The 72,089-nt window shown below is 41.7% G+C and overlaps 2 pseudogenes; both read right to left on the bottom strand.

Annotated features, from left to right (window-relative positions):
* Nucleotides 1-20,425: 20,425 nt before the first annotated feature.
* On the bottom strand, nt 20,426-21,230 carry LOC101607895 (annotated as a pseudogene).
* Nucleotides 21,231-41,076: 19,846 nt separating this feature from the next.
* Nucleotides 41,077-41,938, bottom strand: LOC101597958 (annotated as a pseudogene).
* Nucleotides 41,939-72,089: the final 30,151 nt, after the last annotated feature.

Genomic DNA, 72,089 nt, shown 5'->3' with positions numbered 1-72,089 from the left:
TTCGAGGTAGGGTCTCACTCTAGCTCAGGTTGACCTGAAATTCACTATGTAGTCTCAAGGTGGCCTCAAACTTATGACAATTCTCCTACCTCTGCCTCCCAAGATTGAAGACACCCCACCATGCCTGGCTGGGACATTTTTTTCCCTTTTTATTAACAGCTTCCATACTTACAGACAATAAACCATGATAATTCCTTCCCCTCCCCTACTTTCCCCATAACAAATCTACACTCCATCATATCCCCTCTCTCTCCATTAGGCTCTCTCTTTTTTTTAATGTCATCATCTTTTCCTCCTAATATGAGGGTCTTGTGAAGATAATGCTAGGCACTGCAAGGTCATGGATATCAAGGCCAATTTCTGTTTGGTCAATTGCATTTAAGCAGTCCTACTCTTCCTTCAGCTCTTACATTCTTTCTGCCACCTCTTCCACAATGGACCCTGAGCCTTGGAAGGTATGATAGAGATGTTTCAGTGCTGAACATTTCTCCATCACATCTTCTCAGTACTCTGGTGCCTTTTGGGTCATCCCAGGGGTCACTGCCATCTGAAAAGAGAAGCTTCTCTAGCCAAAAGTGAGAGTAGCATTAATATATGGGTATGAATGTTAAGTAAAGTGCTTACAGGGCTGTTTGGTGAGCATAATATATGCATTTAGCCAGATAAGAGCAAGTGTTATACTCCTAAGGCTCATGACCTCCCCCACCATAGGCTTTTATTTTATTTTTTTTTGTTTATTCTTATTTGAGAGTGACAGAGAGACAGAGAGAGAGAGAGAGAGAGAGAGAGGTGGGGGAGAGAATGGGCACGCCAGGGCCTCCAGCCACTGCAAACAAACTCCCGATGCATGCGCCCCACCCCCTTGTGCCTCTGGCTAACGTGGGTCCTGGGGAATCAAGCCTTGAACTGGGGTCCTTAGGCTTCACAGGCAAGTGCTTAACAGCTAAGCCATCTCTCCAGTCCCACCCCCCACCATAGGCTTTTGGTTAGGTTTTCAGTACCAGGCATGTATTCCCTCCCACAGAGCAGTCCTCTAGGCCAAATGGCAAGCAGTTGGTTTCCCCCAGAACAGACATGCCACCATTGCACCCATTGTTTCATTTGGCCTGGCTGGCCAAACTTGAGGCTTGCAGTGTCCACTGTTTTCTGATGACTTCTGTCTCCCATAGGGCTCGATGCAGTGCAGCTTTTTCCAGCTTTCTGTCAGCTGGTCTACAGGGAGGAGGTTTTCAGCTCAGCCCAAGCTTGCTTTCTCAGTAACCTTGCAGCCTAGACATGTGGAGTCTTCAGCAATAGGGCCTTATTATCTATTCTTGGTGGGAAACCAAGAGCTATGACAATAGCCTGTAATGTTTTGGGGGCATCAGGGACCTCCCTGACTAACAACTCACTAGAAGGTATACCATCCCTGGCACTGAAAACTTTCTAGTAATAATCTATGGCTTCTGGGTATGCAGGCTATCATGTGGCTTATTCACAATATCCTGAATTTTGGTTACCCTCTCCCCAACTCCTTTTACTCAATCTCTTCTCCTGACCTTGCTTAGGCCATTCCACCCACAGTAATCTGTCCATATACTTATATATACACAGTACCATCCCCTTAAGTCCACTCCTCTCCTCACTCCCTTATAGCCCTTTTCTAGATTGTGAGCCTCTGCTACCAATTTTGTGGTACATTTACACAATGGAGTTCTATTTAGCAGTAAAGGGACATCTTATATAAAGGAACTAACATCATTCACAGTGGCTCTGCCTGTGAGTAGTTACCTCTCAAAAGCTTCACCTCCTAATACTAGCAATGGTAATTAGTTTCTCCCACATGAATGGAGGGTTTTTTTTTTTTTTTTTTTTTTTTGGTTTGGTTGTTGTTGCTTGTTTGTTTTTTCAAGGTAAGGTCTCATTCTAGCTCAAGCTGATCTGGAATTCACTATGTAGACTCAGGGTGACCTTGAATTCATGGTGATCCTCCTACCTCTGCCTACTGAGCTCTGGGATTAAAGGCGTGAAGCACCATGCCTGGCTGTGATCGGAGGTTTTACAAGCATTCAGATCACAGCAAATGCACAGACAAAATAAATGCAGGTCCTGGTGGCTTTACATATAGGTCATACCAATATTTCAAAAAAAGTTCATATCTGGGCTGGAGAGATGGCTTAGCGGTTAAGCGCTTGCCTGTGAAGCCTAAGGACCCCGGTTCGAGGCTTGGTTCCCCAGGTCCCACATTAGCCAGATGCACAAGGGGGTGCACGCGTCTGGAGTTCGTTTGCAGAGGCTGGAAGCCCTGGCGCGCCCATTCTCTCTCTCTCCCTCTATCTGTCTTTCTCTCTGTGTCTGTCACTCTCAAAAAAAAAAAAAAAAGTTCATATCTCTTGAAAAATGTGCTAGGAAATAGACACAAAGGTACAGGGGTTCAGAAGATGGCTCAGTAGTTAAAGTTGCTTGCTTGTGGAACCTTTTGGCCTGGGGTTCAATTCCCATCCAGCCAAGTAAGCTGGATGCAAAAAGTGGTGCAAGTGTCTAGTGTTCATTTGCAACAACAAGAGGCTGTGGTGCATGAGCATGCATGCATGTATACACACACACACACACACACACACACACACACACACACATGTACATGCACACAAACACATAAATACTATTTTTAAAAACATGCTACATCCACCCAGGTGATTTAACTTCAGTGATTATAGGAAAAGAGAAAATTACTGACCATTTATTGATGATTCTAAATGCAAAATACAACGTAAGACAGCTGTGAAACTCAAAATTAAATTGTACAAGTATGTATCCAGATGAATTTCAGATTTTACCTGAAATTATCAACATGGTTCAACATTAGATAATTTATAGCCCATCAATATTCTAAAAATAACAAACCTAGCATGACCTCAATTATTGAAAATTTGATATCATGAGGCTCAAAATCTGCCTAAGAATAACAACAAAAAGCAACAAAAGCCTCTTAGAAAAGGAAAAATAAAATTAAATTCTTTTTGTTAGTGAAGATTCCAAAACTTTCTAGCCAAATACAAATTTCTCTGGCAAAAACTGGACTACCACATTTTAGTCCATTTTACTTAAGTTGGGCAAAATTTAAAAGTTTTAACAAAAAGCTGCCATACTGTATTTCAGGTTTGGGTGAGCAATCCAATTGACAAACACAACCAACTTATCTAACAACAATTTATTACTTACTTTAGTAACTGAGCAACTCGCAGCATGCACGTGGACACCCAACTTCCCTGTGGCTTTGGCCTTAGCACACCTCAGCAGGGAAGCTACTAAGGACCCACAGAGCAGTTCTAGTCCCAGTCCTGAGGCAGCGGGACAGTGTTCTCACCCTGACTCCTGCCTTGGAGATGGGGGGCTGTTTTGGTAAGTCATTTTATCAAGTGCCCTCCTAGGAACCTTCCCAAAGTGTGTCCTCCTTGTCTGTCTGAGGAGTGGATCTGGAACAATAGCAAAGGGGGGCATGCTGCTTTGCCCTGATACTTGTGGAGAAATCCTATGCTAACATCATCTGAGAAGCTGACACAAAGTCTGGGTTGATTTTCTACTCTAATATGTCTCCCCACCATATGTAGTCTCCAAATTCATATGAAAATTGAAACATCCTGACCTCTGAGCAGTGAACGGATGCAGGGGAAAAGGCATGAAGTCCATGTGTGTGTTGGGTATGGCCAGTGGAGATCCTGAAGATGCTGGTGGGATGGGCATGGTGCAGTGTGATGACAGTCAGGAGAGGGCGGGGCCCTGCTTGTTTCTCTCTATGAATTTTAACTCAGTGCTCTAGTGTTCAAATTTTCTATCAGAATATACTGTATGCATAATTATTGAAAATTAAACACTCCATGTATGAATACCTTGTAAGAGGATATCTGTTCACTGTAATGATACTGGCAGTTGATGAATAGCCAGCAGTGAGATGAATCTGTTCATCTACCCATGAGATAACACTCCTGTTCTCCAGCTGCTACAATATGTTGTTGACCTGGAAAATATATGGTCCCGAATATAGAAGTGGCCAAATAATGTTAAGGTAACTCACACTGGAGTTGTAACCAAGTGGCAATTTGTCTACCATGCATTCATCTCCAGCACTGAGAAAACACACACACACACACACACACACATATACACACCCCTCGTTCCAGTATTTATCTTACTCAGTGACACAAGCTTAACTCCTTTTATGGATGGATTCCCAATAACTTAATATTGTCTCAGGATTTGAAAACTCTGGAATGAGGCTTCAAACCTGGGTATGTCAGATGAGTGTGTGTTCCTGCCTGGGTACTTACCTTGTACAAGGTGTCAAGTCAAGATTCATCCGAGGAAGATCTGGTAGGGTTGGTGTGGGGCTGGAGGCTTGCGGTTGTTCTGATCACCCACTGTCTGGAATGATCAAAGAAGGTGTTTCCTGTGTTTGGGGACAGTGTGCTTGATAATCTTAGAGTGAGAATTCAGTGTGCAGTCTCAGATACTTTGTCAGAGAAAAGGAGCCATTATTAGTAATTCAGTTGGAGCTGAAGGCAGGAATGGACAGGCAAACATCAGTCTTAGTCTGGGAGGCAGCCTCTATGGGACTCAGGAGTCACTTAAAGTGCAAGTTGAGCTATTTTGGTCTTTCAAATGTCCAATTTATGTTCCTATCATGGGATTGTTGTCACAGATGTTTTCTAGTAAAACAATGTCCCATAAATGTAAATGTGTGTTTCCTTATGATCAGAAACCTGGACACAATAGGCAGAGCATGAATAAATATCCACGTGAGGGAACCTATAGTGCTTCTTCTATAGTGTTCCTTAGAAAATAAATCAAATATTTGACAATCATAGACTTTCTCAAGATGTTTGTCCAAAGGATTATTTTCTTTCTTTTTTTTTTAAAAAAATATTCATTTAGGGCTGGAGAGATGGCTTAGCAGTTAAGACATATGCCTGCAAAGCCAAAGGATCTCGGTTTGATTTTCCAGGACTCATATAAGCCAGATTCACAGGTGGCACATACATCTGGAGTTCATTTGCAGTGGCTGGAGGTCCTGGTGTGTCCATTGTTTCTCTCTCACACTCTCTACCTGTTTCTCTCTCAAATAAATAAATAAAATATATTTAAAAATCTTCATTTAAAAATATTTATTTATTTGTAAAAGAAGGAGAGAGAAATAGGGAGAGAGAGAGAGAGAGAGAGAGAGAGAGAGAATGTGAATGGGTGCATCAGGGCCTCTAGCCACTGCAAAGGAACTCCAGATGCATGTGCCCACTGCCTTGTGCATCTGGCTTTACATGGGTACTGGGCAACTGAACCTGGATCCTAACCTGGGTCCTTTTGGCTTTGCTGGCAAATGCCTTAATCACTAAGCCATATCTCCAGCTACATTTTCTTTCTTTTCTTTTTTCTTGCAACTTTTCTTCCCACATTTTGAACTGATATAAAGATATCTGTCCAATTCACATTTTGTGGCATCAGTTAGTAATGAATTATTGAAGTCTACCACCCCCCCAAAAGGCATTAGCAAATCAACGCTTCATAAGGATGACTTTGTTCATTGCAAGCTCCAATAATCTGATTAGGTCACCTTTTCCCCATGTTCTCTTCCTTCACTCTCTCATGGCGCTGTTATGACAGGGCAATGAGCAGCTGAAACGATAAGAGCTCCTACAAGCGCACTGTCACTGTTAGAGAGGCACGGTGGACATTCTGATCAACTGGAGGTGGGGCTCAGCATGGCGAATCGGTTCAGATCCAGAAATTATGGAGTCATTGTACTCTACCACTCGTACACCTCATAATCCTTCGGTGTCTTCTGTGCACCATTTTGGTCTTGGAAGGGAGGAGGGAGCTCTCATGGAGAGAAACTGTGCTTCTAAGGTATGGAGTGCACCAGACTCTCAGACTGTGGTATATGGTGGGGAGGGAGTCCCTGTTCTCAGCATCAAGGAGGTACCTTATACCCATAGGCCATCATGCATTCCTTGTAGCCTTTGTTTAGTCATCAATAAGTCTGCTCTGTCCACTAAGCGTGCACTGTGCAGAGTGAGCTTCACTGAAAAGTCTGCCATAGCTGACTCCACTCTCTGTTGGAGAATCTGTTTCTCTTTTTCAGATGGGAACTGGACTTGAGATAAACAACCCAGTGCACTCCATCCTGGCCCCAGCTGAAACCACAGAGGAATTGAGGAAATGAACAAGAATATTGCTCTCTTGGTGGATATCAGCACAAGAATGATGGAGAAAGATACTGAGGACACTTAACACCTACCAAACCAGAGATCCAGATGTTCCTAAGTGCTCATCACTGAAGTAGACTTAAAATGCTACTAGCCTGGCTCAGGGAATTTTGTGAAAGAGGGGGTGGAAAGATTGTTAGAGCCACAAGTTGGGACAGTTTGCACAGAGACATTGCCTCTCTCCCAAAACTGACTGCTGTACCCATAATGCATGACCTACAATCCCCATGGGGTTGACCTGCATCCCCAGTGAGGAAGGCCTCTTCAGAAAAGGGGCCGGGAGGAGGGAAAGAATGGTACCAACATGTGATGTTTACATACAAAATATGTACATATCTGATAAAAATAAATTAATTAATTAAAAAAAGAACAAAGTATAATGGCAAACAACAACAACAACAAAAACTCTGCCTTGAAGGACTCATCTAGAGGAAGAAGGAGAGAGGGAGCATAGGATGACTTGTCACCTGGGATGTGTTCTCAGGCCCAGCCTGCCCATTGGAGAGCTTGCTCATGTTCTTTCTCCCCTCTTGGCTGCATATTCAGGCTGAGTGACTGGGGATGGACTATTTTCATAAAGCATGGGGAGAGTGCTCAAGACACTTCAGAGAATACCAGTAGAAAGGTACATTTTTTTTAAAATAGGAAAATATTTTGTATACTAAGTACCCTGTATACCAAAAACTTAGTACACTTAGGTCAAGGGGTGTGTGTGTATGTGTGTGTGTGTTATGGTGAGCATTTCAGACAACAGTGAACCAGAAGCAGAGAGCTTGTCTGGGAAAATTCTCTTTGGTTACTACGGGTGTTTGGCAAATATTAGACAGGTTCCAGGAGCAAAAATTGTTTCATGTCTTAGAAATTAACCCAAGAACCACAATGTCCCGGTTTCCAATCTTCTTTGTTGTGTTTCCAGCAGGCTGCTGATCTATCATAAATAAGATGGGGCCAGTGCATGTATACCCTGGTTTACAGGACATACTGATCAAATGTCTGTTGCTATGACCAGCCCAGCCCCTCCACTGCCAAGACCAGCCAGGAACGGAAGTCCAACGGTCTTGCATCTAAGCTAAACCCGCAGGAGGCGAAAGAAGTGAGCAACCTGTGCTTCATGTATGAGGGAATAGGAGTGGGATCCAGGGACAGCCTGTGTCCTTGGAAGCTTCAAAGGGGCTGGCTGTGTGGGAAGCTTTCCTAAGCCTGGATAGTGACAAAACACCCACTGTCAAGTAGGTAAGAGGAAGTTCCTGCCCACATCCTGTGAGCAGCTCGGAGCAGATTCTTGTTCTCATCTGTGCTTACTCCCACGTCAAGCACCTTGCTTTCAGCTGCCCTACTGAATCTTTTGCCATCATGGACTGAAATGGGCAAGATCCTGCTCATGCTCCTGCTGCTGGGGGCTTTCCTCTGGTGTTCTTCCTAGGTGTGGGTGAGGACTGAAACAAGAGTAAGGACCAGCGGCTGGAGGCGGCTAGAGAGCAGAGTTAAAGTGATGTGATGATGGAGTAAGCAGTGTGTGGAAAAGGGAAGGAGTCTAGGTCAAGACTCTAGGAGGATCTGACCACCAAGAATCTAGGTCTCTGTGATAAGCACACCTTGACTTCTTTCAGGGTAAGAGTTCAGTCTTTTCCCAGAGAGATCTCTCAGAGAGATTAGCCACTTCCCAGGAAAGGCTGAGTTCGAGTTTTCTTGTCCATTTGGAGCTTAGAGTCTGCCTGGCTGGCCTCTAGTGATATCCAATGGTCGGTCAAGACTATCTATGTAGAACCTGCCTAGGAAGTATGGAAGAATGTCACTGAAGGATTTGTCTTAATGCAATTTTCATGTAAAGTACAACATTTTTACTTAAGTAGGTTTAGATATAAGATGCTTTTTGGGAGACTTATATGATAGGAATTTTTGTGGGACTGCCTCTCCACCTTGGTGCCAGGTCAAGATTTGGTCCTTACGTATTTTTCTTTCTTTTTATAATTTATTTATTATTTTTATTTATTAGTTTTGTACTCAGTGAATACAGTCAAGTTGGCACCATTGTTAGGCTCATCCATTTCCTACCCCCTCCCCCTGACTCCTCCTTGTTGAGGTATATGGGTCATGCATTGTGTAGTTAGCCCACAGTTATGGGTAGGAGAAATGTCGCTGCATATCATGACCCAATGTGTGGCTCTGACATTCTTTCCACCCCCTCTTCTGCAAAATTTCCCTGAGCCATGTTGGGTTCATTTTTGGTCTGCTTCAGTGATGAGGTATTGGGGGCCTCTGGGTCTCTGGATATCTGATTTGGTAGGAGTTGATTGTTCTCTGTGTTGGTCTCCTTCATCCTTGTGCTTGTACCCAGTTCACCAAGAAAATAGCACCCTTGCTTGTTTTGTCAATTTTTCTTGGTTTCAGCTGGGGACCTTTTGAGGTATGATGGGGTGGTTCTCTCCTTAGGATCTGCGCCTATCTGAAAAAGAGAAGCAGATTCTCCAACGGAGAGTAAAGTTAACACCAGACAAATGGGATAACCCTTATTTTTATAGAGAATTTAAGAGGTGTAGGCCCTCTTGTAGCCCACAGTTGGTGGTAGCTTGATAATGGAGAGTGGGCTCATGTTTGGATATAGTTCTAACTTGCTTCCCAGCTCCAGCTATGGGTCCTATTCCACTGAAGGGATCAGTTAGCCAAATCAAGAGCACCTGGTTTCCCACCATGGCTGTGCACCACTATTGCACTTGTGTGAACATCACAACAGGTTATTTGCTGCTAAGTAGGTTAGACCATGAGTTGCTTGGGCAGATATTGGTCATTTTCCCCCAGTTGCCCATGTAGCACTTTCTAGCACTATACATGCTGACTGTCTGGGGACTGACACTCTTCCAGCTTCCAGCCATATCATTTTACATGTCAACCACATATGGTGTCTTCAGCAGTAGTGTCTTACCACTAACCTTTGGTGTATCATCAAGTACTCTGAAAGAAATCTGTCTTTCTTTTAGGGAACCTTGTAAGTCTCTCTGACCAAAAGCACATTGTAGATGATAGTCACATTCTGGTACTGGGAGTTACAGGTCAGGGCCCACAAGAAAAGGAAGAAAAAGATAACTAATATAAAAGAGTTAGAGAGAAGAGAGAGAGAGAGAGAGAGAGAGAGAGAGGTTATAGAAGATTAAGGTCAGTCTTCATCATACCCTCTCCAGTGTCATGTGGCTCAGGTATTCCCTCTAAGGGCCTGGTGAAGGTTCAGCCATTTGGTCTGCCTTTTAGGATGTAGAATTTTATGGTACCATGCCATTTGGGTCTAGATTTGTGTCTCCCACCCCCTCCTTGGCCCTCCCGTCCCTCCCCATCTACCCTATTGTCTAGCCCTCGAGATGCTTGCTGGGTATGTCAGCATCTTGGGTAGATTCAGGTTAAGTGCTATAGATGAGTGAGACTATGTGGTGATTTTCTTTCTGTGATTGGGTAAGTTCACTGAGAATGATCTGTTCCAGGTTCAACCATTTCTCCTCAAATTTCATTGTGTCATTTTTTCTTACTGCTGTGTAAAATTCCATTGTGTAGATATACCACATCTTTGTTATCCATTCTTCTAGAGATGGCCATCTGTGTTGATTCCAGCTCTTAGCTATTACGAATTGAGCTGCTATAAACATGGTTGAGCAAATCTCTCTGGACTGTGGTTTAAAGGCTTTAGAGTAGATGCCCAGTAAGGGAATAGCTGGGTCTGTTGGTAACTCAGTAGTTAGCTTTTTCAGGAGTCTCCATATTGCTTTCCAAAGTGGTTATACCATTTTACAATCCCACGAACAGTGGATGAGTGTTCCTAATTCTATACATCCTTGCCAGTATTTATTTTCATTTAATTAAAAAAATTTTTGTTCATTTTTATTTATTTGAGAGTAACAGACAGAGTGAGAATGATGTAGGGGGAGAGAGAGAGAGAGAGAGAGAGAGAGAGAGAGAGAGAGAGAGAGAGAGAGAGAGAGAGAGAATGGGCATACCAGGGCCTCCAGCCACTGCAAATGAACTCCAGATGCATGAGACCCCTTGTGCATCTGGCTAACATGGATCCTGGGGAATCGAGACTGGAACCAGGGTCCTTAGGCTTCACTGGCAAGCGCTTAACCACTAAGCCATCTCTCCAGCCATTTCATTTGATATTAAACCACAGTCCAGAGAGATTTGCTCAACCAAGATCCCTTTTCCATGTCTACCTAGCCAAGGAAGCTACTTAGCTCCTATAGTCTCTCACCTTAGTCTTTGTTTAAACTGGCCAAACATAGGCTCTGGACTTCACTCACAAAAAAACCCAGCTGTCACTGGGGTGGCAGTTTCTAGTTTCTATAACCCCTCCTCTCACTAGCAGGCTGTTTCTCTCTTCCTCTTCACTTCATATTTTCTTTAAACATTTCCTGCCTGTTAGTTATTTAATTGGCAGAGAAAACAAACCCTTAGATGGCAATATAATATGGTTTATAATGAAGATGGACTATTAAAGAAATATCCCAGGCAGATTCACATCCAACGGCTTGAAGATGCCTCTATCTATCCCCTCTTTGTCTTTGCCATGAGCAGGTGGGATTGTGTTGATCTCCATTGTTGGCCAGGAATGAAGTAGGGGTGTCTCACATCAATGCTACCATAGTATCTCAATGATTATTAAGAAAACCCTCTAATTTCTTCATTCATTTGCATTTTCTAATTCTGTCAAACCCATAAGTTTATTGTTTCGACTTCTAGCTGTGCATTCCCATCTGGGTGATCACTCATGTGAGAAGAACTAGATAGCCTAATACATCAACTGTTCACCTGATGCCCTTACAATGTTCCATTCTTCAAATCTGATAAAATATTAAAGAAGATTTACCCTTTCTTAGCTCTCAGTGCTTCCTGTATATATATATATATATTGGTTTTTCTAGGTAGGGTCTCACTCTAGCCCAGGCTGACCTGGAATTCACTGTGTAGTCTCAGGGTGGCCTTGAACTCAGGGTAATCCTCCTACCTCTGTTTCCCAAGTGCTGAGATTAAAGGCATGTACCACCACACCAGGCTACTATTAATAATTTTATATCAAGATCTGTTGTAGATATAGCAGCCATTTGGTAACATCAGACATTCAATCAGATTTGGTGAGAAACAGTCATGTTTTGGAGCAATTGGCATGGCCTCATTTCTGATATCATAGGTACTTTGTTTTAGGCCCACTATATAGTAAGATGGCTGAACCCATAGGAGTGGAGTGTTGTATAGCAATTTCCTCTGAATTGAAACATTTCATCCTAGAAGGAGGCACATTAGGAAGTTCCAAATTGATATATAGGCTCTTATGACTCAGGAAATTCCATATGGATTGGGGGGTGCTCATTAGGAGTGAGGAAGTAAAGAAGACTCAGTATGTAAACTCCTCTCATGTCTAAGATCCTGCAATAAGATTTGTAAGACCCCCCCCTTCCCAAGGTTATATCAAGAGTAAGAACTAATTGGGAGAGTAGACTCTCCTACCAGCCTGCCAAGTCATGTAGTGGACTCCAGGACTGTGGCTTCCATGAATCCTCACCTGTACTGTGCTTGGTCTTACCTTGATGTAGCTGCTTTCGAGTCATCCATGCTCCTGTAAGTAGGCCCACACTCACACTCCTGTAAGTAACCCCAATAAACTCACTGGTTCATTAAGCTGGGCTTAGGTGAATAGTTGCTTTGGTGTGTTGTAGGTGCCCTATATGGGGTAAATAAAGGCTTGTTTACATCTTCCTAGGAAGTTAATACAATATATTTGAAAACATTTATTGGCAAAATCATCCTAACATCTTGGTTATATAGTACCTCCTGAGAAGTGGGCGTTTCCTGGCTTTACCAATCAGCTGGCTGGGGTTGTCTTGCTCTATTTAGACAGAGCAAGTTGATGGGTGGAGGATCCTTCAATGTTGGCAGTACCAGGCTTTTGAGTTACCAAGGCTTATGGGCTGGACTGTGAGACACAGAAGCTTATAAGCCATGATAGTTGAGAGATTATTATTATTATTTTTATTAAGTAGAAAGTCGTATGGATACATCATATGTCAGTACCATCATTTCCCTTTTCCCCACCTCAGTTCTGCTGAGTGCCCACCTCAGTAGGATTGCTGATATTCCTCCTAGGTTTGTGAGGTATAGAAGTGAAAGCATCAGTCAGTCATTGGAAGGGGGACAGTGTCTCTGGACATTCCTTCCATTCTGTGGCTTTTACATACTTTCTGACCCCCTTTCTATAAAGTCCCCATCCATGGTGGGCATATTTTAAATCTACTTTAGTGTTGTGCTCTAAGCAGGTTCTGGATGTTTGCTTTGGCATGTTTTGAGTATCCTCTGTGTCTGTCTCCATGACCCTGGTGCTGGTTGACAGTCTTGTTATTAAAACATCTCACCAATTCCTCTGTGTTTTCATTTGGGCCTTGACTGATATGTGAGGGAAAGTTTATCTTCTTGTTCTTACTGCCTTCTGACAAAGAAAAATAGATTCTCCAAAGGAGACTGAGGTCAGCATAGGTTCAATCGGATAAGCATTATTAATAAAGAGAGATTTTGGTGGGTGTAGCCACTCTTTTGGCTAAAGACTAGTGGGGGCTTCTTGTTGGAGTCCATGATTTTGTACTCTGTAGGGTTTTGACTCCATTCCCACTTTTAGCTAAGGGTTCTTTTCCAATGAGCAAATCTCTTAGCCAGGATTATTATTTCTGGTCTCTAGGTTTAGGTTAGAATCTGATTGTTCTGGGATTTTATCATCTGTGGCCCCATTCCTTAGCAGCTATTATAACTGAGCTTCCAATAATACTTAGCAGCAGCAAACAGCAATAGGCAGCACCAACTGCAATTAGTGTTACAGCTCTTAAATGTAGAGTGTGGAGACCCTCAGCCCATGACAGTAGGAAGCTTTCAGGACTACCTAGTGCTTTTATGACCCATCCACTTAAGGCTTGGTAGCAGCTTTTCAAGGGACAAAGCTCTGCTGTTTCTCTTCTCTGGCTTTTCACAGCCTTGTATTTTCCTTCAGCCTCTCCTCATTTCTTCTTTTGCCTTTGCACTATGTATTTATCCTTCATGTTCTGTACTGTTTCTGGTCCTTGTCATTTTGGCCCCAGCTCCCAAATCTTGTAGCTGCTCTCTTGCTACCACTCTTACTTCTGCTTCTGCCACTGCTACTGCTGCTACCTTCTCTTCATGTGACCAGCTCAGTCTGTTATATATGAGAGTATGCTTTTATTGGACCTAATGTTGCAATACCAGAGGATGGCACAGGAGGGTGTATCATGACTGGCTTGGAAAGTGAGCAGAACAGCCAGATCAAACAGACAGAAAGAGAGTTTGTCAAAGGTGTATCACATGCCTCATGAACAAGAGGGTCATCATGCTTGCACCAATCAATCATGCTTACACCAAGAACAGCTTCTCAGGCAAATGAAGATCATGTTTGCACCATTTGGGGGCCTTTGCTGGGGTGCCAGGGAAAGTGCTCCCTTCTGGCCTTGGTGAGAATAGCTGTGAGGAAAAGAGGATCATGATTCTGATGTGTGAGTTGGCTTACTTAGTGTACTGATATAAAGCTCAATGCAGGCTTCTGGAGTGTCCCTAGAGTGATTATGAGGTTTCCAAATCAGCCAGGCTTCCATGAGGACAGAGACAACATCATTCCCAAGCAGGAGCCAAGCCATACTTAATCAGGAAAGAGTATCCTTCACAAGCCAGACAAAAGATTCAGTGAATTCATTGAACAATGAGTTATCAGCAAACAATTCATGGAGACTATATTGCTTGGATAAATCTTGGAACTGTGATTTCCCCCCACCCTCATCCTACTTTCACTCAGGGAAAGAAGGTCCTCTTTCTTCATTTATGGTGACAAAATGAATTTAGCAGTTCAAGATATCTAATGTGAAGGCTTCTGGTTCAAGGGTGGGAAGTCTACATTTGTGAGACACAAGTCTTAGCAAATGATGATCATTCTACTTGGCACAGCCTCAGGCAACCTCTATGTCAGTTTTTTGTTGTTGTTGTTGTCAAGAGAAACCAAATTTCAGCTATTTTACCCAATTGTCCTTAAATCACACACTCAGTATCTTATTTATTTATTTATTTACAAAGATGAGTTTGATATCCTAGCACATGTGTGCACAAATCCCGATTAGTAATGCCAGGTTTTAGTCTGCCACAGTGATCACATCATCAGCTTTACTGCAACATTCCAGATGTGAATGAGAACAGATGGCCTTCTCCTTTGTACTGCCAAGACTTTAAATACTTTGACTAAAGGCTCAGGATGTATGGCTCTGTGATAGTATCTTCCTCCTGTGACACACCCAATATCTTAAATAAATTTAATCTTTCTGGTATCACATAAGGATACTTTGTGGAGGCAAAGGACAAAGGATGTTCTTATGAAATGGGTCCAGGAAAATTCTCCCTTAGAGCTATCCTATCACTTTTACAGATTAACATTTTATTTGACCAGTCAAATTTCATAATGAGGGAGAAATATCACCATATTTGTTGATATTGGATCACCTCCAAAACACTATAACCATTAATTAAAATGAAGCTTTCATCACAGTCTAACACATATACCATACCAGGCACGAACTGTTTGAGAATTAGAGGGGCAGGCATTTAATGCCTGTCATTGTCTATTATGGGAAATATGTCATAGTTGTGTATGCAACAGAAGAGAAAGAAAATGAAAATAAACACACATGGACAAATCCTTCAGGATATTGTCCTAAAATAACTAGCTCATTTTCTTCATTCCTTTTACCATATGTCTCTTAGTTATACCTCCTTTTATTCAATGGACACATAGTGTATTGATATTCCTAGGTTCCCAAGAATGAGATATCTACTTATCTAGTTCATCAGTTGTCCTAATTATATTCACAGAATAAGGTACAACTGTCTAAGCATCTGTACTATCATCTCTTACTTAGTTAATAAAAGGATTGAAATCAAGGGTCATCTGTGTTCATATTGATTAAAGGAAAATGCACTACTCAATCACTTAGATTCTTGTAGGATCAAGTAAGATTCTGTCTTCAAGTTCCTTGACACCTGCATTTCTTTTTGTAAAAAAAAAATATTTAAAGCCAGTCATGGTGGTGCATGTCTTTAATCCCAGCACTTGGGAGGTAGTGGTAGGAGGATTGCCATGAGTTCAAGGCTACCCTGAAATGACATAATGAATTCCAGGTCAGCCTGGGCTAGAGTGAAACCCTACATTGAAAAACCACCCCCCCCACCAAAACATTTATTTACGAGAGGGGGGGGGAGGGAGGGAGGGAGGGAGAAAGGAGAATGAGAATGAGTGTGCCAGGGCCTCTAGCCATTGAAAACAAACTCCAGACCCATGTGCCACCTTGTATATTTGGTTTTCATGGATACTGGGGAATCAAACTGGGTCCTTGAGGTTCACAAGCAAGTGCCTTAACCACTGTTGCAGTCAGGTTCACATTGCTTGTACAAATCACCCAATTGAGATAAGATTGTGGGGAAAAAAGAGGTTTATTTTGGCTTACAGATTTGAGGGAAAACTCCACGATGGCAGGGGAAAAAGATGGCATGAGCAGAGGGTAGACATCACCTCCTGGCCCACAGAAGGTGGACAACAGGAACAGGAGGGTATGCCAAACACTGGCAAGGGGAAACTGGCTATAACACCCATAAACCCTCCCCCAATAATACATTGCCTCCAGGAGGCTCTAACTTCCAAATACCATCAGTTAGGGGAATCTAGCATCCAGAACACCTTAGTTTATGGGGGACACCTGAATCAAACCACCACATTCTCCCCTGTCCCCCATAAACTAATAACCATCCATGATGTAAAATATAATGCATTCATTCCAACTTTAAAAGTTCCCACAGTTTTTATCAATTTCAATGATGTTCATACTTCCCCATAGTCCAAGATCTTTTAACAGCCATAATACCAAAAAAAAAAAAAAAAAACCCTCAAAAACCCATAATGGCACAGAATAAACATTCACACTGCAAAACATGGCATTGGGCATAGCAAAGAAATGTTCAACCAATACAATCTTTAAAACAATGAGGGCAAACATCAAACTCTGTAGCTTCATGTCTAACAACTCTAGTCAGTGACAAATCTCCAAGTCTGATAATTCTAACCAGCAACAATTATCTGGAGTGCCAATTCTGCCCCTCAGCTAGGCTACTCACAGTCCTGGAAAACTTCATCTGGGGCCGGCAGCTCTCCTTGGCAGCCATGTTGTGGTCCCAGCATCTCCACTGGGTCTCCACTGCAACCCACGGTTCATCCTCATGGCCCCATGGGGTCTCCATGCAGGCATCTAGCAAACCTGGTTCACATTGCCCATGGCCATTTCCAAAACACAACACTGTGTTGCAAACTCAATGACTCTCTCTTTCCTGCATTTCTTATACTCCATATTACCAGGCAGGGTATCAATTTGTTAATCCAGGGGGCAATAAAGCAGACATTGAAGAACAGGATACTCCTTGAGCACTCAGGCCCCTCCAAAAGAGTCTCCATTCTTCTTGTTGCCCCAGTGAGGTCAGCTAGTCCAATCTCAAAGGTTGTAATCTCTCAATTGCAGCTGAATGGACAACAGTTTACCCTAAGATTTTTCTTTCTGTGCCATATCCCTCTGCTCACAACAGTTCATTTCTATGTAAACCAACCCTGCACAACTTCTCAGGACATGGTCATAACAGCAAGCTTCTCATACAAACTGTTAGCTCAGTCCAAGCAAAGCTCTTTCTTACCCTCATAAGCCAAACCTCACAGTCCATAGTTCTTACTGCAGTCAGGTCTTTCAACTCTGACCAGAAGAGTCCATCGAGCTGTACTTACAGCACTGCAAGGCATTTCTTAGGCCAAGGTTTCAAATCCTTCCACATTCCTCTTGAAAATCATCTCCAAAAGGCCACAGACACACAGTCAGGTGTCTAGCAGCAATCTCACTTCTCGGTACCACTTTACTATTGCAGTCAGGTTCGCATTGCTGGTAGAAATCACTCAACCAAGAGCAGCTTGTGGGAAAAGAAGTTTATTTTGGCTTACAGACTTGAGGGAAAGCTCCATGATGGCAGAGGGGAAACGATGGCATGAGCAGAGGATGGACATTAGCCCTGGCCCATATAAGGTGAACAACAGGAACAGGAGAGTGTGCCAAACACTGGCAAGGAGAAACTGGCTATAACACCCATAAGCCCACTCTAACAATACACTGCCTCCATGAGGCTCTAATTTCCTATTGCCATCCCCTGGGGAACCTAGCATCCAGAGCACCTAAGTTTATGGGGGACACCTGACTCAAACCACCACAACCACAAAGCAATCTTTCCAGCCCAACACCTGCATTTCTGATGCTTGAGAAACCCTCTGGGACAGGCAAAAATGGAACTTAAAGGGAGGACCAGAAATAAGATAAGGGGAAGGGAGGGAAACCATGAGACAACTTAAAGTTTCTTCAGTACTACAGATCCACAGGTATATGCATGTCATTGCAAAAATCATGCGTACTGCAGCAAGTGATCAGTGCTGCATAAATACCATAATCATAGTCATCCATCTCACAGTTTTTCATGCACATGGATATCCCATCCTTCGGAAAATTTGCTGTGGACAAGAAAAGAAAACCAATAGGTTGTTTTGATACTGAAGATGCAAGCCACAAATTAGGGGCTGGAGAGATGGTATAGCAGTTAAGGTGCTTGTCTATGAAGCCTAAGGACCCAGTTCTATTCCCTTGTACCCACGTAAGGCAGATGCACAAAGTGGCTCATGAGTCTGGAGCCCAGTTGCAGTGGCTAGAGGCCCTGGCATGCTCATTTTTTCTATGTGCCTCTTTCTCTCTTTCTCTCTCACTCTCTTTCAAGTAAATAAATAAAAGAAATTAAAAAGCCAAAAATTCAAGCCAAGGTAAACCAAACATATTTTAAATGGAAAAAATTTTTATTTTCTCTAGTGGCTGCTGGCCCCAAACCAGCTTAAGATCCTAGTTGTAGAAGCACACCGTGGCCCCTCCCTTTCAGGCAGATAGGTACAAAGCAATTGTTGAACATCTAGGTTCCAGGCTCTATGAAGATCTTGACCTCAGCTGACTTTATTCATATAGCTACTATGTCTTAAGGAAGGTGTGTTGAGCCCTGAAGGAAAAAGGAAATGTCTTCCCCATTTTCAGTGAATACACTTACCAGTATATGGTGGAATCCAGAATCTAGTAGTCATACATGATTCATTCTCTTTTGTAATGCATGTCATCATTTCATAATCACATTTCAAATATGTGTAGGAACTACATAGTCTACACTTGAGTGCTAAAGCTGCAAGGGGAAAAAAAAAGACTGTATTGAGCAGAGAAGGCAAACGTGACTATCACTTCTCAAAGTGAATGCTGACCATCCAAACTCCCAAACAACTTGGCTGCACCAAAGTTTTGCCTAGCAATATGCTTCAGGCAATAACCTGTCTTAACCTCATAGAGCAGGAGGAAATGGGAGCGAACTGAATTGTCCCTGAGCAGAAGACAAGACAACAACTGGCTGGCAAGCAGGGAGACTGAGCACTCTGCACAGTGCCACACTGCTCATGGCTCACTTTCTTCACAGTGATTACGCATCGAATGAAGAGCACAGAGTGTTTCTGGAGTTACTAGAGCCAGACCAAAGGGCGAGGGTGTAGTAAGGTGGCATAGTCCTCAGGGTTACTGGCAGTCTCCAATTCCTCACCCCACAGATTTCAAGGAACATATAAGCATCAAGACTATGTCAGCTCTCCAGTGGAGAACAAGATTAGGGGAGGATCTGAGAAAGAAAAATCAGGTGCCCAGGGGTGGAGTATTTCTTTCTGTTAAACTTAACTCTTATTCCTCAGAAGCTCAGTTGGAGCTCACAGATCCTAAAAAACATAGGCGTTGCTTTGAAATATGCCAGGGTTCATCCTAGGCTGATACTTAAACATCAGACCACTACCCAAGTATTTACCAATTTCTATGCAGAGTAGAAAGAGACTCAGCTTCAGTAGGCTTCCCATTGAGTCTCAGCTAACTCTTGCAGCAGGTTGCATAGAAATCAAGAAGAATTTGAGCTGGATGATGATTTAGCATGGGTTTTAGGTATCTGGCCACTTTATAATGCACTCATGCAAGGACATTGGACAGTGTGTATGAGAGACCAATTTAAGCTGTTCAAATACTGGCAATTTTCCAGATCTCTCTTCCATGACTCATTTCTTTCCTTGTTCCTCCTCCAACTGCTTAATTCACCTCTAGCTGCACTCTCAACTGTGCTGATCACCCATGTGAGAAGAACTAGAAAGCCTAACAAATACCTGTAATCTACTTCTCCCAGAACATTTCAGTGCCAAGTCTGATCAAACACTACTGAAAGTTTAACTCTTTCCTTGCTCTGTGTGGTTGCTGCAGTTGGAGGACCATGAGAGAAGTAAAGATAATGAGCAAGTGTCCACAACTGAATCTTTTGCTCTCTCTCTTTCTTTCTTTTTACAAAACTGATCACGTTTATTTTACATACAGTACAATCTGACACGCAAAGAAAAATACCATACCCATGATCAATATCCTCTTTTTTTTTTTTTATCATTGCATGCCTGGAAAATCATCTAACAGTTAAAACCATACAAGATCTCTGCAGGAATCAATCTAACAGTTAACCCTCAACAACAGACTTCCTCTTCAGTAGTCAAAGTGCATCTGTTAATTGGGAAGGAAATGCAAATCTGACAGTGATATTCACTTACAGGAAGACTAAATTTCAGTCTTAAAGTATAAGGATTAACCAAACACTCCAAATGAAAATAGCAAGGGCACTAGGAAAAGTTACAGTCTTTTCTGTAGAATTGAGTCCCAATCTGTGGGAGCAAGGTTCAAGACACTGGTGAGGCAGCAACGCTGCTCCAAGGGAAGATCCCCAGGGATGCGCCACTGAAGTCTCTCTGCTGCTCCTCCTATGAGGCCTGTCCTTCTCTGGCTCCACTTGCCCTGGTACTTTGGATTCAGGTAGATGCTCAGCATACTTTGGGTTATACTCTTCACAGTCCCAAATCCTGGGGGAGCCTTTCTACATAGGTGTTCTCAAGGTATGAAGGCCATCTGAGTTGCATTATATTTTGGCTGCTATGGGAGACAAGGCTTCCTTCCTCTTTTGCAAGATAATTCTGCATCCAGTAACTCCACTCTGGCTACCTCTTTTTCATGTGTGTCCTCATATGTACAGCAATGGAACCAGCAATTTCTGCATTCTTTTTGTTCTGGCCAAAGTAATCTACAAACTCTCTGTTTGGTCCAACTAAGTACGTTATTATTGTATGATCCATTATGTAGTCCTCATCTTCATCCTTAGGCCCAGGGCTGTAATACACTCTGTATGCTCTGACCACTTGGTCAGTCTTTTCTTTTGTGCCAGTGAAACCAACCAGTTTGGGAGAAAAATCTTTCACTAATTCACAATGGCTTCTTTTGTATACCTATCTAGGTCAATGGTGATGAACAGTGGAGTTAAATTCTGTTGAAATGGAACACTATCTATTTAATTCACGACTTGAATCATTTTTTCTAGTTCAGGACAATGAGTGAACCCAAAATAAATCACTACCCACTGATCCAAATAGTCCTTGTCAGTTTAAGCTTCCTGGTGTGAGTTGTGGGGGAAAATGGTCCTCCAAGCAAAGGTTTTCTGATTCTTCGCTGCCATTCCTTCTCCAGCTTCTCTTTCTTTTCTTTCTTAAAGTATTTCATTCCAGCCAATAAAGCTCCACCAGTGGCAAATGTGACTACTAACAACTTCCAGGTACGAGGCCCAAGCTTCGAGGTACATGGGAGCTTTGCCATCCTTGGGCTGGGGCCCAGATGGCCCTGGGTGTGGTGGTTGGGGGTGGCATCGCCAAGCTCCAGAGCTGCCCTCCCCCCAGCAGCCAGATGCCCACTGACCCCTCCACCAAGCTTCAGAGCCCAAGGCCTGGAGGGAAGACACGCCAAACATGGCCTGGCCGCCAAGCCACCACGGGTCCCCATACCAGCTCTTCCAGGAGTTTAAGGACTGCACCTCCTTTGATCATCATTCTTTGAGGGTGAAGGGATCCAGTGCCAACATCTTCCCATTTTATGGTTGGTTTATGGCTGGGAAAATTAAAGCATCCTTTAAAGGCTTGAAGCCAAGAAATACTATGGAGGTAGAAGACAGTAGCATCAGGTCCCATGACCTCCCATGTGACCCTTTCTCATTGCTCCCTATAACTAAAACTTAGAGAAGACCTCATTTTTCTGAATATCATCAAATGAAAAATGATTTGAGGGATGGGGATATGGCTCAGCAGTTAAAGACAATTGCTTGTATAGCCTATTGGCCTAGTCCAATTCTCCAACAACTCAGATAAAGCCAAATAGGCATCCATTTGCCTGGTGTGTGTGTGTGTGTGTGTGTGTGTGTGTGTGTGTGTGTGTGTACAAGCACGTGCACATATGTGCACACTCAAAAAATTTAAATATATTATCTTTATTGAGAATATAATTTTTTTCCTTATATTTTTATATGTGCTGCAACATAGACATAAAAGGTACTAAGTAAATGTTACATTTATAAATGGATAAACAGTCAGATATTAAATCCTCCTAAACAAGATTAAAAATTACTTATTTATGGGCTGGAGAGATGGCTTAGCAGTTAAGCGCTTGCCTGTGAAACCTAAGGACGCCAGTTTGAGGCTCAATTCCCCAGGACCCATGTTAGCCAGATACACAAGGGGGCGCACCTGGAGTTCATTTGCAGTGGCTGGAGGCCCTGGCGTGCCCATTCTCTCTCTCTCTCTCTCTCTCTCTCTCTCTCTCTCTGCCTCTTTGTCTCTCTGTATGTCGCTATCAAATAAATACATAAAAATAAACAAAAAAATTTTTAAAAATTACTTATTTAAAGCATTATAAAAATACAAAGAATATTAGATTCAAGAGCTACACTATAAATAAACACACGTATATATCAAAATTCTAAAACTCAGCCGGGTATGGTGGTGCACACCTTTAATTCCAGCACTCCGGAAGCAGAGGTAGAAGGATGGCTGTGAGTTCGAGGCCACCCAGAGACTATGTAGTGAATTCCAGGTCAGCCTGGGTTAGAGTGAGACCCTACTTTGAAAAACAAACAAACAAAAAGTCTAAAACTCACACATTAATCTCACAATGTTTGTTAATATTGATTGACAGTACTTAGAATATAAGATTCTTGGGGGTGGGTGAGGAAGAGCTGATCCTGGGCCATGTTTTGTTGGAATGGGTGAGGAAGGGCTAGTCATGGTGTGTTCAGGGCTGCACTTACGGAGGACCCAACACCTTCTCCAAGCTTAACGACAACATGCTATACCAGAATACCCAAGCTGCCAAACTTGTGACTGTAATCCTAGCACCCATAGTCTTGGGGTTGATTACACAATAAGGGCCAGCTGTGAAACAAGGCAGGAAGGTCTTCCTCATGTAAGCCTGCTCTCCTGTGGGCCTAGAGGTAGCTATTAACAGAGAGCACCCACACTGATTCAGCTCAGAGCAACCTGCCTGTCAGGCCTTGGACATCAGCCCTGTGCCCCATGGGGACCTCAGTGCTCATCACACTCCAAAGTCCTTAGGCAGTAAATAATACTGGGAGAATTGAGCACTGCCTGGACAGCAAGCAAGCAAAGATGGGTGGGGCCACACCCTCGCCCACCTGGAGAGGACACACACAAGGAGGACCCACTTAGACCCTAGGTCAACCAGCCCAAGCAACTCCACACTTAACCAAAGCTAACCAGGTGATACAACTCAGGGGTCTACAAACCCTAATTCAAAACACTGCAAGACACCAAGTCAACAGATCCCTATCAGTAATACCTAGCCTCTTCATGGAAGCCTCTGTGAAAGCACGGAGGATACTCTCAACAAAAAATCCCACAATGAAAACATGCTAATCATAATAAACAAAATGAATAAAACCATGAACAAATGAATGGAAGAATTAGAAGAAAATTATCAATGAACCAGCGATTGCATAAATGAAAGGTAAGAGCTCCATCAACCTCTCTCCCAAAACATTGGAAAATCTGGAAAAAATGGATGCCTTCTTAGACACATACCACCTACCAAAACTAAGCTGAAGCAGATAAACTTCTTAAACAAACCTATTACATTCAATGATACTGAACATGTAATTAAAAACTGTTAGGTCAGGCCAGGCTCCCAAGATGGAATCACCATGGTCAGCAGAATGGTGACAGAGGCATAGGGAAGAGGATTGCCCACATTCTTCAAGAAACCACCGAGTCATTATCCCCTCCTTGGCTAACAATGCTCCAGGTCATGGTTTCCTGCTCCCTTATCTCTTAACTCACATGGTCACTGTTCTGGTGTCATACCCTAGCTATTTTAAATGGTCAATGTAATGATCTCCCCTAAAGGAACTTTTCTATGCAACTTAATACCTTCTCCCAATTGAAAAAGTCCTACAAAGCCCAATACCTGAAAACTCAGGTTGGCTATGCTCCTCTCTTGTGAGTCAGCCCTGGCAGCGCATGCTTTTCCCAAATAAAAGATTTCACCTTTGCCTCAGAGTGGTTTGCATGATCTTGGTCACTCCCAAACCTTACATCTGGTGCTGTAACTCAGATAGGAGGATCCCAGTTGCCCTCTTGGGCAGCCAGACCTCCTTTCCCCTGATCAGACCACCGAGCTGCTATTGACCCTCTGAAGGCCTTGGACCATCTGCCAGCTACAGGCTCCTTCACTCACCACAATTTGGCCGAACTCTTCTAACTCCCTCCTCCTCAGTAAGCATCCTTCTTGGATTGGCCTGCTCTCAGTTTTATTCCCTCCTCATGTAAGCTGTACCAGTATATCAGGCTACACCCCTTTGCCCACTTTTGTACCCTAACCCAAGGTCTTGAGAAAGACAAGCATGATGATGGCACACACCTTTAATCCTTGCACTTGGGAGACAGAGGTAGGAGGATTTCCATGAGTTGGAGGCCACCCTGAGATCACCAGGTCAGCCTGGACTAGAGTGAGACTCTACCTTGGAAAAAAAAAAAAAAAAAAGGAAAAAAACCACAGTCTTGACACCTTGGGTCTCTTGCTCTCTGGTCTACTGTATCCTAAGGGATGCCTTTTGGTTTGGTTCTACAGGTCTTGGGACACTTCCTCCCCCTCCCACCTCTCCCTTCACCTCCTGAGGTGTCATCTTTTACTGACAGCCTTATTCCATCTGGAACACAGATATCCACCTTGCCCACTAACAGGCTAAACAGCCAACAGTTGTGGCCTGTACAGCCGCTGCTCATATGGGAGGTGCAGGCCTCATTCACCTTAACGGGCCAGGGGGTCATATCGGTGTTCTGTGTAAACTCAGCTTAAGCCCTGGTTCCTTTCTTTCACCCTTGTTTCACTATTTTTCTGTCTCCTCTCACTAGCCCTTTCACTATACTCTCACACTTCCATGGTAAATAAAACCTCTAAACCAATTTCTATTATCCCCTCTTGCCTGTCCCCTTAAGAACTTAAGCTTCTATGACTCTTGGATGACATCAAACCTCATCATCTGATCTTTCTCTGAAACTCTGCCTGGCTACAATATAAGCTGGACAATGGGTCCAAATGGCATGAAAATGACACACTTGATTTTCAAATTGTTGCTGATTTAGAAAACTTCTGCCAATGTACAGGCAGGCGGCCTGAAATACCCAATATTCAGGCACTTTTTACTCTACATGTGCAGTCTTCTCTCTCTCTACCTGTTCTTCCTACCAGGTCCTTCTAGCCAAGGTCTCAGGAATGTGCTCTAATTCAACCCCTCTCCCATACTCATCCTCACCATCTGCTTTTGACCAGGACACCATAGATGACCTGGCCCCAACATCTCCTTCAGCTCCCTCAGCCTCTCCTGACCCCTGCCTTTTACCCATATTCCTTCCCTTCATTTGTCTCCTATTCTACCTCTGTGCCCCCCCCATCTCACATCTCCTCTCCTCTTCTTTCCCTTCCAACCCAACATACTCATTCTTGCAGTGACAGAATGCACCCTTTACATGATGCCCCAGGCGATGAAGGCATTGTTCACATTCAAACATCACCAAGGGCTCAAACCCATTATTTCTCACTTGCTCCAAGCCAGCCTCCTTCACCCCACTCATTCCCCTTGCAATACACCGATATTTCCTGTTATCCAACCTGATGGGACCTACCATTTAGTGCAAGAATTGTGCCTAGTGAATGCCATTATTATTATTATTTTTTAAATTTTTGTTCATTTTTATTTATTTGAGAGCGACAGACACAGAGAGAAAGACAGATAGACAGGGAGAGAGAGAGAATGGGCGCGCCAGGGCTTCCAGCCTCTGCAAACGAACTCCAGACGCGTGTGCCCCCTTGTACATCTGGCTAACGTGGGACCTGGGGAACAGAGCCTTGAACCGGGGTCCTTAGGCTTCACAGGCAAGCGCTTAACCGCTAAGCCATCTCTCCAGCCCGTGAATGCCATTATTATGACCATTCATCCAGTAGTTCCCAGCCCTTATACTCTCCTCTCTCACATCCTGTCCTCCACTACTCATTTCTCAGTTCTTGACTCCAAAGATGTCTTCTCCATCCCCCTGCTCCTGATTCCTATGATCTCTTTGCCTTCACCTGGGAGGACCTTAATACAAGTACTGCCTCTCAGCTACCTGGACTGCCCTTCCCCTGGGTTTTAGAGACAGTCCCCAGTTATTTGGTCAAGCTCTCTCCACTGACCTTTTATCCCTGGATCTGTTGCCCAGCACACTTTTACAATATGTAGATGCTCTTTTGCTCTGCTCACCCTCTCTATATAAACTACATGCCAACAAACTTCTTAACTTTCTTGGATCTAAGGGATATCTGGTCCCCCCCCCCCCAAAGCTCAACTTTCTTTCTTTTTTTTTTTTTAAAGTAGTGCTTTATTTATTTATTTATTTGAGAGTGACAGACACAGAGAGAAAGACAGATAGAGGGAGAGAGAGAGAATGGGCGTGCCAGGGCTTCCAGCCTCTGCAAACGAACTCCAGATGCGTGCGCCCCCTTGTGCATCTGGCTAACGTGGGACCTGGGGAACCGAGCCTTGAACCAGGGTCCTTAGGCTTCACAGGCAAGTGCTTAACCGCTAAGCCATCTCTCCAGCCCAGCTCAACTTTCTTAAACCCAAGTTAGGTACCTGGGATTTCTCCTTACCCCAACTCACAACAATTGACCCTGGACTGCAAAGAACATCTTTTCTCCCTCTCCTTGCCTACCTCTAAGGAAAAAAGTCCACTCTTTCCTTGGCTTTGCTGGTTTCCTTAGAACATAGACTCCAAACTTTGCCCTCCTGGCAAAGCTGCTTTATGACAAAGTTAAGGGAGACCCTCATGAACCCCTAGACCCTAAGTAAGAGACGGATGCTGCCTTCTCCCATCTGTGTGACGCCCTCTTGGAAGCTCCAGCCCTTGCACTTCCAGATCTTCAGCAACCTTTTTCTTCTGTATTCCACAGAAAAAGGAGGTATGGAATTGGGAGTTCTGGGCCAAAATGATCCATCCTTTGCCCCTGCAGCTTACCTTTCTAAACAACTAGAAACCTCTGTCAAGGATTGGTAACCATGCCTTCATGCTCTTGCTGCAGCTGCTGTTTTAGCCCAAGTGGCACAGAAATTCACTTTTGAGCAACAACTCATTGTCCTCTCCCCCAATAGGCTTAAAGATCTAATCTCCAACTTTTGCCTACACAGCCTTGCTCACACTGTGCCAGGGCCTTTCCACAAGGCGGAGTCCATCCCTCTCCCTCTTTCAAACTCCACTGTTGCAGACAGTTTCAGGTTCACTGAGATGAACTTCCAGACCAGGCACAGTTATGGAGGAAGGGATATATTGAAGCTTACAGATCCAGAGGGAAGTTCCATAATGGCAGAAGAAGCTGACCTTGCTTTCATAGGTCCAAAAAGAGAGAGAGAAAACCACAAGCCAAAACCCACAACACACAGCACACTTCAGGAACTCCAGGTAGAACTAGGCACTTTGTATATCTTTATGTTAGAATTGTAAATCCACCACCACCCCTTAGGGCTGAACCCTAAGATCCACTCAGTGACACTTCCTCCAGTCAGGTGGCTGCCGATCCAAACTACAAACTAATAAAACACTGAATGTATTGGGGGCCATCTATTCAAATTACCACACCCAACAACACTGGGAATCACTTCCCAGGGTGGACTGGCAGATAGATTTTACTCACATGCTTCCTCACAAAAAATCTAAATACCTTCTCAGTATGTTAGATACTTTCTAGGGGTGGGTTAAAGCTTTCCCTACAATAGGAGAAATTACAAATATAGTAACCTCTCACATTCTTGAGTCTGTTCTGCCCTGCTTTGGCCGTCCCTTTACCATTCAGTCAGAAAATGGACTAGTCTTCATTTCCAAGGTAACCCAGGAGGTATCCAGAGCCCTGGAAATAGATTGGAGACTTCATATTCCATATAGGCCTCAGTTCTCAGGCAAGGTAGGAAGAGAAAATGCTATTCTCAAAACTCACCTGTCTAAACTGACTTCTGAACTTCCCCTATCCTGGTTCAAGTTCCTCCCACTTGCCTTATCCTGAATCAGAGGTACTCTTCTGGCCTCTTCTTTCCGTAGCCCTTTTGAACTCATGTATGGGTGCCCCTTCTTGTTAAACAACCTTCCCACACTACCCAAAACTCCTCTCTGTGGGTACTTACCAACTTTTACTTTTATCAGGAAGCTTCTCTGGGAACCTGCTGACTGCCTTCTTCCCCAACCATCAAGGGAGCCACAACTCTCACTTAACCCTGGAGATCAGTCTACCTTAAGCTGTCTTGCCCACAGGGACTCAAGCTACTCTGGACCAGACCTCATCAGGTGATCCTAAGCACCGCCACGGCTGCAAAGCTTCAGGGCATCCCCAATTTGGTCCAACTGTCACAGTCCAAGAGAGTCAAGTCACTTTTGTCTTGCCCTACTTCATCCAGGGATAAGTATACCTCCACCCCAATAGGTTCTCTCAAATTTAAACTCTTGTGTTTTTACTATTCCTCCATCTCAGAATTCTCCTCTTAAATACACTGATTCCCCTCTGCCTCCTCTCTTTTGCCTCAAACCTTCTATCTCTAGCCTCTGGTTCTCATCTCCCTCCCTCCTTGCACCTGGTGTTTTGATGTCATACTTGTTGACAAGGATAACAAGCTCCTTAATTCTTCTTTCTGTCCTCTCACAGGGTGCATAGGGCCCATCTCCCTCACCTTCTCTATAACAGATGTCACCAGTGCCTTTCCTGAAGCCAGCTCAATACAGGGATGGTACAAGAGAAGTCTCGGATTCACTCAGGACCAAGTCATAACAACATGTTACACTGATGTTGTTGGAGGCTTCTCAACATCAATCTTACCACTCTGTCACCTCTAGCCACTATGGAACCACCTCTTCATCACCTGCCCTGAAGGGAGACCCAACAATGACATTATCTAGGCTCTCCCATGAGAACTCATTGCTCCCCATGGTCAGCATGAAGACGTTACAGAAGAGAGATCACTGTCCTCATCACTAACAAAAGGCTGGAATGTTAGGTCAGGATGGGCTCCCAAGATGGAGCCACCATGGTCAGCAGAATTGTGAAAGAGGCATAGGGAAGTGGATTATCCACATTCTTCAAGAAACTATCTGGTCATTAATCCCTTCTTGTTTAACAATGCCCCAGGTCATTGTTTCCTGCCCCTTATCTCATAACTCACATGGTCACTGTTTTGGTGTCACACCCTAGCAATTTAAAATGGTTAATATAATGATCTCCCCTAAAGGAGATTTTTTAACTTAGCAAATGCATTTTTTTCCTTCCTCACCTTGTCCCAACTGAAAAAGCCCGATAAAGCTCACTACCTGAAAACTCAGGTTGGCTGTGCTCCTCTCTTGTGAGCCAGCCCTGGAAGCTCATGCTTTTCCCAAGTAAAAGCTTTCTCATCTTTGCCTCAGAGGGATTTGTGTGGTCTTGGTCATTCCCAAATGTTACAATATGGAAGCCAAATGTATTTAGCTCCATGATGTGCTCTCCAATTGGGAAAGCCAGGCTGGCTATATGCATAGTTTGTTCCATGGGGTCTCACAGAAGCAACGCCCCCCCACCATATTCATGAAGACTACACACAAACATTGAATCCTTGCTGATTTGACAAATGTAGATTCAATGGTAAATTTTATGTGTCTACCTGACTGAGTTAAAGGATGAACAAAAAGCTGGTGGAACATGATATCTAGATGTGCTGTGAGGGTGCTTCTGGAAAAGATAAACAGATTGAGTAACTCAGCAGACTGAGCAAAGAAGTTTCACCCTCACTAGTGTGTGCGGGTGACATTCAAGCTGTTGAGGGCCCAGATAGGACAGATGGCTGGGGAGGGGTGAATTCTGTCTTTCCATCATGGAACACCCATTTCCTTCTACCCCTGAATAGCAGATCTTCCAGTTTATTGCATCCTTCATATTTCTTCATTTTTAAATCTTTAAACTCAAATTGAAATCCATACCAATAGTACCACAGTTCTTAGGCTTCCAGACCCAGATGAAGTTACTATCCTGGCTGTCTTGGTTTTCCAGTTTACAAATAGCTTATCATAGGATTTCTCAGGTGTCACAGTGGTATGAACACAACTCTCATAACAAATCTACATCATTTCAATTTTGGGGGATATTTCTGATTAAACTGCAGGGTACCAGAGATACCCTGAAAGCATATGCCCTCTGATGAAGAAAAGGTAAATTATGCTCCAATTAGTCATTTCCTAAAAATAAATCAACTGTCTATGTCTCCCTCTGTTAACCTGAAGAGCATATTTTGAGACCCTTTCCCCAGTTTTCTATACATCTGTGTTTATCCAATTATGTGTACACTACAAAGTAGCCAAACAGAGACTTGTCATTTTTATCACCACTGCCTCTCATCTGTACATCCCAAGGAGACGATAATTATTTTAGTTCAGAAATACCATCTCCCCAATACTGGAGGCACATGCTTGGAATATAAAGCTCACCAAAACCTTCTATGCATTGTTCAGGGACAGATTTTTGTCCCTAGGTTTCAATATATCAGTCTCAGAGCAATGTAGAGAAGCAAGGAGAGCACAACAGTCAGACTTTCTCTTTGGGAGGGAGCCCATAAATGGCCATCCAGTTAGAAAGAGAGACCAGGGAGCTTGTGTGCAGCTGGGGCTACATGGTGAGCCAACACAAGGCTTCTGGGATCATTTGGTTGAATGTAATCCCTGCATTGGATAGATGATGGAAAGTATATGGAAGACAATAAACCCTTTCTAATCCTTGCTGCTATCACCAAAGCAAGATTCTGCATTTGGGGGCATAATCTCTCTGAAATTCATGGTTTGGTCTTCAATAGTAGGGTCAAGTAAAAGGCATGCTAAATGAAATTTGCCTCTATAGCTGTGCATGCTAGCTGTGTCATTGAGACATTTTTTCTCATTAGCCTTATAAAAGCTCTGTGACCCAGGCAAGCATATCCATGTTTGCTGAAACAATGCTAAAATGAAGACCAGCTAAGCTACTCAAAGTAAGTTACCCAAGGTAAGGTAACTTATACAAAGTGCTGAGGAAGATTTTTCCTATGACAAATCTCTTTATCTTTTCATATCAGCTCATCATTCCTTGGATAAATTGGCATTATATGTCTAAGTACTAATTTACACATTCTTTTCATCAAATTCTGTTTCAGAATAACTGACCTGTTTTACCTTCTAGAAGAAGCCCTAAATGATACAAAATCCTCAAAGGATGCTTCTTTAGGCTCTTTCTGTAGTTCAATTCTCCTTGTTTATTGAAAATGCTTCTTCACACCATGTCATATTACAAATAACCTATTCTGTCTCCAGCACTTCCTTATTTTGTGTCTTTAAGTATAGTACACTTCTCTTTCTCTCTGTGTGTGTGTATGTGATGTGCATATCTGTGCTTATGTGTGTGGGCCCACATGTATGCATGTGCATTTTGAGGCCAGAGGTCAATGTTAGGTATCATCCTCAATCTCTCTCCACCTTATTTAAAAAAAATATTTTATTTGTGTGTGCATGTGTGTTGTGTATGCACCAGGGTCTCTTGGCATTGCAATCATACCAGATATATGCACCATTTCTTGTGTATGGCTTTATGTGGCTATTGGAGAATTGAACACAGGCCACAGCTTTGAAAGCAAGCACCTGTAACCACTGAGATATCTCCCTGATCCATTTTAAACCAACTTATTTTTGAGACAGGGTTTATCACTGGAGCTGGAACTCACTGGCTTGCAAACCCCAGGGGTCCTCCTGTCTCTGCCTCCCCAGTGCTGGGATTAGAGATGTATACATCTGCACATGGATTGTATGTGGGTACTGGAGATCTGAAATCAGGTCATCTTGCTTTCATGGCAAACACTATCCCAACTGAGCCATCTCCCCAGCCCAACTTAACCTTTCAAGGCTCAACTTTGTCATGCCATGCTAGAGTATATCTTCCCAGCAATGTTACTGCATGGACCAAATGAAGTAGATGAATGAAGAGCTATTCAAGCACAGTAAGTATTCACAGAGATGCTATGGCAAACATGTTTGTCTGCTCAACATTTGTATACTTGCATAATTGCCTCCCCAGTTCTATAGAAATCCTAATTTGTCCCTCTTTTTTTTTTAGAAGTTTGTCCTTTGACTTAAGGTCGACAGTCACTTGAATGTGTCTAGTGAGAGTAATTAATTCATCATCTAGATCATAGAATTAGTCCAGGGATGGCTTTGGGTCCCAGTAGCTAGCTATACCTTGCTTCTACAATTGGGGAAAATTGCTTGTTTTTATGATTAAACTGTAAAAATCTTACAAACCACATGATTCATTTTCCTACCATGGGACTAACAAGTTTTCCCAGGAGTCTCATGATTTTCAATACAAAAGTCCTGCATCCTGAGAACTATCAGTCCCAGGCAGACTGAGAGGCCTGACAGAGAACATAGTTCCCAGCAAAGAAAGCAAGCATTGACTTCTGGTTAAGATGGCAGTGTAGGTACCACACCAAAGCAGCCTAGGGTGGGGGGGGGGGGAGACCAAAAACACACAGCAAAATACACACTTTTACTAAAAAGCAGGTGTATAAGAAATTGAAATGGCAGTGGAGAAGTAGGAGAGATCCAGAGCATCCAGAGACCACACAGGCTGGCAAAAGTGGCCCCGGCAGGTCTGCTGACCACAGCGGTGGTGCATCAGAAAGCCACCAGGCTCGGCTTGAGCCACAGGAAAAGCCAGGTGAGGGGAGCTTCCACTCACACCGGAGCTCTCTGCAAACTTAAGAAACATGAAGGATGAGCGGCAGTGAACAATGGAGGAGCAGATCAAAAGGTAGAAGAACACGTGGAACAGCGAGAGAACTAGAACAGCATTGGGTTCCTCCCCTCCCCCACCGCCTGTGCCCAGGTCCAGCGAACAGAGCAGCGGTCCCAGGATCCGGCCACGCCAACTTGGGCCGACAGCGGGACCCAAGTGGGAGCAGAGTCCGGCAGCAACATCAGTGGCTCCAGCACTGGCAACAGTGGCGGTGGATCCAGCAGCAGCAGCTTCAACAGTAGCACCTTCAGCAGCAGCAACAGCGGCAGATCCAGCAGCAGCAGCTTCAGCAGCAGCAGTGGTGGTTCAAACAGTGCGGGTGCTGATCTGCAGGGCCACAGTTGCCAGGCTCGGTTTGCCCCAGAGGAGAAGCCAGTGCCCACCTCCAGAAATCAAAACAGTGGCCCAAAGACCAAACCAGAAACTTGACTGAGACCAAAATCATCCAAAAAGGTAACTGGAATTGCTCCGGGGAAGGGTCTCACTTGGTCACAAGCAGACTTGGATCCCTCAACAGATCAGAAATCTTAACCTCTTTGTTGATAGAGGATCTGGTTGTTATAAAACCCACTATTACATACATACTCAGTGCTGTTTTTGATTGAATGTGTATAGCGTTTAGTTAACTTTTAGAATCTACCTGTATTATGTTCCATTCAGCCTACTTGAATACTCCTATAGCAGGCAAACTCAACCCCTAGGAACACCCTTGTAGATACTCTGAGAGTCTTAAGAGCCACACCTAACACCTAAAGCTGCTACCTTGAAGATATATAACATCAGATCAATTGATATAGCTAAGAATACCCAGCTAGCTAGATAATCCAAGCATTCACTTAATCCAAGATGCAAAAATATATACATTATAACACAAGAAACACTAAAAAGTAAGACGATATAAATCCACCTAAAAGTATTAATGCATCAGAAATGACCTCCAGTGAGAACGAGTTAGAGGAAATGCCTAAGAAAGATTTCAAAAGAATGATTGTAAATATGTTCAAAGAAGTCAGAGAACAAATCAAAGGAGTCAAAGAGGAACTTAAAGAGGAAATCAAAGGAATCAAAGAAGAAGTAGGACACCAATTTCATGAAATAAAGAAGGCAATACAAGACATAAATAAGGAAATAGAAATAATAAAGAAAAACCAGTCAGAATTATCAGCAATGAAGAACACAGTTAATGAAATAAAAAACTCTGTAGAAAATCTCACCAGTAGAATGGATGAAGGAGAGGACAGAATATCTAAGCTAGAAGACCAGGTGGCAGATCTAATACAGTCCAACAAAGAGAAAGACAAACTTATAGAAAAGTATGAGTGGGAATTTCAAGATATTCGGGACACTAAGATAAGATCAAATATAATAATTCAGGGTATAGTAGAAGGAGAAGAATCTCACTCCAAAGGCATAGTAGGTGGCTTCAACAAAATCATAGAAGAAAATTTCCCCCAAGTTAGGAAAGAGGTGCCAATGCATATACAGGAAGCCTTTAGAACCCCAGCCAGACAAACACTGGAAAGAACCTCTCCTTGCCATATTATAATCAAACTACCAAACACACAATCCAAAGAAAAAATATTAAAAGTACTTAGAGAGAAAAATCAAGTTACCTACAAAAGCAAGCCCAACAGGATTACAGCAGATTATTCAACACAAACTTTAAAAGCCAGAGCTTTTAAATAGCTTGGAGTGATGTATTCCAAGTTCTGAAAAAAAACAACTGTCACCCAAGGTTACTTTATCCTGCAAAGCTATCCATTCAAATAGATGGAGAAATAAGTACATTCCATGACATAAGCAGGTTAAAGGAGTATTTGAAGACAAAACCAGCTCTACAGAAAATACTTGATAGAATCTTCCATGCTGAAGAAAAGGAAAAGCACACATATAAGGAACCTGGAGAAAAACAAGAAATACTCAAATACTAGTTAACACAAGAGAGCAAAGGTAGAACCGGAACCACAAAAAAATGGCAAACATAAAACACACCTTTAAATAATATCTCTTAATATCAATGGCCTCAATGCCCCAACCAAAAGACATAAGTTTGCAGACTGTGTTAAAAAGCAGGATCCTACAATTTGTTGTCTCCAAGAAACTCACCTTTCTACAAAGGATAGACATTATCTTAGGGTGAAAGGTTGGAAAACGGTGTTTGTTAGTCAAGAAAGATAAGGAAGGTCACTTTATATTGATTAAGGGCACACTCCAACAGGAGGACATTACAATCCTAAACATATATGCACCTAACATGGGGGCTCCCAAACTCATCAAACAAACACTATTAGAACTAAGGTCACAGATAACACCAAACACAGTGGTGGTGGGTGACTTTAACATCTCACTCTCATCAATTGACAGGTCATCCCAGGAATAAATAAACAGAGAGGCATCTGGACTAAATGAGGTCATAGAAGGAATGGACCTAACAGATATATACAGGACATTTCATCCAAATACTGCAGAATGGACATTCTTTTCAGCAGCACATGGAACATTCTCTAAAATAGACCATATATTAGGACACAAAGCAAATCTTAACAAATTCAGGAAAATTGAAATAATTCCTTGCATTCTATCTGACCAAAATGGGATTAAATTACAAATCAATAGCAAGCAACGCTATAGAGCATACATAAAATCATGGAACCTAAACAATACACTACTACATGATGAATTGGTCAATGAAGAGATCAAGAAGGAAATCAAAAAATTTATAGAGTCAAATGATAATGAGAACACAACATACCAAAATCTCTGGGACACAATGAAGGCAGTTCTAAGAGGTAAATTTATAGCTTTAAGTGCCTGTATTAAGAAATTAAAGGGCTGGAGAGATGGCTTAGCAGTTAAGTGCTTGCCTGTGAAGCCTAAGGACCCCGGTTCGAGGCTTGGTTCCCCAGGTCCCACGTTAGCCAGATGCACAAGGGGGCACATGCATTTGGAGTTCGTTTGCAGAGGCTGGAAGCCCTGGCACGTCCATTCCCTCTCTCTCTCTCTATCTGTCTTTCTCTCTGTGTCTGTCGCTCTCAAATTAAAAAAAAAAATTAAAAAAAAAAAAGAAATTAAAAAGGTGGCAAGTAAATGACCTAATGCTTCACCTTAAAGCCTTGAAAAAGAAGAACAAGGCAAACCAAAGATCAGTAGATGGGAAGAAATAATAAAGATTAGGGCAGAACTTAATGAAACAGAAACAAAAAAATTCAAAAAATTAATCAAACAAAGATTTGGTTCTTTCAAAGGATAAACAAGATTGATAAACCCTTAGCAAATCGGACCAAAGAAATAGAGAAGAGACACAAATTAATAAAATCAGAGATGAACAAGGTAACATCACAACAGATTTCAGAGAAATTCCAAAACTCCTAGGGACATACTATAAAAACATATACTCCACAAAGTATGAAAATCTGAAAGAAATGGATGATCTCCTTGATTTATATGACCTACCTAAATTAAATCAAGATGAGATTAATCACTTAAATAGACCTATAACAAGCATGGAGATCTGAACAGTTATCAGTAATCTCCCAACTAAAAAGAGCCCAGGCCCAGATGGATTCACTGATGTATTTTACCAGACCTTTAAGGAAGAGCTAACACCATTGCTTCTTAATCTTTTCCAGGAAATAGAAAAAGAAGGAATTCTACCAATTTCCTTCTATGAAGCCAGTATTACCCTGTTACCAAAACCAGGCAAAGACAGAACAAAAAAAGAAAATTACAGACCAATCTCCCTCATGAACATAGATGCAAAAATTGTCAACAAAATATTGGCAAACAGAATACAAGAATATATCAGAAAGATCATACACCCTGACCAGGTAGGCTTTATTCCAGAGATGCAGGGATGGTTCAATATACACAAATCTATAAATGTAATACATTATATAAACGGGTTGAAGGACAAAAATCACATGATCATCTCATTAGACGCAGAGAAAGCGTTTGACAAAGTCCAACATTCCTTCATGATAAAAGTCCTACAGAGACTGGGAATAGAAGGAACATATCTCAATATAATAAAAGCTACTTATGACAAGCCTACAGCCAACATATTACTAAACAGGGAAAAACTGGAAGCTTTTCCACTAAAATCAGGAACAAGACAAGGGTGTCCACTGTCCCCACTTTTATTTAATATAGTTCTGGAAGTCTTAGCCATAGCAATAAGGCAAGAGACACACATAACATGGATACAAATTGGAAAGGAAGAGATCAAGTTATCATTATTTGCACATGACATGATTCTATACATAAAGGACCCTAAAGACTCTACTAGCAAACTGTTAGAGCTGATCAAAACCTACAGCCATGTAGCAGGATACAAAATAAATACACAGAAGTCAGTAGCCTTCATGTATGCTAACAACAAACACATAGAGGATAAAATCAGAGAATCACTCCCATTCACAATTGTATCAAAAAAAAAAATAATAATGTACCTTGGAATAAACCTAACCAAGGAAGTAAAGAATCTCTACAATGAGAACTTTAAAACACTCAAGTGAAAAATTGCAGAAGACACTAGAAAGTGGAAAATCAGCCCTTGTTCCTGGACTGGAAGAATCAATATTGTGAAAATGGCAATCTTACCAGAAGCAATCTACACATTTAATGCAATCCCTATCAAAATTCCAAAGACATTGTTCACGTAAATAGAAAAAAAGATCCAAAAATTCATTTGGAATCACAAAATACCTCAAATATCTAAAATAATACTGAGCAACAAAAATAAGGCTGGTGGTATCACCATACCTGATTTTAACTTATACTACAGAGCCATAGTAACAAAAACAGCGTGGTACTGGCACAAAAACAGACATGTAGATTAATGGAACAGAATAGAGGACTCAGGTGTAAATCCAGGTAGCTATAGCCACCAGATATTCAATAAAAATGCCAAAAATACTCATTGGAGAAAAGACAGCCTCTTCAGCAAATGGTTTGGGAAAACTGGATATGTATCTGTAGAAGGATGAAAATAGATTCTTCTCTCTCACCATGCACAAGAATTAAGTCCAAATGGATTAACATCAGACCTGAAACTCTGAAACTGCTAGAGGAAAAAGTAGGGGAAACCCTTCAACATATTGGTCTTGGCAAAGACTTTCTGAATACAGCCCCAATATCTCAGGCAATTAAACCACAGATTAATCACTGGGACCTCATGAAATTACAAAGATTTGCACTGCAAAGGACACAGTAAATAAAGCAAAGAGACAACCTACAGAATGGGAAAAAATCTTTGCCAGCTATATATCTGATGGAGGATTAATATCTAGGATATACCAGGATATCAAAAAGTTAAGTAATAAGGAATCAAACAAGCCAATCAAAAAATGGTCTATATAGCTAAATAGAGCATTCTCAAAGGAAGAAATACGAATGGCATATAAGCATCAAAAATTTTTTTCTACATCACTAGTCATCAGGGAAATGCAGATTAAAACTACATTGAGATTCAATCTCACTCCTGTCAGATTGGCCACCATCATGAAAACAAATGATCATAAATGCTGGCAGGGATGTGGAAAAAGAGGAACCCTTCTACACTGCTGGTGGGAATGCAATCTGGTCCAGCCATGTGGAAAACAGTGTGGAGATTCCTAAAACAGCTAAAGATTGATCTACCATATGACCCAGCTATAGCACTCATAGGCATATATCCAAAGGACTCATCTCATTTCCTTAGAAGTACATGCTCAACCATGTTTATTGCTGCTCAATTTCTAATAGCTGGGAAATGGAGCCAGCCTAGATGTCCCTCAACTGATGAGTGGATAATGATGATGTGGCACATTAATACAATGGAGTTCTACTCAGTGGTAAAGAAAAATGAAGTTATGAAATTTGAAGAAAAATGGATGGATCTGGAAAGGATTATACTAAGTGAGGTAACCCAGGCCCAGAAAGCCAAGCACCACATGTTCTCCTTCATATGTGGATCCTAGCTATAGATGATTGGGTTTCTGCATGGGAAGGAAAATACTTAGTAGCAGAGGCCAGTAAATTAAAAACTAGATATAAAGCGAAGAGAAAGGAAGAGCAGAGGGTACTTAATAGGTTGGTATTGTATATATGTAAGTAGAATGATTGAGATGGGGAGGTAATATAATGGGAATGGAATTTCAAAGGGGAAAGTGCGGGGGGGGGAGGGGGTTACCATGGGATATATTTTATAATCATGGAAAATGTCATTAAAATTTTTGAAAAGATAAAAAAATAAAATAAATGAAAAACAAAAAAAAAAAAAAAGAAAGAAAAGAAAGAAAGCTGTACTTCAAAGAAGGCAGGCAAATGGCCAACAGGCATATTAATGGAGACAAAAACATCATTTGCTATTAGGGAAATGCAGAGCAAAACCATCTGTGAGCCACCACTTCTCACCAACTACAAAGGTGATAATTAAAAGGGAGAAGCAGATGGTAAGTGTTGGTTAGTGTGGAGACCCTGGGGTATTCCTGGTGAAAATGCAGTTGGACACAGCCACTGTGAAAAACAGTTTTGTGTTTCCAGAATCTAAACAGAACTGATGGATGATCCTTTAATTCAATTCTTACGTATATACCCCCTAAAATTCAAAACAGGAATTCAAACAAGTTCAAGTTCATATATGTTCATTAACAGCTGTATATAACAGAAAGAAGACAGAAACAACACAGCCCAAATGATTAACAGATGAACAGAAAAACAAATTGTGCTGTATACATATGATGGGATGTTATTTAATCCTTAAAGAATACATATTACAATGTGGCTGAAATTAGAAAACATTATGCTTAATAAAAGAAGTTAGACACAAAGGACACCTAATGTGTGATTCAACTTACATGAAATATTGAGAAAAGATACTTCTAAAAAGACAGATTGGTGGTCTCCAGGATCCTCTGGGAGTGGAGAATAGAAAAGTTGCTACTTGGGCTGGAGAGATGGCTCAGCAGTTATGGCACTTGTCTGCACAGACAAAGGACCCTGGTTCAATTCCTAGGTACCCAGATGCACTATGTACTAGGTAAAGCATGCATCTGGAGTTCATTTGCAGTGGCTAGAGGCCCTGGTATGTCCATTCTTTCTCTCTGTCTTTCTCTCAAATAAATAAATGTATCAAAAAAAGAAAAGAAAAACTGGTAGGGAGAGGGGTTTGCTTTGGAATAGTAGAAGGGTTTACTTTGGAATGATGAAAATACTTTGAAACAAGATGAGAAGTGGCAATTACATAATTATGAATGTACTGTCACTGAATAGTTCACTTAACATGCTTCATTTTATGTGATATGAATTTTACTTAGATAAATTATAGGAAGGAAGAGCAGAGAAGAAACTACCTAATAATAACATGATTGGTTCCCTGAATCCAGCCTTTTCTGAAGTTGATAACCTATGATGAATGAATGAATGAATGAATGAATACTTTACTTGAGAAAATTTGAGTTGTGTTTCTGTACTTTTCATCTAAGAACTCTGGATAATATTGTCATTAATTAATGGTTAACAATATTAAAACTAAGAGCCATGCAAACTACTTTCTATCTGTTGGGGATTTACTAGAAATAAAATATAGCTCATGATGGATCTACCTAGCAAAAACATGCATGCAGTAGAAACTCTGAGGCATCCTTCAGCTGCCCTCCTGAAGATGAATAATCCTACTTCTTTCAACTTTCTGAATCATTGCTTTTTTTTGGCATTTTAAATTTAGGTTTGTTTTATCTAAGTTTAATGTTAATTCCATGCTGTGTTTCAGTAAGAACAATACAGATTCTGTATCTGTGGCTCCAGTCAGATATCCAGTAGTACAAATTAGCTTCAAGTTACACATACTGAACAAAAGAGGTTGAGTGAGCGAAGGAGAAGGATGGGGTGGGAAGGGGAGAGGGGAGCAGGCAGGAGAAGAAACAGAGTTGAACGCGCATGCAGGCTTTTCCACACCACCTTCAATGCTAACCTGCTTCCGAGGGAGGGTGAAGTGGGCAAGAATGAGCAGCCACGGATTGTTGACTGTTACCAGCACCATGCTTTTCAGCAGCACTTCAGCAGAGTTCCAACACTTTTTACAGCAAAACCATTACAAGAAACTCCCCCAAACGACTTTTAACCACCCAAGCTAACACCCAATTAAGTTTAAACATTGGTATAAAATTTGATTTAAACAATTATAAAAAGGAAAAATGATAGCACATTATAGTGTGATTAATCTCTTTGATGCATCACCTAGAAGTCTAATGGCTTGCAAATGTAATTTCCAAGTCTAATAATGATCTTGCCACATCTGACCCGGAGACAATACAGTAATGCTGAAAAAGCCTCTACACAGTCCTGTTAGCGTCTTAAAGAACCTAAAAGCTGGGACCAGTAAATCCACAGAAATTCACTCTTGCCTTTAAGAACTTTTGAAAACTGGGTGTTTTTTTTTTTTAATTAAAAAAAAAGAAAAGAAAAAAGGGAGGGGATAAAAACCAACAGGGCAGGAACCTAAATTCTGAGACCAAATGTAAAAGTCAGATTTGGTGGTTCTCAGTGACAATGGGGAACTTCCAATGTGGGGCAGGGAGGAGGAGGGCGATCAGAGATGGTTTCTCTTGTTGGCTTGTGTTGTATCTCATTGATTTTCATCCTCCACATCCTGCAGTGCTTCTTTATTCTGCTCTTCCCCATCACCCTGCATGTCTGAAGTCCATAGTGTCAAATTATCATGTAACAACTGCATGATAAGTGTAGAGTCCTTATAGCTTTATTCACTCAGTGTATCCAGTTCTGCAAGTGCATCTTCAAAAGCTGCTTTTGCAAACCTGCAGGCATGGTCAGGGGAATTAAGAATTTCTTAGTAGAATACGGAAAAGTTGCAAGCAAGACCGAAAGGAATAGGATGCGTTGGTGGAAGTTCTGTCATTGCAATATCACTAGCAGCTTTGTAAGCCACAAGGCTGTTTAGTGCAGCTTCCTTCCTGTCATTTCCTGTAGCAAACTCTGCCAGATACCTGTGGTAGTCCCCTTTCATTTATAATAGAAAACCTTGGACTAGCCAGTGTTAGCTGCTGGAATGAGGTGTTTGTCCAGTACATCCAGAATGTCACAATAATTTTAGCTCAGTCTCAACCATTTGCTGATATTCCTGAATCATTTTCAGCTTGTCCTCTCCTCCTTTGTTTTCCTCTTTCTGTTCAATGCTGCTGATTATTCTCCAGAACGCTCTTCTAGCTCCAATCACATTTTTATACACAACAGATAAGAGATTTCTTTCTTCAACTGTCAGCTCCACATCCATCCCTGCTACTTTCTTCATCGATTCCACCATTTCGTCCTATTGCTCAGCCTGCTCTGCCAGCTTTGCCTGGTACACCAGATCCTCCCGATCATCCGTAGTGGCAGTGGCACCGGCAGGGTCTGCGCGACGGATGGAAGCGGATAGCGTCTCCGACTCTCCCTCAACCTCTCCGCGTCGGAGCAGCAAAAACTGGCTGAATCATTGTTTTTTAAAAAATACTTTCTGATTGATAAGTGAATGAAAATAGCATAAAATATTCTACAAAGTTCCTTGAGGTAAGTCAAAGATATGAGATAGAACTGTACATTCTTATCAACAAAAGAAATGGCCAGGGGCCTTTGTCACCTCATTTGATAGCAAGTGAATGCAGAACAGCCTGGAAGTGAACCCTCTTGAATTTCAGATGCTCCCACAGTCCATGATCACCTTGGTGCCTCTTAGGTATTAGTAATAAAAGGCTAATCACATTGTAATGTTGAGGGCTGGGGTTTAGTTGTTACTATACAATTGAGTGATCCCATGTGGAAGAAACTAATTGCCTGCCTGAAAATTTGGTGCAGTTCTGTCAGATGTCCATCTGGATATCAGAATGCTCCCATAACTTATGAGTTCAATCCATTTTCTACAAAACTTTGAAATTGATTAGCTTTGTTTGTCCTCAATGGCTAGCTTAACCATATAAAGGTTGGCAGAGGTCTTGGGGTAACAGAAATATCACCAAATAGCTGGAGTCCTCAGATATGCAACAGGAAGAAAACCACATAAAATGCTGATAGCTGCAATAGTAACAACATTAGTGATCAAGACCAGCTGAATAAAAGAGCCTTTTTCTTTTTGATAATTTTTATATGTGGTCTCATATTTTTCATCTGGATTAGGAAGTTGGGGGGATACATATCTAAGGTTTTTTTTTTTCTCATAACCACAGTTTTAATGTTCTATAAACCATGATGCAGCTGGGTATTCCTATTCATGGCTTCCATTGGCTATAAAAACATAGAAGAAATCATTAATCCCATTTTACAGTTGTGTAATCTAGAGGTGCAGCTCAAGGTGCAAGCATTCAATAAAAGCATTAATTTTCAGAAGCTAAATAGCACTCTATTCATGCATTCATTCACTCAGACTGTGTGTTGCATGGCCACCTTTATGGGAGTGCCCCAGATGCTTCTTCAGAGCCTCCACATTGGAGATGTACTATTTACTTTCTCATTGCTCAGTGACCAAATACCTCACAAGAAGAAATATAGGAGAGGAAGTATTTATTTTGGCTCATGGTTTGAGAGCATGCAGTCTGTCATGAAGGGGAAGGCATGGAAAGGTAACTGAGGCATCTGGCCACATTGCATCTATGGTCAGGAAGCAAAGAGCAAATAGAAAGTGGGGCCATGCTATAAAACACCAAGACCCACCCCTCAATGACCCACTCCTGAAGGCTTCACAATCTTCCAGAACAGATCTGCCAGCTGGGGACCAAGTATTCAAGTACATGAACCTATGGGGGACAACAGAGACATGAAATTTGGAAGAACATTTCAGAGCCTCTATGTGGCAGACATCAGTTTCTGGAATAATAAAAATATACTTTGTACTAAAACCGTGGAAAGATAAAAAAATGAATTCTTATGAAGATTCACGTGACAGTTCCCTAGGTAGTAAGGGGAATCACACATTTCTATGTGGCCTCTTAGGATCAGGTCAGATAAGAGGCTAGTTAATTTCATAGTAAATACTCTTGTGGAAATACTAAGAAGACAGAAGGCAAGAAGCAACACATTTTGTAACTGACATGGTAGAGCTGAATGCAGAACAACATTAAAGTGACACCAGCCATTGTGCCAATCAGTAATGGATGCTAAGATACCATTGGAAATTTAATGTGATGGAAAAGCATAAGAGCAATTTCCAGGATGCTTGTCTATGTGAATGGAAACAACATTTTGAACAGACTATGTAGGAGTGGAATGAGCCTCTCACTTAAATAACACTAGGTGAGTACTCTCATGAGAGGTCTCCTTAAGAAGGTGATTGGGTCAACACAGGGATTTCTCTCTTCTGAACTGAGCACATACCTTTGGAGACAATATGATTTGCTTAGAGAAGTAAAAGGAAGCTGAGATCTTCAGTTTTCATTCTTTCCCCATGAGCTAGGTCCTCAGCCTCTGATGAATAAATGTTGAGAATAAATGAGACTGACAGGACACCAAGTCACCTGCATATTCCTGGAATGTCCCCATGCTTTATCCCAGCCCTCTGTACCATCCTCAGGTCTGAGGGAAGCAAGGATGGAATCTTCCAAACTTTGATCCCAGGCAGCCAAGTATTTCCTCATCCCTATAGTCATGTGAGTATTTACATAAAAGAAAGAGAAGCGGAAACCAAATCATGGAGCAAACAAAGTACAGAGGCTCTGACAACTGACCTGCTTTGCTTTGGTTTACAATGCAGTTCCTATGGCTAGAACCATACCTTTTACATAGGGTCTGGGGAGATAACTCAGTGGGTAAAGTGCTTGCCACACAAGCATAAGGACCTGAGTTCAGAATGCCAGCCCCCATGCAAAAATGCCAGGCACATGTAATCCCAGTGCTGGGGAGGCAGACAGAAGGATTGCTAGGGAACACTGGACACCTAGTCTAGCTGAATCAATGAGCTCTAGGTTGAGCAAGAGACCTGTGTCAAAACAGCAAGGTGGAGAGCAACTGAGCAAGACCCCAACATCCACCTCTGGCCTACACACAAACGTGTATGTGCACCCACACACATCTGAACACACACACATGCAAGCATACCACACCCACATACACATGCAACAATAAGTAAAATAAAAAAAATAAGTAAAAATAAAAATTTCATGAGAACAAATAATTTACTAAGCTTTAATATCGATCTTAAGTTTAAACATGCAGCTGCTAACTGATAAGATACAAAGATGAATAAGATGCAGCACTTGCCCTTGGAGAGCTCCAGCCAAGGTATGAACATCCTTAGAGGACTTGGCTGTGATCATTGTAAACATGGTAACCACAGAGATCCAGAGAGCAGATAAAATTTGCGTAACCTGATTCCATCTGGTGATGTTGATAAGCGACACTGCTAAATCCTCTGTGCTCATTATTTCCTTTCATAGTCTCAGAAAACTTATGAAGAATTAATAACTCCATTTTATGAGTAAAAATAAGGAGAAATGTTTAATTTGTCATTAGTAGTACAAATGACTGATATTCTAGAAGATGGAAGATTTGGAGATCAGAAAGATGAGATCATAGGAACCAATCATATAAGCAAAAGATTATTAGGAAACATTTCTAGAACTTGGTAAGAAAAAAATAATGAAGATTCAAAAGTCCCACCACATTGCATCTTTGCAAAGAGACATGCTGAAGCAAATCACTACAGAAAAGTAGTAGAGCCAGGACAATAGAGAATGAAAAGCCAAAGGTACTGTGAGCCAAGAACCTTGGATGAGATGAAAGTCAGAGTGGGAGATGTGAGGTTGTTTAGGCAGTGGAGAATTTAAGAACCTGGTTTTTTAAAATTTTTTTTAAAAAATATTTTATTTATTTGACCGAGAAAGAGGGAAAGAGAGAGAGAGACAGAGAATGGGTGCACCAGGGCCTCCAGCCACTGCAAACGAACTCCAGGCATGTGCGCCCCCTTGTGCATCTGGCTAATGTGGGTCCTGGGGAACTGAACCTGGGTCCTTTGGCTTTGCAGGCAAATTCCTTAATCACTAAGCAATCCCTCCAGCCCAAATATTTTATTTTTTATTTATTTGCAAGGAGAGAGAGAGAGAGAGAGAGAGAGAGAGAGAGAGAGAGAGAGAGAGAGAGAATGAGTATACCAGGGTCTCCAGGAACTGCAAAGGAACTCCAGGTACAGGTTCCACTTTTTGTATTTGGCTTCACATGGATAATGGGGAATTGAACCCAGGTTGTTAGATTTTATAGACCTTGACTGATAAGCCATCACTTCAGCCCCTTAGAAACTGTTTTTTATATAGTATATTTTATAAATCTTTAAGAATAAGTTTTGCTTCCCTAAAAGGGTGTGAGTTTGTATCTAAAAGATGGTTCCTTTACTAGTACATATTAACTTCATATATTAATGAGGTTCAGGATGATGTTTCTTATATGCATACAGTTTGAATGATTATATCAAACCAGTCTTCTTCCATTCTCATGCTGCTCTTATACCTGGTGTCCTTCCTAGCCCCTAGTAATCACCATTCTTTTAGACCAATCACCCACATTACACATATGAGAGAATATGACCACGTTCATTGTGGCATTGTTCATAACAGCTAAGATATACTATCAGTCAAGATGTCCATCAACAGATTAATGGATAAAGAAAGAAAATCTTGTATGTATACACAATAAAGTATTTTTAGGCCATGAAGAATTTCCTCTTTATGAAATATTTCATTTTTCAGAAAACTGGAAGGAAATGAAGCACATCATATTAAGGAAAAAAAATGAGTCCAACATAAAGACAATTATCCATACTCTGGATAGGATGCCCACAACACAGGAGCCAAAGCAAGGATGGGCAGGTGAAACTGCACGAGATCTTAAAGTTTCAGAAGACGGTTTGCTAGCATAGTGTTAGAAGGTACTGCTGGGGAAAAGAGTCATCAAAAGTCGTACCCAGTGTGGACCCTGTGTGCTCCACAGCGCACCTGCCAGGCAAGATGTGTCCATAGTGCAATAGTGCAATGGCTGTGTTTGCGGTAACCAAGCACTTTGTGATTGGATTCAATGCCCTCTATACAGCAGGAATTTCATACTTGATACTGCAAACCTGTTCAAAAGCTAATGGCTAAGAAGGAGGTCATCAGTCCTAACAGAGAACCTACTACTGTTGTTATGCTAAATAGACAGATTATCAAAATGCCTTCTAAATATGTATGCCCAGAAATTAGTGTAACTCTAAGCCTCAACTACAGAAGTTGCCTTGTGCAATGGGCAGATATTAACATAAAGATAACTAGTAAAAGTGCTGAGAATACATATATGAAATTGTCTAAAGTAAAAAATAATGTAATAGGCTGGAGAGATGGCCTAAGGTGATTGCCTACAAAACTTAACAACCCAGGTTCAATTCCCCAGTTCCCATGTAAAGGCAGATGCACAAAATGGAGGCGTATGCATTTGGAATTCATTTGCAGTGGCTGGAGACCCTGGCATGCCCATTTTCTCTCTCTCTCTTCTCCCTCTTTATGCCTGTCTCTCTTCTCTCTGTCTTGCTCTCTCTGTGGCTGCAAATAAATAAATAAAAATATTTTTAAAAATTAAAAATAATATAACAACAAGAAATAAAAAGTAGGAAGTAAAATTTAGAACTCACTATGATGGCTATTTTTAAGTACAGCAAAGGAAACCACTCAACTTAAAATTATTATTGATGACAATGAAAAATAAACTATTTTCTTTGCTCAAAAAGAAAAGCTTAATCATAGTCAAAGAAATAAACAACAGAACTGAGAGCCAACCTACAGAGTAAGAGAAAATATCTGCTAGCTCATATCTGACAGAGGGTTAATATTCAGGATCCATAAAGAGTTCGAGAAATAAGAACTTTAAGAGGACTATGAGTTCAATAGGAAGCCTAATTATGAGCCCATGTCCTTCCATGCCTAGAAACAGAGGTCCTCTATTATTATGTTGGGCAATGGGCTTAGAGGTATTTACATGCTTGTCCCTGAAAGAGGCTTGCCTGTATGTCACCATGCAGAAAAGCTGCATGACATATGTAACATGTGGCTCCTCCCCACTTTTCTGCTGGACACCTCCCACTTTCTGGAATCTAGCCTTGTCCTAGGTATTCGCATTATTCTCTCTTTCATTCCTTGGTAAATATCAGACATGCCATAAGGGTAAAAAATTTCCCCCGTGAAAATGTAGAAGCCTTTCCATGTTTTTCTAATGGAAATCCTGCCTTCTCTTTGAATGTGGCCTTTCCACTTCAGAAGGACTTTATTAATTTGCAACTTGGCTATGGTCTCCAGACCCTACAGTGCAATTAAGAGCATCAACTGTGTCATGTCAGAGCTGCTTGCTGGTGTTCCTGAAACTTCAGTATTGCAATGGTCGTTCATCTGACTTGAAGGAAACAAAGGTTGCCACAGCCACAACATAACATATCGAATAATGGTTTTAGCTCACTAGAGAACTAAATCTCAAAGGGTAATTTTTTTTTAAAGCAGTAGCTGACTATCATGAAATACTTGAATTACTTTATCCTATACAATGAAGAGAGTCTCCTAGGGAAGCTGAAGGGAGGAGAGGGAAACAGGGATTTTAAGTAATGTAGATTCATCTTAGAAAATGAATAAGCAGAAATTGTGAATATGATGTATACTCCAAACCAAGGCTTTGCTATTGTATAAAGTAATTATCACCCATTAATTTCCACAAGAATTATGAAAATGTGTTTGCAATCAGATACCCAAGTATTTGCAGACATGATTATAAGGATAGATTTGTCATTCCAAATAAGCAGATAATCTTCCTGTGTAAGGAGCCTCTTTTCTCATAGATCAAGATGCATTGTGGGAATCTAAAGTAAATGAAGCTCCAGATGACTTCTCTTTTTGTTCGGTGTGATTAAACTTAAAGAAAGAATAAAGCACCTCTTCCACCTCATGCTTTTCTTCCTTCCCTTTGAACTACTTCCTCAGAAGTTTATTTCAAGTAGTTCAGATAATGCTAAATAGAGACCACAGCACTTATCTTTCCTCCTCTCTTCCTTGATATGATTAATGGTGACATTTATCCTCCCATGGCATAAATAGTTTGTACTAGAATGAAGGGTTTGAATCCCTACTCTGTCAGTTATTACAGAGAATTATTTAATCTCTCATAGCTATAGGTTCTTTGCCTACAAGATGGGACTAGGGAGGCTGAATGATATTAGTCCTCAAGTAGGATGTCCATCACTCTCCAGTGTTCACACCAGTGTGTTTCCTGAAAGGTGACTGGATGCACAAGCATGGAATGTACCTTCCCACAGGTCCATCTGAGGTTGCCATACTATAGGTCCTGACATAACAAAGACACTGCTGTGACCTAACAAAAGATATAAGAAGTTTTTAGTTGGTGCTCATTTATATTCTTAAATGCTGTATACTCAATTTTGTAACATGGGCTAGTTTTTGCTTTTTATGCAATTCTGATTTTCCCCCAGTGAAATATAGTTGAATTATATCACATAGTTTAATTCTTTCTCTCTCTTTTCCTTTAGAGAAAGTGAGAGAGAGAGAGAGAGAGTTGGCACACCAGGTCCTCAGCCACTGTGGTCAAACTCCAGATGCTTGCAATAGCTAGTGGGCATATGCAACCTTGCACTTACCTCACCTTTTGTGTGTCTAACTTACATGGGATCTGGACAGTCAAACATGGGTCCTTAGTCTTCAACGACAATTGCCTTAACCACTAAGCCATCCATTCTCTTTTAAAAATATTTTAATTTTTCTTTTGTTTATTTTTATTTATTTATTTGAGAGCAACTGACAAACAGAGAGAGAAAGAGGCAGATAGATAAAGAATAGGGCTGGAGAGATGGCTTAGCAGTTAAGCGCTTGCCTGTGAAGCCTAAGGACCCTGGTTCGAGGCTCGGTTCCCCAGGTCCCACGTTAGCCAGATGCACAAGGGGGCGCACGCGTCTGGAGTTCCTTTGCAGAGGCTGGAAGCCCTGGCGCGCCCATTCTCTCTCTCTCCCTCTATCTGTCTTTCTCTCTGTGTCTGTCGCTCTCAATTAAATAAATAAAAAAAAATTAGGGCTGGAGAGATAGCTTAGCGGTTAAGCGCTTGCCTGTGAAGCCTAAGGACCCCAGTTCGAGGCTCGGTTCCCCAGGTCCCACGTTAGTCAGATGCACAAGGGGGCGCACGCATCTGGAGTTCATTTGCAGAGGCTGGAAGCCCTGGTGCGCCCATTCTCTCTCTCTCCCTCTATCTGTCTTTCTCTCTGTGTCTGTCACTCTCAAATAAATAAATAAATAAATAAAATTTAAAAAAAAATTAAAAAAAAAAAGAATGGGAATACCAGGGCCTCTAGCTACTGCAAACAAACTCTAGATGCATGTGCCACCTTGTACAACTGGCTTATGTGGGTCCTGGGGAATTGAGCCTCAAACCAGGCTTCACAGGCAAGTGATTAACTGCTAAGCAATCTCTCCTGTCCTAAAAATATTTTATTTATTTATTTATTAGAACAAGAGAGAAAGAGGCAGAGAGTGATAGAGAGAATGGGTTTGCCAGGGCCTCCTGCCACCACAAATGAGCTCCATACACATGCAGCCTTTTGTGCACTTGTCTCTATGTGAGTGTTGGGGAATCCAATCTGAGCCATTAGGTTTTACAAGCAAGCATCTTTGACCATCGGGCAATCTCTCCAGCCCTAATTTTTTAAAACAAAGAAACTTAACATCCCATCAGTAAATTCAACCCATAAATATTTTTTATAATATAGTTTCAGTTTCATTTAAAATTTTAATGTCATATTATTAGTGATATTGGTCTTTCTGCTTTATTACAGACCAAATAACAGTGACTATAATGAAATAGGTATTTCCCTCTTTTCTAATAAAGATCTAGACTAATAAACAGTCCTATAGTATAGGTAGCCCTGCTCTTATCTTCATGTCCCAGATGTTCTGAGAGTGTTTGACCTAGTTACATAGATGAAACAAGCTCGCTACCAGTAAGAAGTGGGGGAGGGTGGGGTAAATGAAATCCAGAGATTCTTTTGAAACACACAACAGTGAACTTGCACTCAGCACTTATTTTCAAAATGCACGAGCAACACTTGGTAAATGGTCACATGTAGCTGCAAGGAAAGCAGGAAAATAGTGTATCTGGCTTGGGGTGGGGGTACAGAGCAAAGGAGAATGTTTGACTAAGTCAAACTTGAGGGATCCATGCCAAGGAAGAAAGGGGGAAGAATATGTCTCAAGGCAATAGCAATTCTTACCATAGATGCCACATTTGAAACGAGAGGATTTCCTATAAAATTCCAGATTCAGAGCTTCTTTTGCAAAACCAGCAAGATTTGACAATGTAGGGCTCAGATTCCAGGCTAACAACAATTGGGTGGCTTTGAATAACAGCCTCTTATTTTAAGGATCATGTAAACTATCTTTTTTGGTCATGGTCCTCATCAGGCCCTTTATCTCCTGCCTACATTTTATCTTCATTACTCATCATTACTTTGGTCCTTGTGGGCATCTGAGCTTAGACATAATGCATCCAGCATGATGCTGACCTCTATGTACTATGACTCAGGTGCACCCAGCATGTTTCCTGATTTTACTCCTTTTCATAGCAATTTTCAGGGTAGCTTTCTTTACTTTGGGATATACCTGATAAACTAAGGCTCAGTAAGGCTCTTTGGCTAAGAAATGGATGTACACATCATAAAGTCTCTCATATACTATGCTTATCCCTTTAATCCACACTGTTCTCACGTGTAGTTGGAGAATCTATTTTATTTTACAGGTGGCAGAAAATACTGGGGAGAGCCAAGATCCATCCATATGACAAGAAAAAAATAGCCAACTGTCTACCATGTGATATGGCACCTCCACCATATCTGCCCAGGCCTAGAAGACATTGTAGAGGAAGCAGTCACATGAGTAATGCTAGCCTGACAACCAGGGAGATGACAAAAAACACTGTGGTCACTCAAAACTCATCAATGCAGAAATCTAGAGGCTACAGATGATTCAACAGTAAATCAGACTTTTAACACACCAACAAAAACTGAAGGAACATTGCTAAGGAAGAGGTGGAAATATTGTAAAAGCCACAGGATGGTTAGGAATATCCTGAGGCATAGTCCCCTCCCCCATAGAAATTGACTAAGGTCTCCATCACTCCACATTGAATACCAATAACCCTACTGAGAATGGCCTTAAGTGGAATAGGGGTGAGGGTGAGGGTATATAAGAGCATAACCTTTAAAAAATAAATTTAAGCTGGGCGTGGTGGCACACATCTTTAATCCCAGCACTTGGGAGGCAGAGGTAGGAGGATCGTCGTGATTTCAAGGCCACCCTGAGACTACACAGTGAATTCCAGGTCAGCCTGGGCTACAGTGAGACCCTACTTCAAAAACCAAAAAATATAAATAAATAAATAATAAATTTAATTAAAAACAATAAAATAAATCAAATGAAACACATCCTGCTTATATAGAATTGAAACATGTCATTTCTTAATTTCCTCTGATAACATCACAGTTACTATGGAGTGGGAACTAGTCTAAGAGTAAAGAAAATGTTGTCTGAGAAATCAAAGATGAATCCATTAGTCTTGGCTTTTTTCCCATTCACTCACTCATTCTAACTTCATTGGATATATACTCTGTACCAGACCTTGAGATTGGCTTAAGAGACAATTGAAAGGAGGTTATATTCTCAATAAGATAGTATTCTGGTTGGAGAAACACTCAAGAAGATAACAAGTCAAGGACAGCCCTGGCAGCAGCTGGAGCTCAGGCAAGGAGGATCAAAAACAATCGTGTCTCAGTGTTCTCCCATGGGAGAAAGGTACAATTGTTCTACCTTGGTCTGCTTTGTGCAATCAAATGAAGCAAAGGATTGGAGTCCTAAGATAGCATTATGGAAATTTTCAATACTGTTCTCCCACTAGTCTTGACAACCTTCACTAATCTTTGTAGTTCTTACTTTTGTTTACCAGAAAGTGATTCATGGCTACATAACAATTAGTGATAAAGTTAATTAGAATCCAAATATCTTAACTCCTTATTTAAAATCAATTACTCACTAGTTAACATGAAATATCATTGAAGTGAGAGATAAACTGAGGGAAATGCTCATTATCAAGGAACTGAAAAAAGATATGCATTTCTTTCTAGATAACAACTTGGGGACAGGATCACTTTCAGTCTGGAGGACGGAAGACAACAGGTCAGCATTAACAATCCTAGCTAGTGTGAGTGACTTTTCACAGGGTTGTACATACCATGAAGCACAGTACCAAGACAGCCTGGAGGTGTGGGAGGAAGAATCCTGACTGTGCAGGTACGGTGTTGTGTATGTGTTTTCCATAGATTTCTGTAGGCATTCCTCACAATAGCCCTGTCAAGTACAGTTATGGTTACCTGTGCTTTACAACTGAAGAAACTTGTCACCTTTGTTAGAAAAAACTCTGTAAATTAACATTGTCCTTGTTTGAATAATACTGCCATCCCTGAAACCAGGTTGCAAGGAAGAAAGGAATTGTTTGAAGAAAATTTCCATTAAATTTTTCTCAAAATGCAGAATAAGGGATAGAGAGATGGCTTAGTGGAAAAGGCACTTGCCTGGGAAGCCTCAGGACCCAGGATCAGCTCCCCAGAACCCAGGTAAGCCAGATGTACAAGGTGATACATGCACACAAGGTCAGGCATGTGCACAAGATGGTGCAATGTCTGGAGTTGGATTTCAGTGGCTAGAGGCCCTGGCATGCCAATTATCTCTCTCTCTAAAATAAAATAAATAATATCAATTCTTTAAATAAAAAAATGCAGAAGAAGAAAATACAGAGGAAAATAGCTGAGCAGATGTAAAAGAAGGGTTGTCTACTAAGTACCCAGCATCCCATAGTAAAACCTAGCAAGGATGATGAGAACCCATCAGACATATCAGAACATATCAGACACATAAGAACAGAAGCTCAAGCCTGTCTCCTGCTACTCATGATGGACCCAGAGAGAGAAGGAAAATCATGTGGTTCTTGAGTGCCAAGTATGTATTGTTGAAAATTGACAACTAACAATGGCATTCACTCAAAAATCCAGGAGGGCTGTGAGTCAGTTCTAACAAGTATAACAAACCCTGCCTGTGCCTGGCTAAATGCTTCACGAAACTTCATAATTTTTTTAAAAGGGTGTGTCATTAAATCAAAACGGGGAACTGCTAATTGTTCCTATGACTCATTCTAAGAATGGAATGTTGTTTTTACTTACTTTTCTTCAAGAAGCTAGGAATCTTGATTCTGTCGCTTAGAATTTGTCACAGAGAGAAGTTTGATGGGAAAGGGGACTCATGGATAATGGAAGAGCCAGAATGGAGATACCTCCATTTTCACCCTCCCTTGTAAGGAGGAAAATTGCAAGACTCAACAAAGCCATCAAACTCATGGTCTGACCTGCCTTTCATGTAATAAAAGAAATCAACAAATCATTGCCTGCTGGAGTGTTTAGATGTTTCAATAACTCCCCCTAGGAACAGCAGGAGAGCCCCTGTGACACTTGTTTCTACTGAATAGGTCATGTACCCATAGTGCCTCCGAAAGATGCCAAGTCATCCACTGTTTTTTGTAGTCAGTGAATACAGTCAAGTTGGTACCATGGTTAGCCTCCTCCCTGTCCTGCCCCCTCCACAGGGAACCTCCTTGTTGGGGTATATGGGTCATGCATTGTGGGGTTAGCCTTCAGTTTTGGGTAGGAGAAAATGTCTCTGCATGTCATGACCCAACATGTGACTCTTATATTCTATCTGCCCCTTCCACAAATTTCCCTGAGCAATGTTGGGTTCATTTTAGGTCTGCTTCAGTGTTGAGATGTTGGAAGCCTCTGTGTTTCTGGATATCTGGTTTGGTAGGGGTTGATTATTCTCTGTGTCTATCTCCTTCACCATTGTGCTAGTTCCCAGTTTGCCAAGAAAACAGCATGTTTTCCCAATTATTCTTAGTTTCAGCTGGAGCCCTTTTGAGATGGGGTGGTTTTCTCCTTAGGATCTGCGTTTATCTGAAAAAGAGAAGCAGATTCTCCAACAGAGAGTAAAGTTAGCAGCAAGTAAATGTGAGAACCATTGTTTTTTAGTGAGAGTTTAATGGAGAGCAGGCTCATTTTTGGATATGGTTCTGACTTGTTTCCCAGCTCCAGCTGTGGGTTCTATTCCACTGAGCAGATAAGTTAGCCAAATCGAGAGCAGCTGGTTTCCCACCATGGCTATACACCACTATTGCACTTGTATGAGCATCACATCAGGGTGTTTGCTGCTAAGTAGGTTAGATTATGTGTTGCTTGGATGGACAGATATTGGTCATTTTCCCCCAGTTGCTCATGTAGCACTTTCTGGCACTAGACGTACTAACTGTCTGGGGACTGACTCTTTCTCAGCTTCCTGCCATGTCACTCAATGTTATGTGCCAACAGTGTATGGTGTCTTCAGCAGTAGGGTCTTACCACTAACCTATGGTGGGTCATCAAGCACTCTGACACAAATCTGTCTTCTTTTGGGAAACCTTGTAGGTCTCTTTGATCAAAAGCTCATTGTGGGGGCTGGAGGGATGGCTTAGTGGTTAAGCGCTTGCCTGTGAAGCCTCAGGACCCCAGTTCAAGGCTCTATTCCCCAGGACCCACGTTGGCAAGATGTACAAGGGGGCGCACGTGACTGGAGTTCGTTTGCGGTGGCTGGAAGCCCTGGTGTGCCCATTCTCTCTCTTTCCCTCTGCCTCTTTCTCCCTCTCTCTCTCTGTCGCTCTCCAATAAATAAATAAAAATGAATTAAAAAAAAACAAATAGCTCATTGTGGATGATATCCATCTCCTGGTTCTGGGAGTTACAGGTGAGCGCTCAAGAAAAGAAGGGTGAAAAAGATAAGTGATATAAAATGAGATAGAGAGAGAGAAGAGTGAGGGAGAGAGAGAGAGAAACAGGAGGAGATAAAGGTGAGTTTTTGTTGTATACTTTCCAGGGCCTTGTGAATCCAGTGTTCCCTCTAAGGGCCTAGTGAAGGTTCAACCATTGGGTCTGTTTTTAGGATGTAGAGTTTTATGGTACCATTGCTGTTTGGGTCCAGTTTTGTGTCCCCTACCCCCTCCTTACCCTCCCCTCCCTCCCCACCTTTCCTAATGTCCAGTCCTTGAGATGCTTGATAGGTATGTTAGGAGCTTAGATAGATTCAGGTTAGGAGTTGTAGATGAGTGAGACTATGCAGCAATTATCTTTCTGTGACTGGGTGACATCACTGAGAATTATCTGTTCCAGGTTCGACCATTTTTCTTCAATTTCATTGTGTCATTTTTCCTTACTACTGTGTAGAATTCCATTGTGTAGATATACCACATCTTAGTTATCAATTTGTCTAATGATATTCATCTGGGTTGATTCCAACTCTTGGCTATTACAAATTGAGCAGCTATAAAGATGGTTGAGCAAATTTATCTGAACTGAGGCATGGAGCTTTTAGGGTACATGCTCAGTAAGAGAATAAATAACTGGGTCTGTTGTTAACTCTATAGTCAGCTTTTGTAGGAGTCACCATATTGCTTTCCAAAGTGGTTGTATCATCTTACATTCTCACCAACAATGGATAAAGGTTCCTATTTCTCTGCATCCTCACCAGCCTTTATTTGCATTTGATTTTTTTGGTGTTTGCTATCCTTACTGGGGTAAGGTAGAATCTCATAGTTGTTTTAATTTGCATTTTTGTGATGAATAGGGATGATGAACATTTTCTTAAGTGTGTTTGCCATTTGTATTTCTTCCTCTGTGAACTGCTTGCCCAGGTCTTTGCCTCATTTTGTGAGTGGGTTGTTTGACTTTTTATTGTTTAGATTTTCGAGTTCTTTGTAAATTCTAGAAATTAGGTCTCTGTCAGTTGGATATTCAGCAAATGTTTTCTCCCATTCTGTAGGTAATCTGTTGGGTTTGCTTATTGTATGTTTGTCTGTGAAGAAACTTTTCAGCTTCATAAGATCCCATTGGTTGAGTGATTGTTTAAGATCCTGTCAAGCCATCCATTTTTTGATATTGTGAAGCAGGGTGGTGTCTCTGCTATTACCCTCAAATGCCAAAGAAAATGGAGACCTCAAAACTCACTTGTTCTGAAACAGCAGTTCTCTCAATTGCTATACATGGAATGAACACCCACCTGAATCCAAATACTCTGAATTCAGAGTCTACCTCTTCTGGATAGGAATTTCTAGACTACTGAAAAAGAGTTATGAAAGTAAAATTGCCAGTGAAATGTGATGAATATAATAGAGGTAGGTGCATACTGCAGCAAGGCATAGAGAAAGAGAAGGGGCAATGCTAATCAAGTAGTAAGAAGTAGGGACAGGGAGAAGTCAGGGAAGACTTCTTCAATTAATGTGATATTAGAACTGGGTTATAAAGAATAAGCAAGAGTGCTTATATACCTGACTTCCCTGATCTTCTATGTGAGCTAGGATCAGGTTATATTCAGAGTTATATTTCCAGCAACTGATATTTTGCCTGAGGCATATTCTGAAGGAGAAAGAAAATGAAGGAGTGGTTTATTTAAATTTTTTTTGAGGCAAGCCCAGCAGACAGCCTTTTTCATGAGAAGGAGGGAGGGATGGAGAGAAGGAGAGAGAGAGAGCGAGACAGAGAGACAGAGAGACAGAGAGAGACAGAGAATTGGTACACTAGGGCTTACAACCACTGCAACTGAACTCTGGCTTTAGTAGGACCTGGAGATTCAAACATGAGTCCTTAGGTTTGCAGGCTATCACCTTAACTGCTGGGTCATCTCTCCAGCCCAGGAGTGATTTATTTTACAGGCATGGACCAAGTTATAATAGACATCTAGTGACTTGCTTGGCCTTTGTTCTCTGGAACCAGCTTGAGCTTGGCCTCTGGGCATAGTTGACTGGTTCAAGAATGAACTGCTGACACAAAATGGAAGAGTGCCTTCTTTGGAATTTGAGACTGAAACCCAGAAAGAGCCTTAGCACCTCCGGATACTGAGTCTATAACTTCCAAATTTAAGAGTTGTATGGATCCATGTCATCTGTCATGTGAACAGGAAGGGAAGGGAGCTTGTCCACAAGGGGAAAGGATGAAGTGGGTGTGTAGAAAAAGGCCGAGATGAAACAAAGCAAGACAAAACACAATATAAGTGTCCCTTGTCTTGGGTCCCAGCTTCTGATACTCAATTATATTCCTCTCTTTGATTCTTTGAATTCCTACATTTGACTTTCCAGTGAATTTTCTCTATTTTGTTTAAGCCAGTTGTAATTGTTTTCTGGTATTTGGAACAAAAAGCGTTTTAACCATTGAGGGATGGGGTGAAGGAATTCCATGTAGAGATTTAACATGAACAAAAGTCCATAGTTTTTAAATGGCTTAATTACTTGATGAATGGGCAAGAGGAATATAGCAGTGTGGTCCTCTATTATGGCAAAGGATAAGGTCTTTGGCTGCTAGAAAGTTCCAATAAAAAGGGATGAGGGTTTAGAGAGATAGCTTAGCTGTTAAGGTGCTTGATTGGGAAGTTCAAGGACCCATGTTTGATCTCTCTCCAGATGCCAGGTAAGCCAGATGCATAAAGGTGAGACACGCGCAAGAGCGCACATGCCCACTAAGGGGCTCAAGCATCCAGAGTTCAATTTCAGTGGCTGAGGCCCTGGTGTGCCAATTCTCTCTCTCTCTCTCTCTCCCTCTCTCTCTCTCTCTCTCTCTCTCTCTCTCTCTCTCTCTCTCTCTCTCAAAAAAATGACGTTACAGAACAAGTCTGCTCTTTGTAAAGGATTGATCTTCCAGGTTCCTTTAATTTGCATGCTTTCTCCAGCACAATTAAATTATGATGTGAAGCCCAGCATGGTGACCCGTGACTTTAATCCCAACACTTGGAAGGCAGAGGTAGGAGGGTCACTGTGAGTTTGAGGCCACCCTGAGAATACAGAGTGAATTCCAGGCCAGCCTGAGCTAGATTGAGACCCTACCTTGGAAAACCAAAAAAAAAAAATTATGATTTTCACACACAGCCTCCCAGGAATATAATTATTATTATGTTATGGGCTTGGCCTATATTGATTTTAATATCTTGGGCAAAATCCAAATCATAGCTCAGGGAAATGTTCAAGAGAGTCTTTTTAAAAGAAGTTGCCGGGGAATTCCAGCCAAGATGGCGACCGCCTAGCTGCGCTGCAAGTACCAGGGAAAGAAAGGCAAGAAATTATGGGTTATCAGGGTCTTGTTGCCAGTGGGAGGGCACAGAGTGGGGGAAAACAGGGAATCACAGATTGCCTCTCGGGTGGGTAGTCTACCCCCCCCATACAGCAGCCGCACCCCACGCCCCAAGCGGCTGTGCTCCGATCACGCGCCCGCCAGCACGCTGCACTGTGCTCTGATCGTGGGGACCTCTGCCACTGTGCTCTGTTTGCACACCTGCTGGGACCTCCACCACTGTGCTCTGCTCACACACCCGTGGGGATCTCCACACCCGTGGGGACCTTTGCCGTTGTGCTCTGATTGCACGTGTTGTGCTGTGCTCGGTTTGCATGCCAACCTCTGCTGTGCCCTAATCCTGTGCATGCAGCAGCTGCCTCTGCACCACAACTGCATGTGCAGCGGGCCCAGTCCTATAGCCAGGACCACACAAGCCCACACTGAGTCACTAGCGCCAGCTCAGATGCCATCCCCTACCTGTCCGTTGCCGCCCATTCCTCACTCCCCTGTTGCAGGAGAGTGAGACTGTTTGCAGGTCCCAGTGTTCCCATCCAGAGTTAGGACAGCTTCAGGACTTGCTACCTAAGTCCCGTACCAAGCTTGAATGCAGGCAGCAATGGTGCATTACTGGGTGAGAATTCAGGCAACTTTGGTGCCCCTGTCAGGCAGTAGATAGGCGGCTTTGGCAAGACAGAGCAAAAACCCAGGTGGCTTGCCAACTGCCCCATGGTGCCTTGGAGTCTCATTGAGCTAGAGCCCAGATTGGTCCACCCACATACCTGCCCATACACTGTCATGGGTAGGCCACAGTGCAAAAGAAATAACATGAAAAATAAAATGCAAGAAAATCCAGATAGATCACCCAGTCCAACAAGGATTACATCTAACCAAAACATAGAAGAGTTTTTAGGATCAGAACATCAAGTGGAAGCTATGAGCAATGCAACCCTGACCAACATACTACTAGAACTTGCAGGAAAGCAACAAATCGTGTGGATGCTACCATCACTAAGCTAGAGCAATATGATAAGACATTAGAAGGAATTCAAAGAGAGCTAAGAGAGTTGAGGGAGAGGGAAAAAAAAGAGGACCTTAAAAATCAGCTGGCCACACTAAATGAAAACATAAAGAAATGCAAGGATGACTTCCAAGAATCATCAAGAAAATCAGAAAATGAGGTAAAAAGGGAGCTGGACAGAGTGATGGAAGTGATCCATAGGAAAGTAGTAGTAAATGTAAACTTAATTGAACAAGTCCAAAACTCACTAGAGGCTCTCAAGAATAGAGTCAGCAAAGTAGAGGATAGAAACTCTGATCTGGAAGACAGGATGGAAGAAACAGTTCGAGAGATCAAAAATTTCAGTAAGTACAAAAGTTCCTGTGAACAGAACATGAGGGAATTGTGGGATACACTTAAACGTCCTAATATGAGAATCATTGGAATACCAGAAGGAGAAGAATTTCAGATCAAAGGCATGGAGAACTTATTTAACACAATAATTGAAGAAAACGTCCCCAGTCTCTTAAAAGAAAGGCCCATCAAGATACAAGAAGTGAACAGAACTCCAAACAGACTGGACCAAAGGAGAAACTCCCCAAGACATATTATCATTAAGACTCTAAACAGTGACACCAAAGAGAAAATCCTAAAAGCAGCTAGGGAAAAACAGCACACCACTTTCAAAGGAAACCCCATCAGAATTACTTCAGACTTCTCAATAGAAACCCTGAAAGCTAGAGGGGCCTGGAATGAAACTCTCCAAACTCTAAGAAACTATGGCTACCAACCCAAACTACTCTACCCAGCAAAAGTCTCCCTCATAATAGATGATGAAAGAAAAACTTTTAATGACAAAACTCAGCTTTACAATTATATGAACACAAAAACAAACCTACACAAAGTATTACAGGAAATTCTCCACAGAGAAGAAACAAATAACCAAACCCAAATGCCTACAAGAAGCAGATCACAACAACCAAACCCAAAGTAGACACAAAAAATTTCAAATTCCATTAAAACACCAACACACCTCTACTACCACAACATGGCAGGGATCAAATCAAATCTCAAAGTCCTTACCCTAAACATTACTGGCCTTAATTCACCCATTAAGAGACACAAGCTAACAGAGTGGATCAAAAAATTAGACCCCTCAATCTGCTACCTTCAAGAAACCCACCTTACCACTAAAGACAGAAACCTCCTTAGGGTGAAAGGGTGGAAAACAATATTCCAAGCAAATGGGAATAAGAAACAAGGAGGTGTAGCTATATTAATATCAGATAAAATTGACTTCAAACCAAAAATAATCAAAAAAAGACAAAGAAGGCTACTTCCTACTTATCAAGGGAACAATCTATCAAGAGGATATTACAATCATAAATCTTTATGCACCAAACACAGGGGCACCACAGTTCCTAAAACAAAACCTACTTGACAATAAAACAGAAATAACTACCAACACGTTCATAGCTGGGGACTTCAACACACCATTATCAGTAATAGACAGATCATCCAAACAGAAACTCAACAGGGAAGTAAGAGAGCTCAACAAAACCATAGGACACTTAGACCAAACGGACATCTACAGAACTTTCCATCCCAAATCCACAGACTACACATTCTTCTCAGCAGCCCATGGAACATTCTCTAAAATAGACCATATACTGGGTCACAAAGACTGCCTCTACATATTTAGGAAAATTGACATAATTCCCTGGATGATATCAGATCACAATGCAATATTGCTAGAAATAAACAACAAAAGACCCACCAAGAATCCCAACGGCACCAGGAAACTGAACAGCACACTCTTAAACAACAAATTGATAGTAGATGAAATAAAAAATGAAATTGCAAAATTCCTGGAATTGAATGACAATGAGAACACATCATACCAAAACTTAGGGGTCACAATGAAGGCAGTCATCAGGGGAAAATTCATAGCATTTAATGCCTTCATAATAAAGACAGAAAGATCCCAAATCAATAGCCTAACCATCCACCTATAGGCACTGGAAAAACAAGAAAAATCCAACCCAAAGAGCTCCAGAAGGAAAGAAATAATTAAAATCAGAGCAGGAATTAATGAATTGGAAACCAAGGAAACAATTAAGGCAATTGAAAAAACAAGGAGCTGGTTCTTTGAAAAAATAAACAAGATTGACAAACCTCTGGCCAATTTGATCAAGCAAAAAAAGTGAGAGGCTCCAAATTAACAAAATTCAAAATGAAAAAGGAGAGATCACAACAGACATAAGTGAAATTGGGAGAATCATCAGGACTTATTTCAAAAACCTCTACTCCACAACACTGGAAAATATGGAGGAGATGGATAAATTCCTGGACACGTATCATCTAGCAAAGCTAAACTCAGAGCACATGAATAACCTCAATGAACCCATCACACTCATGGAGATTGAAAAAGTAATAAAAAACTTCCCCCAAAAGAAGAGTCCAGGACCAGATGGATTCCCATCCGAATTTTATCAACCCTTCATGGAAGAACTCAAACCAATATTCCTAAAACTGTGCCACACAATTGAAGAACAGTGAAAGCTACCCAACTCCTTCTATGAAGCTAGTATCAAAATCCCCAAACCAGGCAGAGATGCCACAAGAAAAGCAAACTACCGGCCTATTTCCTTAATGAACATAGATGCAAAGATCCTGAACAAAATACTCGCAAACAGTATCCAACAACACATCAAAAGAATTATCCACCTTGACCAAGTGGAATTTATCCCAGGAACACAAGGGTGGTTCAACATACGAAAATCTGTCAATGTAAAACACCACATAAACAAGCTTAAACATAAAAACCACATGATCATTTTTTAATTTAATTTTTTAATATATTTTTTAAATTATTTTAAATTCATTTGAGAGAGACAGACACAGAGAGAAAGACAGAGAGAGGGAGAGAGAGAGAATGGGCGCGCCAGGGCTTCCAGCCTCTGCAAACAAATTCCAGACGCGTGTGCCCCCTTGTGCATCTGGCTAACGTGGGACCTGGGGAACCGAGCCTCGAACCGGGGTCCTTAGGCTTCACAGGCAAGCGCTTAACCACTAAGCCATCGCTCCAGCCCCACATGATCATTTTGATAGATGCAGAAAAGGCCTTTGACAAGATACAACATCACTTCATGATCAAAATATTGGAGAGAATCAGCATGGCTGGTTCACATCTTAACATAATAAAGGCAATATACAAACCTCCAAAGGCTCAAATAATACTTAATGGAGAGAGGCTAGAGGAATTCCCATTAAGACCAGGAAAAAGACAGGGATGTCCTCTCTCAACTCTGTTTTCAATGTAGTTCTGGAAGTCCTAGCTCAAGCAATAAGGCAGGAGAAGGAAATAAAAGGGATAGAGTTTGGAAAGGAAGAAGTTAAGTTAGCTCCATTTGCTGATGACATGATTGTGCATGTAAGAGACCCGAGAGATTCTATCCCAAAACTCCTGAAGGTGATTAACTCCTATAGCAAAGTAGCAGGATACAAAATCAATGCACAAAAATTGGTAACATTTCTGCATGCAAATGACAAAGATACAGGAAAAGAAATAAGGGACATAGTCCCATTTTCAATAGCAACAACTACAAAAAAATACCTTGGAATAACGTTAACCAAGGAAGTAAAAGATCTATACAACGAAAATATAAAAACTCTGAAAAAAGAAGTTGAGGAGGACTTGAGAAGATGGAAACACCTCCCCTGCTCCTGGATAGGCAGAATTAACATTGTGATGATGATAATCCTACCAAAGGCAATATATATATTTAATAAAATTCCAATTAAAATCACTACAGTGTTCTTCACAGAGATAGAAAAAAATGAGCTCAAATTCCATATGGAAAAACAGAAGGCCTTGCATATCCAAATGTATCCTCAGCAAAAGAAATACCTCTGGTGTCTTCACCACACCTGATCTAAAGCTATACTACAAAGCTATAGTAATAAAAACAGCATGGTACTGGCATAAAAACAGGAGTATAGACCAATGGAATAGACTTGAGGACCCAGATTTTCGGTCAAGCAACTATAGCTACTTGATATTCGACAAAGGCCTGAACAATATAGGCTGGAAAAAAGATAGCATCTTCAACAAATGGTGCTGGACAAACTGCATAACCACATGCAGGAAACTAAAACTTGATCCACACATTTCACCATGCACTACGCTCAAATCCAAATGGATCAAATACCTCAACATAAGACCAGAAACTCGAATACTACTGGAAGAAAATTTAGGAAGTACTTTCCATGATATAGGAATGGAAAAAGACTTTCTGAACAAAACCCTAGTGGCTCAAGTTCTTAAACAGTCACTCGACCAATGGGATCATATGAAGCTGAAGAGTTTCTTTACAGACAAGCATATAATAAGCAAAGCCAATAGAATACCCACAGAATGGGAGAAAATATTTGCAGGTTATCCAACTGGTAGAGGCCTAATCTCTAGAATCTACAAAGAACTCAAAATTCTAAGCACTAAGAAGAGAAATACCCCACTCACAAAATGGGGTGCAGAGTTGAACAGGCAGTTCACAGAGGAAGAGATACAAATGGCAAACACACACTTAAAAAATGTTCATCATCCCTAATCATCAGAGAAATGCAAATTAAGACAACTATGAGATTCCACCTTACTCCAATAAGGATAGCCAACCTCAAAAAATCAAATGAAAATAAATGCTGGCGAGGATGTGGAGAAGCAGGAACACTTATTCACTGTTGGTGGGAATGTAGGATGGTACAACCACTTTGGAATGCAATATGGAGAGTCCTGAAAAAGCTGAGTATAGAAATACCAACAGACCCAGTTATACCCTTACTGGGCATCTACCCTAAAACCTTCAAACCACAGGCCAGAGAGATTTGCTCAACCATGTTTGTAGTGGCTCAATTCGTAATAGCTAAAAGCTGGAATCAACCCAGATGTCCATCACTAGAAGAATGGATAACTAACGTGTGGTATATCTACACAATGGAATTCTAAACAACAGTAAGAAAAAACGACACAAAGAAATTTGAGGAAAAATGGTTGAACCTGGAACAGATCATTCTCAGTGAACTTACCCAATCACAGAAAGAAAATCACCACATAGTCTCACTCATCTACAACACCTCACCTGAATCTACCCAAGATACCTTACATACCCAGCACCTCATGGACTAGACACTAGGATGGATGGGGAGGGAGGGGAGGGCATCGAAGGGGTGGGAAACACTAATCTGGACCCAAACAGCAATGGTACCATAAAATTCCACTTCCTAAAAGGCAGACCAAATGGCTGAAACTTCACTAGACCCTTACAGGAAACACCTGAACCACAAGACACTGGAGAGGGTAGGATCAAGACTAAACTAAATCTTCTACATCTTCCCTCCCTCTCTCTCCCTTTCCCCTCCTCTCTTCTCTAACTCTTGTATATTAGTTATGTTTTTCCTCATTTTCTTAGTGGGCACTGACCTGTAACCCCCACTACCAGCATGGGGCTATCATCCACAATGATCTTTTGATCAGAGAAACCTACAAGGTTTCCTAAAACAATGACAGACTTCTGTCAGAGTACTTGATGACCCACCAAAGGTCAGTGGTAAGACCCTATTGCTGAAGACTTCATACGCTGCTGACACATAAAATGGAATGGCATGGCTGGAAGCCAGAAGAGCGTCAGTCCCCAGACAGTCAGCGTGTCTAGTGCCAGAAGGTGCTACATGGGCAACTGGGGGAAATGATCAATATCTGTCCAAGAAACTCATGATATAACCTAATTAGCAACAAAAAACCTGGTGTGATGCCCACACAAGTGCAATAGTGGCACACAGCCATCGTGTAGAACAAGCTGCTCTTGATTTGGCTAACTCATCCCCTCAGTGGTATGAGACCCATAGCTGGAGCTGGGAAACAAGTCAGAATCATATCCAAACATAAGCCCACTCTCTAATATCAAGCTACCATCAATCATGGGGTACAAGAGGGCCTACACCTATTAAACTCTCTATCAAAAAAGTAAGTGTTATCTCAATTTTCCGGGTGCTAACTTACTCTCTGTTGGAAAATATGCTTCTCTTTTTCAGATAGATGCAGATCCTAAGGAGAGAGCTGTCTCAACATACTTCAAAAGGGGCCCGACTGAAAGTAAAGAAAATTGGGAAACAAGCAAGGGTTCTGTTTTCCTGATGAACCAGATATCATACAAAGGGGAAGGAAACCAACACAGAGAAAAATCAACTCCTACCAAATCAGAGAGCCAGAGCCTCAGTGGCCCCCAACACCTCAGCACTGAAGCAGACCAAAAATAAACCCAACATGGCTCAGGGAAATTTTGTGGAAGAGGGGGCATAAATAATGTCACAGTTACATGTTGGGTCATGATATGCAGAGATATTTATCATACCAATAACTGTGGAATAACTACACAATGCACGACCCATTCACATCAATAAGGAGGGTCCATTGGGAGGGGGTAGATCATGGATGAGCCTAAACCATTGTGCAAAACTGCCTGTATTTGCTGAAAAGAAAACTAATAAATTAAATGAAAAAAAAAAAGAAGTTGCCTTTTTGCCATAACAACTCAGCAGTAAATTAAGGAAGGCCCCTCTTGGATTTAATAATTTACTGCTTGGTGTTACCTATGTCTATGTGATCACAGGTTTGGGTATTGAGCACACACTCAACAACATTCTAGGCAAATAAATAAACCACCTTTTGCTGTCAGTCTGTGAGGTAGTTATTAATCTGGATCTTTCCTTACCTGACTTTCTGAGGAGTTCTAAAATAGTTATCCTTTAGGGAATTAGAGACTCAAGTGTTTTTTTTTTTTCAAAAATTATTTTATTTTTTTAAAATTTTTATTTATGTATTTATTTGAGAGCGACAGACACAGAGAGAAAGACAGATAGAGGGAGAGAGAGAGAATGGGCGCGCCAGGGCTTCCAGCCTCTGCAAATGAACTCCAGACGCGTGCACCCCCTTGTGCATCTGGCTAATGTGGTACCTGGGGAACCGAGCCTGGAACCGGGGTCCTTAGGTCAAGTGTTTTTTTCTTTTGTCTTTTGACCCCTAAAAAAATTACTAACATCTTACAAAAGATGAATTGTGACAGAATAAACATCAGCATTTGCTAGATGGCCAAGTGAGGAAAAACTGACCGGTATCCCAGCCTAGGGGTTACAAAACATCAAGAAACACTCACAATCCCTTTGTCCACCATGGCCATCTTATTCCACCAAGAATCAGACTGCACAGGACAGCTCTGGGACCTTGACCAGCCAAATATCAGGCCATTTGATAACTGCAGACCCAATCGCAAGGAGACATGCAGTTGCGTAGTTATTTTCCACTCCATACACACTTGTGGATTTTTAAAAAATATTTTCATTCATATATTTGTGAGAGTAAAAGAGACATAAAGAAGCAGACAGAGAGCCAGGGCCTCCTGCCATAGCAAAACTTCAGATGCATGTTGAATCTGGTCATACATGGATACTGGGGAATTGAACCTGGACTGTCAGGCTTTGCAAGCAAGCACCTTCAACTACTGAGCCATTTCTCCAGTCTCAATTGTCCATTTTTGATACACAACTGAAAAATCTACATTCTATGTCTCACTCCCCCTAGGTATGTGAACTGGTTCCCATTGTTTCTCAAAACTTTGTTATTATCTTCAGATGTCAGGTACCCAATGACTGGCCACCAACTAACCACTTTTTACTTTGACTAACTTTTACACAAAGGCTACAAATGCTGAACTAACTGACTCTTTTCTAACCTTCTGAGTGGCCATCACTGAAGTAGACTTAAAATGAGGCTCCCAGCATGCCTCAGGGAATTTTGCAGAAAAGGGGATGGAAAGATTGTTAGAGCCACAAATTGGGACATTTTTCATAGAGACATTCCCCTCCCACATAATTCATGACTCACAATCTCCATTGGGTTGATCTGCATTCCTGAGGAAGGCCACTTCAGGAAAGGGGCAAGGAGGATGGAAAGAATGGTACCAACATGTGTTGTTTACATACAAAACATGTCCATATCTCATAAAAACATACTTGTGGGCTGGAGAGATGGCTTAGCGGTTAAGCGCTTGCCTGTGAAGCCTAAGGACCCCGGTTCCAGGCTCGGTTCCCCAGGTCCCACGTTAGCCAGATGCACAAGGGGGCGCACGCGTCTGGAGTTCGTTTGCAGAGGCTGGAAGCCCTGGCGCGCCCATTCTCTCTCTCTCCCTCTATCTGTCTTTCTCTCTGTGTCTATCGCTCTCAAATAAATAAATAAAATTAAAAAAAAAACATACTTGTTTGGTGCTAACAGTGCACAAAGCACAATGCTAGGCATTGGGACATGGCAGGTAACATGAATGGTATAGACACATGCCATCTCTGAAAATCTAGAGTCATAAAAGCATTAAAAATGATGTCAGGCTGGAGAGCTGGCTTAGCAGTGAAAGCACTTGCCTGCAAAGTCCAAGAACCCATCAATTCCCCAGTACTCACATTTTGCAGTCCGGTTCGCATTGCTCATAGAAATCACCCAACCAAGAGTAGCTTCTGGGAAAAAGAGATTTATTTTGGCTCCCAGGCTCGAGGGGAAGCTCCACGATGGCAGGGGAAAATGATGGCATGAGCAGAGGGTGGACATCACCCCCTGGCCAACAGAAGGTGGACCACAGCAACAGGAGGGTGTGCCAAACACTGGCAAGGGGAAACTGGCTTTAATACCCATAAGCCCACCCCCAACAATACACTCCCTCCAGGAGGCATTAATTCCCAAATATGCATTAGCTGGGAACCTAGCATTCAGAACACCTAAGTTTATGGGGGACACCTGAATCAAACCACCACATCACATAAGCCAGATACACAAGGTGGCTCATGTGTCTAGAGTTTGTTTGCACTGGCTGGAGGCCCTGCTGTGCCCGCTTTCTCTCCCTGCCTCTTTCTCTCTCAAATAAGTAAATAAGGCTTTTAAAATAATAAAATTAAACATAATCAGATGGTGTTTTTATGTTATTGGACAAGCATCTATAGACAAGGACAAGACTGGAATAGCACAAGAAATGTGTCTAGCATGTAAAATACAGGAAAGCGTCACTTGCAGGTTGTCATGCAGGAATCTTCAGCTCCATGTGTCAGTCCTGCCCTGTCAGTAAGTTCATCGTCACTTCTTCTATGATTAGTTTTTCTATAGCAAAATTTCCAGAATGTTGTTTCTTGGATTCATGCATACCCCACTTTAAAACCCTGGGCCTTTGTTTTTTAGCACTTACATCTAGTATATTTTGACATGGCTTGTACTTGGGAATAGATCTTAAGGATTTGTTTAATCATATTTCAGGTTTACTTCTCTTCAGGGAGAAAGAACTCACTGTGTACCTTACATCTCAGCTAAGAAATTAGTGAGCAAACTTGAAGGCAACAATAACTGTTTCTTCCCTAATTTATAGGCAGGTTCCAGCAAATACTGATGCTTCAACTTGTGTGGGGTTAAAGGTACTAGGGAAAATGCTCTTGTTGAAAAAACAATCTGCTGAGAGGCAGGATAAGACAGAAAAAAGGAGCTGAGTTCAATTTCAGGTTCTGACATTTTTCTAGCTTGGTTTTTTAAAATGAATAAAATATAGTCCTCTCCATCAAGACACAGATGTAATAGAGATGACAGGTGAATACAGCATGGTGTGACAAGCACAATATATTCAGTCTCAGGGAGCACAGAGGAGGGGCCTGAGGGGAAACAAGTACTATAGTCTGAATACATGTGTCACCTCTGAGCTGAATCCTATCTATCCCCTGTAGTGATTGTGTTAGGAAGTGGGCTTGCAGGGAGATTGCTTAGATGTGGATTTGGAGTTGTGCTCCTGTGAGAGACCAGAGCGCTAGCTAGCCCTTCCACTGTGTGAGGACTCAACAGGAAAGGGCTATCTTGCATGCCAGAAAAGAGACCTTCCCCCAAATGCCAAGTCTATTCATGTTTTCATCTAGGATTCTCATCTGCAGAACTGCAAGAAATAAATTTTTTGTCTGCCAACCACCCAGTTTGGTACGTGTTTAATAGCTCAAGTGGACTCAACACAGGAGGACTCAAGTGATACTTGATCTGTGCTATAAGGCAAGATCCAAAATTAGACAAGGGGAGGAGTGAAAAGAGCAATCTAGGTAAGGGCACCTTTGAAATGTGCTGTGTCTCCAGGCTGAAAGACTAAATGGTGGGTTCAGTTACTGGTGGTTTAAAATATAGGCATAAGGATACATAAGGAAATGAGAGACAGGAAACTATATTTATACATCAAGATTGGGAGCTCTCATTTGGGTCATTTCAGAGCAACTTCTAGCTTTGTGCACTCAGTTATGCTGAACTTCCCTAGACATGATTCTGTCATCTCTTATCCTCATGACTCATCATGCTGGTGGGCATTCAGTCTCTCTCTCTTTTTCTCTCTCTCTCTCTCACACACACAAAACACAGATAGATAGATAGATAGAGAGAGAGAGAGAGAGAGAGAGAGAGAGAGAGAGAGAGAGAGCTGCTCTTTTGGTGCCTTCATCTGCTTTTCTTCTTTTACTTCCCTTTATTTCAGTACTTTGCCTTGTCTTGGCTTCTTTCCATCCTACTGTGTGCTAATTTTCAATTAATTGCGCTTGAACTCACCAAGAGAGGCGATCTGTTGGCCAGACCACACCCTGTATAGAACAGCCTGCTGGGCAGAGCTTTAGTGCCTGGCTCCATCTAAGATGTGGGTCAGTGCTTAGCCCTGGTTACATTACCTACACAGGGAGACACACAGTTCAAAGCACACTAGTAAAAGCATAAATGCTTTGTCAGACTCATCTTTCTTGAGTGCCCCAAGCAAAGGCACTGAGGTAGAAAAGCAATCCCTGCTCAAAACTGCAAGCTGTTTGACCAGGTGGAAAAATAAGCTGGAGCAGGATATAGCTGTAAATATAGCTATGACCTAGGTCCTAGAGGGTATTCTGTTCAGATTGAAAATGTAGCAGGAGTTAATATAAGTCTACATACTCAAATAGAGAAGAAATCACATTTTTACATATGCTTAAATCAAATTAAATCCAATATCAAGACCCCCTTCAACATGACAGAAGAAAATTCTATCACAGCTAATCTGGGGGCTCTCTTGTGATTGTGCAAAGAACAAAGGGTCTTTTACAGAACTAGTTCATTCACCCAGGGAGACACTGAAATCCCAACCGTGCCACTACCTTCACTATGTGGATGCTACCTGAAGGACATAGGAACCTTTGCCAAGATTGGGACTATCTACATTCTGCTCATACCTCCTCCAGGCACATACTTTTTTAAAAAAATTTTTTATTTATTTATTTGAGAGTGACAGACACAGAGAGAAAGACAGATAGAGGGAGAGGGAGAGAATGGGCGCGCCAGGGCTTCCAGCCTCTGCAAACGAACTCCAAACGTGTGCGCCCCCTTGTGCATCTGGCTAACGTGGGATCTGGGGAACCGAGCCTAGAACCGGGGTCCTTAGGCTTCACAGGCAAGCGCTTAACCGCTAAGCCATCTCTCCAGCCCCAGGCACATACTTTTTTACTCTCAGCTTTCAGCTCTATCATTGTGTTAGAAATTCCCTGGTGGAAAACAGCATGAAGGAAGACCTGTCACTTCCTAGGCAATTTCATACTTCTTCTAGGATTCTCATTCTAGCCTTCTGACTTCTCTCCTCTGGACTCCACCTCAGCCCATGTCTATGATTTCCGTCATCTTCAAGTCTTCCAGTGCCCCCGTTGACAGACCTTTGGGTTCCTTAGCCTCTGAGGTGCTGTACAAAACCAGGAATTCCTGACCTCTATTCCACTACAGGAATCTGCAGGGACCTAGGGATTCTACAGAATATTCATTATTTTCTACAGTCTAAAGCATCACACTATGTCCATATACATCTAGTGTCCCATTCCTCATCATTTCTGTCCTTTAACAATGCATTCACTACTATCTGAGAACCTCATTTGCTACCAAATGTGACCTTTACACAGCTAAGTAACACCTTCTTTCCAGTACTTTCTCCAGAAAATCATAACAAACATGAAAGTAAAGTAAAAAATGATCCCGAGAAGTTTTTTTTTAACAATATAAAAATCCAATACAAACTACTCTTCCCAGTTGGGCCTATCCCTCCTGCTGGAGCCAGTCATTCAGCTCTCAGCTCACCCTGGGTGGATGGAAATGGCTCATGGAACCTTTCCCTCTGTTTCCTTAGCCTTTATTCCAAATGATCTACCTCATTTTT

Source organism: Jaculus jaculus, chromosome 3 (genome assembly GCF_020740685.1).
Source record: "Jaculus jaculus isolate mJacJac1 chromosome 3, mJacJac1.mat.Y.cur, whole genome shotgun sequence".
Classification (NCBI taxonomy): Eukaryota; Metazoa; Chordata; class Mammalia; order Rodentia; family Dipodidae; genus Jaculus; species Jaculus jaculus.
Note: the sequence above shows the minus strand (reverse complement) of the source record. Positions and strands in the feature narration are given on the sequence as shown.